At 40.3% G+C, this 72089-nt stretch overlaps 2 protein-coding genes across 3 annotated transcripts in view; both read right to left on the bottom strand.

Annotated features, from left to right (window-relative positions):
- Nucleotides 1–11493: 11493 nt before the first annotated feature.
- Nucleotides 11494–56005, bottom strand: abcc10 (ATP binding cassette subfamily C member 10). Its single transcript, XM_088419011.1, has 25 exons — nt 55862–56005; nt 54513–54717; nt 54147–54433; nt 52369–53015; nt 50495–50707; nt 47160–47285; nt 46855–47082; nt 46625–46781; nt 45937–46082; nt 44171–44250; nt 42414–42585; nt 40272–40370; nt 40010–40199; nt 35634–35711; nt 35357–35566; nt 34516–34654; nt 33477–33654; nt 25497–25840; nt 25256–25425; nt 17717–17877; nt 17401–17654; nt 15800–15945; nt 14982–15079; nt 14803–14915; nt 11494–12229 (listed from the first exon to the last, which is right to left on the bottom strand). The coding sequence occupies exons 2-25, from the start codon at nt 54686–54688 to the stop codon at nt 12085–12087; spliced, it is 4557 nt and encodes a 1518-aa protein (XP_088275137.1). The 5' UTR covers nt 54689–54717; nt 55862–56005; the 3' UTR covers nt 11494–12084.
- A 4186-nt stretch (nt 56006–60191) lies between these two features.
- sp2 (sp2 transcription factor) overlaps nt 60192–72089 on the bottom strand; it is a 20180-nt gene continuing 8282 nt past the window's right edge. For both annotated transcript variants that reach the window (XM_088420368.1, XM_088420369.1), the window contains exons 5-8: nt 71751–72054; nt 70552–70735; nt 63057–63250; nt 60192–62971 (exon numbers count right to left, since the gene is read on the bottom strand). In XM_088420368.1, the coding sequence (XP_088276494.1) occupies nt 62871–62971; nt 63057–63250; nt 70552–70735; nt 71751–72054 (783 nt within the window). In that variant the 3' untranslated portion in view covers nt 60192–62870. The remainder of the gene's footprint in view (nt 62972–63056; nt 63251–70551; nt 70736–71750; nt 72055–72089) is intronic.

Raw genomic sequence — 72089 nt, forward strand, 5'->3', positions numbered from 1 at the left:
TGTTTCTGTGAGTCTGATTTTTGTGCTTGCGTGTCTGAGTATGTGCAAGTAGTATGTGCTTATTTAGCAAATGTGTGTGTAATTATTTTGTGTACATTTCTAGTGTTTGCCTGTGTGTAATTGTGTGTATTGTGTGTGTGTTTGCATGTGTCAGTGTGATTCTTCTGTGTGTGTTTCTCTGTGTAGGTTTGTGTCCATGTGCGTCTGATTTTGTGTGCATTTGTGTGTCTGAATGTGAGAATAGTGTTCACTTATTAGCATGTGTGTGTAATTATTTTGTGTGTATTTCTATGAAGTTTGTTTGCTTGTGTGTAATTGTGCGTGTGTCACTTGTGTGTGTTTGCATGTGTCAGTGTGATTATTTGTGTTGTTCTTTGTGTCTATGTGCATCTGTATTTTTGTATGTGTTCGTGTCTATGAATATGTGTGAGTGGTGTGTCCTTATTAACATGTATGTGTGTCTAATTATTTTTGTGTGTATTTCTACAGTGTTTGGTTGCTTGCGTCTAATTTTTGTGTTTGTCACTTGTGTTTTGTGCTTCTTATGCATGTATGTGTGTGTAGGTTTCTGTGGATGGTGTGTGAAAGTGCCACACCCTGTCGGGTGTTAATTGCGGGCGTTGCCGGTGAGTCAGCGTGATTGTGTGTCTGCAGGATGAATAGACACACTCACACACACGTGTGGATGGCAGCTTGTGCAACAACTTAACTTGTGAACGTCCTAAAAGTCAGATGTGGTACAAAATGGGGACAAAAACCTGAGAAACTTGTGACAAAATGCTGACTTCCCGCAGCCTTTTGAGAGATTTTTTTGTAAGCCTCCTCTTGTTTCCTACCAATATATATATATATATATATATATATATATATATATATATATATATATATATATATATATATATATATATATATATATGTGTACATACATATATACATATATATTGGTAGGAAACAAGAGGAGGCTTACAAAAAAATCTCTCAAAAGGCTGCGGGAAGTCAGCATTTTGTCACTTTAAGAACTTGAGATATATATATATATATATATATATATATATATATATATATATATATATATATATATATATATATATATATATATATATATATATATATATATATATATATATATATATATATATATATATATACACACACACACACAGCAGTCTCAGATATCGCGGTCTTAGTACTTCGCGTTTTTTTCCAGGAAAAATAAGAAATATTTCAAAATAAAAAATCTTTTAAAAAATGTGCAAAAATGTACAAAAATTGAAAAAAGCAAAAAAGTACTTTATACAGTACTGTATTAATCAAATAACTATTAACTAACTATTAACTAACTAACTATTAAAAATTCTTCAAGCGTTAGAGTTCGTGACGTTTTTTATCTTATTTTGAAATGCATGCTTTTAATTTGTCGGATCACGTTGCATTTCCGTTTCTTTTTACGTTCTCTGTGCGTCATTCGGCGCGTTACGGTGACGTAGTGAATGACAACGTAAGGTCATATTTAGAGTTTATCATCATTTATGTTGATAACGCACGCTACTAACTTTGTTTAGTAAGCGATGAGTGTTTATTCTGTTTATGTGTTCGTTTGTGTAGAAGTTGCACTTTATAGTTAGTAGTTGTTGTTAGTTGTTGCTCGCCCGCTAATGTCGGCTAAAAATACAGTACATTCATAGATTAAGTGTTTATATGTTAGTTGACTGGCTTTAAGATTGTTGTTGATTTATTATTCAACAGATACTACATGATACACCATACATGAGCCAAAATAAATGTGAAGTTCAACGTGATAACTTGCGTACTCTTTCACAGGAGTCTTGGTGCAGATAACCAGTCCTGAGAACAAATTCTCAACAAACTAAGTAATATTAGTTTTTTTTTTAACGAATATACAATATTGTTAATAATGTTAATAAGGATAACGTAATGTTAAATAATAGGAGAAATGAAATAAAATATGCAAAAAATACAAAAAAATAGGATTGTTTATGGTTACTGCGGCTATATTGGGGCGTACATAGAAATCTAGGAACTGATACCCTACTTCGCGGGTTTCAGACTTTGCGGGGGGTTGACAGCCCCCATTAACCGTGAAGTAGGGGGGATCACTGTGTATATACATATATATATATATATATATAGTTGAATTAAAAAAAAAATCCTGAGCTGAGTTCAAACATGCTCTAGTCACACGTTTTTCATGTGTGCATGAGAACAAGTTATTCTGCTAACCTTTTCTTCAACACACAAAAATGAGTTTTTCAAGAAGTGACGACTTTTTTTTTCTCCTTTTGTACGCTGAATGCAAAAAGTAAATGACACTTTTATCCCAGACAAATAATGATCCCAGATTAGTAAACTCTGCTTACCTGAAAGCGTCTGGCAGGTCAACTCGGGTCTGGCCAGGGCTAAAAAGTGACTCTGGATATTCAGCCTGCGGAGCTTCCGAGTCATGCACAAAACCAAAACTTAATTTTCTGTGGAGGTGGGGCTATGCAAATGAGGTAATTGTGATGTCACCATGGGTAAAAAACAAACACATTTAATTGCTAACTTTGACTCGTGGGACAGGTCTTAACATTTTGTCACTTCCCCTTTCAAACCTCTCCCCCAAAACCCAAATTATTTGCCATATTTGTAAGTTTTTTCCAAGTGGTGTACAAATGACAGGAACTGTATCCTGTTCAACCCTAACCCTATTTAACATTTTACATTGTAACTTATACATTGGAGTCCTCATCATTAACCATACTTGCAACAATTTCCATACATTGATTTATCCATTGTCACAGAACCCAGGATGTACAAAACAAAAACAAAACAGAACCAACAAAAAGACCTACAGTACAAGAGAGAATATTGTCTAATAACTGCAGTCCTTTATATTAGAGTTTCTGTAGTATATTTTAACCATTTATGCCAGTCCTTTTCAAATTGTCCCTCCTTCAATCTAATTCTATAGGGCAGTCTCTCCATCTCCTGTAGATTCTTAGGGTTGGCACATTCATGTTTAACCATTTCTTAATGAAAGCTTCTTTAGCTGCAGCAAGAAGAATGTTCGTCAAGCGGCGGTCCTTTTTGCAAACAGTTCCTCGAACATTACCGAGGTACAACACTTGACAAGTTAGTGTTGTGTCATATCCGAATAATCTGCCACCCAGAAAGATTTAATTTTTTCACAATCCCAGAAAATATGTAGATGGCCCGGGTCTACCTGGTCACATAATCTCCAAAATTTAAGTATTCTTTTCAAATATTTGCCTGTTATATTTGGTGTCAAATGATGAATTTTGGGTCTTCCAAACCCATTCTTCACAGTTTTGTGAGAGATTTGTTTTTGTGTGAGCCCTCCACGCCCTCTTGTTCCCACATTTTTTTTAAATATTTTTATTGATCAAGAAAATGCAATTCTAGTAATAGAATTACAATTAACATTTTACATATACAGTATGTGAAAACAGAAAGAAAACAAAACCAGAGAACAAAACAAGTCAAAACAAGCCAACTACCTTAACACCGCCCCACCCCTCCCGCCCCCCATGGCCCGTCATGACAAAAAATAAAACTGGTTACTAATGCATTCTAGAGAGCAACAACATACACACTCATTTGGGTAGTACCTCTAAATTTGTAAAATAAGAAATGAAGGATTGCCATTTGTGAAAAAACTTGTCCGTACATACTCTCAATGTATACTTAATTTTCTCCAGTTTTAAGAAAAACATGGTGTCCCTAAGCCACTGGGAAATGGAAGAATATTTAGCAGATTTCCAGTACAACAATAAGGACCGTCTCGTTAGTAAGGATGTATATGCAATAATATCTTTTTGTATGGAACTTAGTGCAAGTGACTGTGAAGGGAATCATATATTAGGTTGTTATCATTATGTGCTTATTTCATTGTTACCCATTTATGCAACCCTAGTTCATCTTGATCCTGTCCTTAGATAGAGCTGTTGACGCACGAAAGTGTGAGCCGGGACCTTGGCCCAGCTGCCGGTGGCGCCCGGCTGGCTCTCTTGTTGTGTCTTGTAATCTGCTATGTTTTTGCTCAATAAAAGCCAGGGGGGGACGGCTGGGCAGTGAAACTAGCGTTGGAAGACCCACGAGTTACATTTGCCCAAGCTTTTTTCTCTATGCCCGGCATACAAAAGTCAATCTTGGCTGGTCTGAGTTACTCTTTTTGCTGTTTAAGCAGCTAGGCTTGCCCTAGTCTTCTTTAAGAGATTTCTCTGACAGTGACGCATCAGGAATCCCAAAACTGGCAATCAGCGGGCAAGCCTGCAGATTTACTCCAAGAACAGGTGACATAATGGAATAATAGCCAGTCCAAAAGCCCTTCAGCTTAGGGCAAAGAAAAAACATATGGATAAGGTGACAGGGAGAGCCATGGCACTTATCACATGTGTCTTCCACCTCTGAATATATTTCAGAGAGTCTTGCCTTGGAAAAATGGACCCTGTGTAGAACTTTAAATTGAATGAGTCCAAGACGAGCACACGAAGTGGTAGACTTTATCCTACCTACAGAACGTTCCCAGGCCTCTTTAGTTAATTGAATTCCCAATTCCCTTTCCCATGTACCCTTAGGGAAGGTCCGTTTCAACTGCCGACAACAACAGCTGCTGTGAGGATCGCTGAACGACCAACTTGGGTCATCTTATCACACTGCAAAAGGCAGGTACCAATGACAAACAGCTCACCTTGATTGAGGGGCGAAGTCTGACAACAAAGGGGATAAGGCATATGGAGCCTATTCGTCTCATCGCCCGTGAAGTAGGGAGCAGTTTATTCCCGAGAAATCCCCTAGCCACATTGAGAGCTGTGAAGTCGCTGGGCCTGACCATCCTGCAAGAAGTGACCCTGAGCATCCGGGCCCCCACCTGCACCGACAAGAGGGTGACACGCAATCCAAAACAAAGCTTGGCTGTCTTCCTTTGGCCATAAAATTACACATACACCAAACGCCTGATCAAGTACAAAACAAGAACACTGTTAGTTGTAAGTGAGGAGGTGATGTGCTTGTAACCTCACCCTACCTCAGAAGATAGAAAGATGGGTGTATCCTGGCTCAAACAAGAAATCAGACACTGAAAAAAGAAAAAAAAACATGCAACATCACATTGACTGCAAGCCAAGAGCAATATTATAAATGATATTGTTGTGCTTAGTGTTCATAACTTTTCATCTGGTGCGGCTTCTGCCTGACGAGGAAGAAGATGCAAGTGATGTCATCAGAGGACCACAACTTGTCTCAAATGAACACCATGGCATGTGCCATGATGGTTTCATAAATTCTCCTGTTTACCCCTGATTAACACTTGATTTAGGTATGTTTTACTGATTGCAAAGGTACACAATCATATCTACGGTAAATTCAATTTGGTATCAATCCAACACTGTGGCCAGAAAAGGCCCATGAACAAACACGCCATAGCATTACATGGTTTAATATGGAGTTCATTTGTACCCGATAATTTTGTGTTATTTGTATTATTATTCCCATGGGTAAGGGTAATGTAAGCATTTTTAAGTGTTGTGACCTACAGGTTAGACGTTGCATGGATGCTAATATGAATGTTTTGGAAACAAAACCAAAATCAAGACATGAATATATGGTAATGCATTGTCAAAAGTTTTGGTTTAACTTTGTAACTGCAGGCCAAAGTGGGTATCTGCCTGAAGTATTGATAACTTTTACACAGAGATACAATGCCACTGATAAACATGCAATAGCCCCAGCCATTCAGACTAAACTAATGTGAGCTCAGCAAGTCACACCAAAAAAATGTGTTAATGAAAGGTTGGGACCCCCTTTCTTGGTTTATATTTGACTAATGGATGGCTATTCACAATTATACGCAATTTTATTAACAATTATACGCAACTGCTATAGTTTTGTTTGTTTGCTGAATCGGATGTATCAGATGTATGTTGCGTACAGAATTAATATTGGGTACACTGATAATGAAGTAGAATAATAAAAACATAACATTACTGAAAGATGGACAAAATGGCGAACATTAATGGTGAAAGGCTGCATATTACCCTAGATTATATTATAGTAAATCTTGACTATGATGAAAGGAGGCATTGTGATGAGGGCTGTACGGTATTTTTATTTGATAAACAAGGGAAATAATGGAATAATTGCATATACTGTACGTTATATAAAAACACATTGCTTGCATACTTATTGGTGCGTACGAACACACACAAACTTAGACATACTGACATAAACGATTCCTTATATGGTATTACTGTGAAACCTTCTTTGTAATCTTCGTAATAAAACATGGAGGAGAGGCTGGGAACACCGGAAGACATTGGTGCTCTTTCCATGTTTCGCAAAAGATCGTGTTTGACTCAAGAGTTTTGGCTTTTCTCCAGTCTCCTATTATTGATAACTGACACCCTCTATTGTTCCATTGCTTGAATGTTGTGTCTTGCTTTCCAGGAATAAATTTGCTATCCCATCCTACCTATTTGAGCAGGCCTAATTCCTTTCCCAGTTTAAGTTGTTTACAAATTTCATACCATATTTGTATTGAAAAATCTGTTACCGGGCTTAATTCCGTTTTCATCCTCCTGCAAATGTTTGCATGTTCCCCTCCCAGCAATGTTGGGATAGGGTAGTCATCTTTAACAATTTCAGAATTCTTCCACTTTGCAATATATTCTGGACTGCACGAGCGGGCGTAATTGCGCTGCTTCATAATACGCTCTAAGTTTGGGGAGGGCCTGTCCCCCTTTTTCTTTTGGCAATTGGAGGGTAGAGTACTTTATTCTAGGTTTCTTGCCAAACAAATCGTGTTTTTAATCGGTCCCATTTGATAAATTGCGAGTTTGGGGTGGCCACCGGGAGCGCCTGAAATAAATATAAAAGCTGTGGTAAAATGTTCATTTTCACCACATTTACCCTATTGCTGAATCCTAATGGACATGTGAACCATCTGTATATGTCCCCCTCAATACTTTCAGTAATGTGGTTATAACTTTTTTCCATATAGGTTTGTAGCGTCCATGGTCAATTTAACTCCCAAATATGTCATTGTTTTTGCACCCCAAGCATTTTGTAGCTATTTTAAGTTTTTGAGCCGGCAAGCAATGAAACATCAGAACCTGTGTCTTATGCCAGTTAAGTTCGTATCCTGAATAGCGACCAAATTGTTCAAGGAGTGTCATTAAGTGTTCAAAGAAGTTATTTGCTGGATCGTTTAAATCAATCAACACATCAGCAAACAAGCTTATGATGTGCTTTTCTCCATTTATATATATGGCAAATAAGATTGGACTTGTCAGCAGCCCGTCACATACCTCTCCAGATTAAATCTTTCCGTTAAGGAGCCGTTAATTTTTTAACGTGCTGTACGAGAGTTATATAGTGCTTTTATACAGCTAACTGCCCTTTCATTAAAGCCTGGTCTCTCTAACGTTGTATATAGAAAGTCCCACCTAACTCAGTTCAAATGCCTTTTTTGCATCTAAGCTAAGTAGGGCAGATGCGATTTTATTTTTGTGGATATTGTGGGCAATATGTAAGGTCCTCCTAATATTATCATGAGTTTGACGCCCCACTACAAAACCTGATTGGTCTTCATCAATTAGCTCAGGTAGAAATGACTTCAGACGTCTTGCTAAAATAGTGGTGTATAATTTGTAATCAATATTCAAGATAGATTGGTCTATAGTTCTGGCAGTGAGCCTTTTCATTTAGTGGTTTAGGTATCATTGAGTTATCTATCTATCTAGTACAGCTGCCCTTGGGCCAGAGTCATAATAATTTTAGATTATGTACCTTGCTTTTGCTTCTATTTCTTCTTTGAGAGTTCATTAAGATCCTATCATTATCTTTCAAATAATCCTGAATTCCCTCCCTGATTGTAATTCCTATATTTAAATTCCAGGTTGATATTCTCCGTTTGTCAGTTTAATTACAAGTATATAGCATTATGATCTGATACCTCGGACACCCCTATCCAGCAGTTTTGAATATTATGACACTGTTCCGTCCGTATAAAACAGGGACGTGCGGTCAGGGGACATGACAAGTAAACAATAAAGAATTATAACATTACATTTATATTAATATTTGTCCACTGATTTTTATGTATGACCAATTTCAAACATTTTGTATTGTTAAAATCGTTGAATTTGTCTATTTCCTGTTCAAATACAGGGATGAAACGAGAGGTGAGGCAACGACGAGTCAAGCTTCACCTCTGAATGCGCGATCATCACAAACTAGGTTGATACGTGCAACTGGCACGTGCTGCTTGCCGTATATCTGCATGTCAGCAATATAATGTTTGCAGATACGTTTTTTTGACCTGATTTTCCACAGTCTGGCATGTCTTTAACCATTAAAGTTTAATGTTAGTGACATATTTAGTTTTGCTGATGGGAAATAAACCCGCAGTGAAAAGGCACACACGCACACCCCGTATTTTTTGGACTATAAGCCGCGCAAATTTTTCCTCATGGTTTGAGCCCTGCGGCTTACAGTCCAGTCCGGCTAATCTGTTGTTGGGGGGGTTTTTTTGTTTTTTTTACTAGCCACCAGCAAGCAAATGTGTGTATCTGTTTGAGGTTAAATATATATATATATATATATATAGATAGATAGATAGATAGATAGATAGATAGATAGATAGATAGATAGATAGATAGATAGATAGATAGATAGATAGATAGATAGATAGATAGATACTTTATTCATCCCCGTAGGGAAATTCACATTTCCAGCAGTATCCTCAAGTCGAGATATAAAATATGAGAAATAAAATACACAAAGATACACATAAGTCCAGTACAGAAGTATACTTAAGGTGCTTGTTAACAGTGTAAACAGAATAGTGTGAATCGTTGGAGTCTAGTGCAAGTATAATTAAGGTGCTTGTATAAAGTGAATAGTACATATATCTATATATATATATATATATATATATATATATATATATATATATATATATATATATATATATATATCTGACTCCAATTTGTGACCTTACCCAACTGCCAATCATCCAACAATTTGCGCGCTCGTTCTGCAATAGAAAGGTATCAGGAAGCCGGCATTTTCACACACGAGTAGATTTATTCCTAACACACAGCATATGGGTCTCGGTCCCTCTCAATACAGCTCTGTACACCTCTGTTGCCACCAGCAGACGTACGTCACATCCGAGTTGCCCAGCAATTAGTTATACTACACAAAATGCAAATGGCACAGCAACAAAGGTATCCTGGCATTATTCTATTGGCTATGTGTATACTGCAGTTAACTTTAGCTTGCTCTCATTGGTCTTTCTTCCACTGCAGAATCGCTTGCTTGCTTCTCCTGGTTGTATTTTTCCTCACAGTTGTTTTCCACCAGCTGCCTCGGGGTTATCTCGTCCCTGCATCTTCCTTGCGACCACCACCGCTTGTTCTGCAACATTCCACTCTTGCACCCCCATGCAACACACATCCTGTCTTGCTCCACCAGTCACACGCCCAGCACTTTACAGTCTCACACTCTCATACACAGGATGTAGCAACATCTAATGAACTACTTTAAGCTCAAACTCTTATGTTTCTTTAGTGTATATACAGTATATATATATAAAATAATAATCATGTATTAAGATGATTAAGAAATGATCAATTTAGTAATAGTTCAATCAATTACTTTAGTGCCTTAACAATACAATAATCATACATATTAATATAATAATTGATGATATATGATACATATAATACAATAATTATTTTAGTACTTAAGTAATTGAGTACATTATTGCTTCATTAAGCAGACATTAAACCTTTTGTGAAAAAAAAGTATAAAAATGTCTTGAAAAAAGTAAAAATACATCTTTGGGATGAAATGAGTTCAGTGTTGAGCGGTTTACAAGGCAAGAAGAATCACAACTACATCAATTAAGTGTTCCTCAATCATTAATTGAATTGAATAGTAACTTACGAAACTGATTAATATTTCAGTTTATTAATATTTTAATCAATTATTTTTAGTGCTTAGTCACAAAATAATTAAAATAATAAAATATTTTTTTAAAAACCAACAAGAAAGGAACAAGCACCAGGGTTTGAATGTGTGGACTCTTGAAAAATGTATAAATATGACTATTTCCTTGTGCGCCGAGCACTCACTTGCATTTTGTACTCTTGGCCTGCGTGAGTCAAGACAGGACGTTTGCCCATCTCCATGGCAACGACAAACAAAAACAACATAAATGTGCGCCCAGGCGCCAACACACAACTGGAATTAGAACCATGCCTGTGTTTATTGAAAAGAACACAATGATGCACACTCATGCCTCGGCTCACTAAAAATATAAATTTAAAATAATAGATTTGCAATTGATTATACAGTCGAACCTCTATATAGTGAACCTCTACAAAGTGAATCTCTCTTCATAGTGAACGAATCTTTACGGTTCCCTTGCAAAACAGCTATATTTGACGTGTATGTAAAACCTCCTCATAGGGAAATTCCACATAGTGAATAATCTCTTCATAGTGATGCTATTAGTCAGTCCCTTGACAGCATCTACCTCTATATTGTGAATATCTGAACTTATCGAAAATTGTGAAGTTGTAAAATTGGGCGCACTGTCGGGATTTCCTCCCTGCCTAGCCGCTCTCGCGCGCCGCGACTTTCTCTTGCATTTTCACTTCATCTGCCGTCCACTGCGCACGCGTTTCTCCGCTGGTCATCCCTCCGAAAATTCTAAGATGTCGGAATCTGCCGTGAAAAGTATGGATGCTAGATCTATAAGTCGGAAGCGAAAGCCTTTGTCGTTGGAGAAGTGCGACATAATTCGGAAGTGTGCGAGTGGAGTGAAGCAGAATGCCATTGCAAAGGAGTACGATGCTTCGCCTGCTGCGATATGTGGCATTCTGAAGAAAGAGAGAAGAGATAATGCGACTTGTGGAAGGCGGAAAGCTTATATTGACAGTTACTTTCTCCGCGCTGATGACATGCACTGATCATGTTTTATTATGATCATATATTCATTAACTATTGTTGAATAATAATAAAGATATTTGTTCAATGTAAAATGTTTTTACATTAGTTTTACCGCATTAGATTTTAGTGTTTAAACAACTTAAGTTGTTTAATGTACATTTATTTACATATTTATTTTTAAAAAAACGTATATAAAATTATTTACATATTTATTAAAAAAATATTCACATATTTCATCAATGAATTCTGAACATTTTAGGAAAACCTCTATAAAGTGAATCTCTCTTCATAGTGAACTTCTCTCCTCGGACCCTTGAAGTTCACTATGTAGAGGTTCGACTGTAGTAACTGTCTTTAGATTGTGACCCCCCCTTGTAGACAAATGATTTTACTTGCCAGTTGTAGAGTCCTCGCACGACATCACAAAAACAAAAGCGGTGCAAACCTTGTGAAACGGCCATGTGATAGACTTCCTGAGGGGTGGAGGTGCACTTTGATGCAAAAGAGTACACCAGGTAAGACATGTTTGTGTTTATTTTCCAACATTTCTTCCCTCATTTGGTTACGCTGCTATCATAAACACATTTCAAACATTGGACATATTGTATTAAAGGTACTACAGTAGGGGAGTTCAGCCGACAGCCCGGGGGCCACTGATGGCCCACCATCTATTTTTCAGTGGCCCGCTGAAAAATTTTCAAAGGAAAAAAAAAGGCTTCTTCCACTTTAAACTTTGTCAAGGTGCAATTTACCCTGACCAATTTGACTGCTTGGCTTTTATTTAGCTTAATCAATGATCATGAAGTAAAAGTTTTATAATAAAAGTTGATTATGGTAAAGTATTATCTTTTTATTATGACAATTTATTTTTTGACACACACACACACACACACACGCACACATATATATATATATATATATATATATATATATATATATATATATATACACACACACACACACACACACACACACACACAATATAATAGCCTCACTCAAGCTTGACGATTTCCATAAAGTAAAAAATGTAGTGTACATACGAAATGGAAAGGGGCTAAAAATGGGCAATGTCACTTCGAAATGTCAAGTCCCACCCAGCGCTTGGTGTCAGGGCACGGGGGCGGCCTCCCCGTCCAGGAGCCGACGGAAGAGTGAGCCGTCCTTGTGGCAGAGGGCCGCCGGCGTGTCGAAGTCAGCCACCTTCCCGCCTTGCATCACCAGCACCCGGTCGCACTCCATGATGGTGTTGACCCTGATGCACGTGCAGACACACACACATACGCACACACACAAACACACACACTACAGTCAGATGTGCCAGTATTCCGACAAGAGCGCAGTCTGTAAAATTTTCTTCCAAGTATCCAAATGCTTGAGTATGGTGGCCCTGAATTTGAAATCATATAAACAAAAAACGATGCAAACAAAAAAGGTGCAAACAAAAACACAGACAAGCACGCAAGAAAAAAAGCATACAATAAGAAAGCATGCAAGAAAAAATAAAAAAGCAAACAAGAAAAAAAACACATGCGGGAAAAGAGAAGCAAACAAGAAAAAAGATGCAAGAAAAAGAAAACGAAAAAAGAAGCGCACAGGAAAAATGAAGCAAATGAGAAAAAATACAAATGAAAAGAAAAATACACCCGCAAGAAAAAAAGTGATAATAATGGTAATAATAATGGTGATAATAATATAGTACAAATATCATTTAGTGCAAAATATTATTCATGCATGTAGTTTGAGGCAGATTAGTGCATAAGAGATTTGTTGAGAATTCGGATGGCTTGTGAGTAGAGGCTGTTTGCCAGCCTGGCATTCCTGGCCCTCAGGTTTCTGTAGCGTCTACCTGTTAGCAGCAGTTCGAACATATCGTTTTGTGGATGTGTCTTGTCCTTAATGAGGTTGCGTGTCCTTCACAGAACCCTGGTGTGGTAAATGTCCTGTAGTGAGGGTAAGGCTGCTCCACAGATGTGCTGTGACGACTTGATCACACGCTGGAGAGCCTTCCTGTCATTTTCTGTGCAGTTGCCTTACCAGACTGTAATGGGAGGTGGAGAGGAAACTTTGGATTGTAGAAGTTTTTGAGAATATTTGCTCATGTGCCAAATTTCTTCAGTCCCCGCAGATAGTACAGTCTTTGTTGGGACTTCTGGACAATCTGTCCAGTGTTGTGGGACCAAGTGAGATCCTCACTGATGTAGGTGCTGAGGAATTCGAAGGCTTTCACTCTCTCCACCTCAGTCCCATTGATGAATAGTGGTTTGTGCGGCTCCACCTGCCGCCTTGGGTCAATGATCAGTTCTTTGGTTTTGTCCGTGTTGAATTGGAGATTGTTGCTGTGACACCAGACCACAAAGTCTGCCACCTCTTTCCTGAATGCTGTCTCGGCCCCACCAGTGATCACCCTGATGACTGTAGTGTCGGCTGCATACTTAATTATGCTGGTGTTGTTTTGGGAGGCAACACAGTCATAGGTGAAGAGTGTGTAAAGCAGGGGGCTCAGCACACAGCCCTGGGGTGTCCCTGTGCTCACATTTGTGTTGCTGCATGTGCGGTTGTGGACTCTGACTAATTGAGGTCTGCCTGTGAGGAAGTTCAGCACTTAGTTGCAGAGGCTGGGTGCCAGATCAAGTGTAAGGTGCTTATCTGTCAGTCTGTCTGGGATGACTGTGTTGAATGCTGAGCTGTAATAGACGAAGAGCATTATTACATACGTGTCTTTGCCCTCTAAGTGCGTGAGCCCTGTGTGAATGGCGGTGTTGACTGCATCATCTGTGGACCGTTTCTGTCGATATGCAAATTGTAGCGGGTCCACGGTGTCTGGAATAGTCTTTTTGATATGCATCATGACAATACTCTCAAAGCACTTCATTGTGATTGGGGTGAGCGCTATGGGACAGTAGTCATTCAGGCAGGTCACAGTGCGTTGCTTGGGGACAGGCACTATGATGGTGGCCTTAAAGCAGATGGCGACACAGGGTTGTGCAAGGGACAGGTTAAAGACGTCCGCAGACACATCAGCTAGCCATGATGCGCAAATCCCGAGTGCATGGCCGGGGATGTTATCTGGGCCGACAGGAGAAAAAATGCAAAAAAGGAAGCAAAACAAGAAAAAAAATACAAATGTAAAGAAAAAGACGCATGCAAGAAAAGACACAGACAAGAAAAAAGACGCACAAGTCACATAAAATTTGAGCAGATCAATAAAAGGTAAATCGCTAACAAAAAACACCTTACAAGAGAGAAGCAAACAACAAAAAGGAAGCACACAATAAAAAGAACATGCAAGAAAAAAGAAGACAGAAAGAAAAAGGAAGCAAACAATAAAATGGAGCAAACTAACTTTTCCTCCCGAAACTGCTTCCTTTTTCTTGCCTGTTCTCTTTTCTTGTGTGCTCTCTCTCTTTTGTTTTTTTGTTTATGATTACCTTTTTAGTCCACACGTTTGTCATTTTCAGTGGGTGTCCCCAAATCTTTGTCACCATCAGTTTTGTTTTTGTCCACATCTTTATTTTTCACTTCCTTCCATGCACCAATATTTTTGCCAAATCTTATGTTCTCCAATACTTTTTTCCACATTTTCTATATCCAACCAATGTCCCAATATTTTTGTTGTTTCATGTCCCAATACCTTTGTCCACATTTTCTTCGTTTTGATCAGAGTGCAACATTTTCTTCCTTTTGATGTCGCAATAGTTATGTCATTTTCCATGTCCCAGCAAAGTAATTCTTACTTCTGGTAGCTGTCCCAACACTCTTGTCCACATTGCATTGACTTTTTTTTTTCACTTCCTACCCCAAGACTTTTGTCCAAATTGGACTGACCTGTGCGCGATGGTGAGGACGGTGTGGTTCTGAAAGCGTTGGGCGATGGTCTTCTGCAGCAGTTTTTCCGTGGGACGATCCACGCTGGCCGTGGCCTCGTCCACGCACAGAACCTGCGCGGGGAGGATGCCACATCATCATCTGCGTCCTCCGGTGATGCACGGCACCAGCCAGCTTACCTTGGCTTGCGTGAGCAGCGCTCGGGCCAGACAAAGCAGCTGGCGCTGGCCCACGGAGAAGGTCCGGCCTCGGTCCCGAAGATGACCATCCAGACCACCTGAGCCACAGGCAACACTACTTGACAATTTTGACAGTACTCATTGCCAGCTCGGTGGCAGCCTATTTGTCCTGTGAGAGGTGTGTGCAGCTCCCACTAAGTCGCTACCAGCAAACACCGCAAACACAAACCTAGCATGGTAGCATAAAAAGAACTTGTTCTGGCTTTAGTCTCCACCTCGGAAGTTTTATTTTATTTGATGCTGCTTTTCGTTTGTTTTTCTAAAATATACACATGTACAGACTTTTTTTAAAATGTCCTCGGGACTTACAACGCTAAAAAACTATGGGTCTCAACAGAAATTTTTGGAGTCACAAAAATTTTACCATAAAAAGGACAAAGTTAGTCTAAGGTTCAAACTGCATAACAGATACTATAAGCAAATGTCACAATAAAATGTATTGAAATAATATAATGAACTTACATATACAGTAGCTTCAACATGTCTGTTTCGTTCCTCGTCTCGATCTTTCTCGAACAGGAAGTGTATTGATCTATTTTCAATTTCAATATTGATATAGTAATACTTTAAATCAATTTAAATTGTTGTAAATGAGAATCCTAATTCTTATGTGAAAGAATTTTTTTAAGCACACCCCTACAAAAAACTTTATTTCTGGTGGACACACGTTGATTTGAAAGTATGCGTCTAGGACGCAGCAAAAGCACTGCATTTTATAATGTGTGTGCGTGTAACAAAAAGTGAACGTTGTCCCTCACCCATATCATTGACCACTGAGCTGAGGTGACACTGGTCCAGGACCTCTAGAAGCTGCTGATCCTGGTGCAACCCGCAGGGGTCCAGATTTTCTCGAATGGTCCCAGTGAACAGGAAAGGGTCCTGAGGAATGATGGCCATTTTGGACCTGCAATGGTGCGCGTGCATTAGACCATAGGTGTGGAACTCCAGTCCATGAGGGTCAGTGTCCTCCATGTTTTCAGGGTTTCTCTTCCAAACACACTTGATTCAAAAGACTGACTTATTATGACTCGGCAGGAGCTTGAAAACGATCCTAATCATTTGAATCAGGTGTGTTTGAGAGAGAAGGTTCGAAAACATGCAGAATACTGGCCCTCGAGGACTGGAGTTTCACACCTGTGCATGAAACCAAGTGTGGTTTTCTGCAATTAGATTGTAGACCTTGCAATCGCTGAACTTTGCCCTTCAGCGATCTGCAGAAATTAGAAGTCCAATCGTGGCCAAAAAGAAAGATCTATGTCCAGATAGAAAATGATGGACGTTTTTTTGGGAATGTGACATACGATACAACCTTAACTTATTCAAAGCCAAGGACGTATTTTCATGTTTTTTTTTTTTAGTCCAGCCATTGAATCCCAGATACAGTGGTACCTCGGTCCTCGAACGCCTCTATACTCGGCCAAATCGGTGCTCGACCAAAAAAATCAAGTAGGTAATGCATCGGACCTCGATCAGATTTTCGGTGCTCGACTAGCCGAGCCTAGCCGTGCTCGACTAGCCGAGCCTAGCCGAGCCGACCCGAACGCGCTCCTCGGCTCTTTTCGGCCAGTTCAAGCGCCAGTTCAACTCAGACCGCCAACGGAGTAAGACTTACGCAGTTTGTTTGAGTACGTATTTCTTCCCAATTTTCAACTTTTTTGTGTTGCGCTAGCCCTTAATGATGGGTCCTAAGAGAGATAGTGATAAGGGGAAGGCAAAGAGAAAAACAGTGAGGACCACTATCGAACGGAAGAGACAAACAAAAAAGGCAGAAGCAACTTACAATGGACAGGTTCCTTCTTAAAGAAAAGAGGAAGGCTACTGCCCAGCCAGATTTACCTCCACAGAAGAGAGAGAGAAGGGAGAAAACCCCTGAAGGCGCGTTACCTAGCGTCATCATGAAAAGGGATTCCCCTTCCAAGGATTAACCCTCCCTCCCGTCCTCGCCGCATCCAAACTTGGCTGACCAGTGCTCACGGACTTGTATCCAACACGTTGTGACAACAGTACAGTTATAAATATCATTGGATATGATCGATATATTAGAAGCACTGGATTATAAGGTGCACTGTCAGCTTTTGAGAAAATTTAAGGATTTTAGTTGCGCCTTATGGTGCGGAAAATACGGTATCTGGAAATGAATGTCCTTAATGTACTTAAGTATCGATTATTACTCAAGTATCTAGGATTGAACGTCCGGACTCTTAAAAAAACGTGAACATAAGTCCCTGACATTGAATGATTTAATGTGACCTTGACCTATGACTGATGCCCGTATGAGTCAGCACATCCAAAGATGTGGACCCAAAGGTCGCATGTGGTGACTTCTCAAAAGTTTTAGTGGTCCCAAAGGAAGGCTGACCTGAGCTGATGGAGACCCACGCCTGCGACGTCCAGCCCGTCCAGGAGGATCTGGCCCAGACTGGGCTCGGCCACGCGGAAGAGCGCAGCGAATAAGGACGACTTGCCCGAGCCGGTGCGGCCCACTATGCCCACCTTCTCGCCGGGCCGCACCTCCAAGCTCACGCCGTCCAAGGCCTTAGGAAGACCGTCCCTGTAGACCAAGACCACGTTGCGGAACTCCACGCTTCCACGGAGGGGCCAGCACGCTGGCAGCTGAAAACAAAGAGGCGGGCTGTGGCGAGGCGCTTCTGGGCAGAGCTTTGGCCTACGCTTACCTGCAGGTTCTGCTCCTGAGGTTCTTCCGGGAGCTGGCTGGAATATTCGTGGGCTCGCTCCACACTCACCAGCTGCATCTCTGTCTGCGTGAAGGCCAAGATGAGGCCCGACAGCAGCGAGGTGATGGACAGCGCGTACGACAGCGCCAAACCCACCAGGCCTGAAAGACGCACACAGGCAGCGGTCTCACAATGTTTGTTCCATGAACAAGCGAAGAAACAAAAGCAAGAAGCTGCTTTGGCCGCCACTCCACTCTCAGAGGCTCACTCGCTTACAGAGCAATTCCATTCCATCCGCTCAGCTCTGTTGCGGCACGACACACCCATCTTAATGAATGACAGCGGTGCCACTGCATCCGCTGCGGTCCGCCAACTTTACGCAAGATTTGAAAAATCTGATCCGCCGCCATGGTCAATTCCACAGTTCAGAGATCACCAAACAAAAAAACATGGTCTACTTACAGATACAATGGCTAAATCGTGTTCTCCTTTGCTGATTGATTAAATGAAGTCAAAAACGACTGCTTCTGCTTGTTTGTGCCTTTGCCATTGAGACAAAAGGAGCAGACGCTTTCCTCCTGTTAATTAGCACTAGCGTGTGTACAAATATATATTATTGTTTGAGTCACGATTCAATTAACTCACTTCAAAATTTAAATGAACGTTGCACGTACGTATTCGCCCATTGTAAATGAAGCATGTGTAACATATTTAGTTTGTATTGGGTTTTCATTTACTGTATTCACATTTGTTTTCTGTTTTGAATTAATATGTGTGGAAGTGAGCGTGTTGGATTGACAGGCGCTCAAGAAAGGAGGGAGAGTGGTTGACTCGCGCTGAAAGAATGAAAAAAGAGAAGATTTGACCACACGCTCTTTTAGCACGGCATTAATGTCTTCACAGTGAATAGGACCTGTGTACAGTCACCTTCGGAGACCCGGAAGCCCTTTTAAGGCTTATGCAATGAATTTTTATCCAAGCAAATGTTTTGCAAAGGACCGAGTTGAAGATCCCCGCGCATGCGTAGTTTGACTTTCCAAAGAATGTTAGGATCGTGTGACACTGCGCGCTGCATTGTGGCTGATTGTAGACGCACGCAGTGGGCACGGGTGTGCGTCCATTGTTGCGAACCGCAGCTGCGGATGCAGTGGAATCGCCCAGTTAGAGGCACAACTCCAACACGTGCCCGAACCCACGTCGGCTTCTTACTGTGTCAGTCATTAAAGGCACAACTCCAACACACATTTTACACTACAAACACCCTAAATTTTAGGGTCAAGTTCTGGTATTTTCTATGTTACCTTGAATAAGACACACCAACACTTTGCCAACAATGTCAAAACTATAGCAAAACAGGATAAATGTCATTTTCTCAAACGCTTCATTTTTTCTTGTGTTTATATGCATAGATTATATATTTGTTGTGGTTTAATTAAGTGTATTTCATGTTTCCCACACAACAGGACACCCGACAAGTTGCAATTATTGGAAAGAAATTCAGGAGAGAAATTGTTCAAAGTTGCTGGGCAATCTTTTGGGGAATATATTACGATGTAAAGCAGGGGTGGTAAACTCATTTTAGCTTGCGGGCCACAAAAAGGAAAATCCATTTCCAAGTGGGCCGAACCAATAAAATCATGGTATAGATTTATGTAACTTTAATCAGCAACTTCAGATTTAGGGTTTTTTAATACTGTAAAAAAAAGTGTGTATTTTTGCCCAACCTTCCGCCTCAACTAGAGGGCGACATTTGCTTTTTATTCTTATTTATTTATTTATAACCACAACTCAAAACAAACCATTTTTTTCCACATATCTGTGTTTTAAAAATATTAAAATGCAAAATAAGTTATATGTAATTTACAAGGCTTAAAAAGATCATATATTCCTCAAATTCAATATAGTATGCATCCGTTTTAAAGTTTACACAGAACATTGCAGAAATGCATTTTCGCCTAATTGCCTCAACAATGAGGCTGCGTGGATCATTTTTTTTGGCGGCCTTTGACACATTATTATGTCAGATAGCGATAATGACTTTTAGAGCTTTTTAACAAACTAATATTCAGCTGTGTCAAAAAAATAAAGCATTGAAACTTCAACTCATTTTACTGTTGGAACATTAGTTCCAGCATTTGCTAATACGTGCACGCGTACAATACCTGGCACTTGTCTTGTTTTTGCTCAGCCAAAAACGGCAACATCAAGTTATTCGATAAATGATAAAGAAATGCATCTAAAAGTACTGTCATTTTGTCATTTCAACCCCTGGGTGTCCCTAGATTTTTCACTAACTTGGCCTTATCATCACCCAAGTGACCCAGCGGGTCGCCCAGTAACCGAAGGGTCGGCTGTTTGAATCCCGCTCTGTCAGAGTCACGTGTTGTTGTGTCCTTGGGCAAGTCACTTCACCCACCTTTCCTCCAGTGGCTGGTCGGAGGGGCCGTAGGTGCAATATGGCAGCCTCGCCACTGTCAGTCTGCCCCAGGGCAGCTGTGACTACACAACGTCGCTTACCACCACTGGTGTGTGAGTGCATTTGGTAAATGAGTTGTCAGTGTGCACGCTTTGAAAACTTGAGGATAGTAAAAAAGCGCTATGTAAGTGCAATGTCCATTTACCAACTACCAGTCTTACAATGCATAGCAAGACCTTTGCATTATGGGAGTCATTGAAAGGCTTACAAATCTCATAAGTTGTCTGCTAGTTACAACCAGTGGTTTTGGGGTCTCAACACAAAAATCTTTATTCCACACTTTTCGCGAGTTGTTGAAAGAATTCATGCAAAAATCGGGGGAAATGGATGATATAACATCGGGTTTTCAATATGTGCAAAATTGACAATATTGCCAAATTTAATGGCAGTAAATGACCGGCATGGGCTAAATTTGACATCTGCAGGGTGTACCTCTCCACCTCCCGTTTGCAAGCGTTTAGAAGGGACGGCAGGATGGCATATTGAAGTTCCACATGGTTTAACAATCTGTGCAATGTTTTAGCCTCCAAGTGTTTTTTGTTTGTATGCTTTTCCTTTGATAAAAATCTAACAGCCTGAGTTGGGTCAAAATCTCCCCAAGGGGTTAGTAACACACACCATGTGTTGTAATTGAACAGCCATGATCTATGTGACCATTAAAGTTGGGGGTAGACTTATAATTGCGTTTTTTTTTAAAATACAGCCAAATTGGAATTAAAAAAGAGGGGGCGGGGGGGTCGATTTATAAGCGAGATTGACTTGTACTCATGAGAAATACAGTAATAAAATATGGCCTTGAAAGCAAAAGAACACTGAAAATATTGACACAATTATTGGAAATACTGATTACAAGACGCTGAAGGAACACTCGCTTTGGGCCAGTGCTTTACAATGTGGTGGTTCATAAAAATTCAGATTGAGGACCATCTGTGCTGACACTGATTGACGGATCTTGACGGATGAATTTTTATCATTAAATGAGGCCTCACCCCCAAAATTTGTGGGCTCACAAGTTGCCCGTCCTTGTAAAAAAAGGGGGAGGTGTCACTCTAATTTCAGAATCTGATCTTAAATTTAGCACGAGCACTAATCACACCTTCAGGACATTTGAGCCTCTCGTTATGCGATCGAGCTCCTCACCACCATTCTATGTGGTAGTTATTTACCGTCGTCCCGGTGCATAATCTAGATTCTTAGATGAATTCCCTGAACTTATGCTGATTTAATAACTCATGCAGATAATATATTAATTATGGGTGACTTCCATATTCATATGAACTCCCCATTGGAGCCATTTACTGTAGCATTTCAAGCAATAATCGATGCATTTGGCTTTACACAAATAATAGAAGTAGCGACACACCGGAATGGTCATAGATTTAGTGTTAACCCGTGGCCTAACTTCCTCAAATGTCACAATTTTGCCGTATACTAACGCTATGTCTGATCTTATAACATTTGAAGTCCTAGCTTGTATCAACCACAGCTGCACTTTCTGAACTACTACCTTTCGCAACAGCTGCCTTTCCATCTTTCATTGGTTCAGTTGATAAGATCACAAACGATTTTAATACGGTTATTTTAAATTCCCTAAACTCTACAGCGCCGTTCAGACTTAAATCTCGTCCGAAGTGGCACACTCTGTTGTTTACGGATGAAACGCATATGTTTAAATTGTTAAGTAGACAACTTGAGCGTAACTGGCGAACAACTAAACTCGAGGTTTTCCGTCAGGCCTGGTGCGATAGCTTGCTGAAATATAAAGAGGCTCTTAGTTTAGGAATGTTATTATCATACATGTTGTGTGTTGTCGCGAGAACTTGCGAGTGAGGTGTCTGATGAGCGGGAGTTGAGTAATGGCGGAAGAAAAAAAATCGTTAAGAAAACTACGTGTGCAATTTCAGATCCTTTTAAGGAAAAACAAATTATTTTCCAAAATGATTGGTCCTAATAAAAACAACCCAAAATATTTATTTGATAAGGTAGCAAAGCTAACGCACTGGCAGCAGATTAATCACAGCTCCCTCCTTTCAGCACACGATTTCATGCAATTCTTAACTCAGCGGATTCAGCTAATAAGGGACGAAAGAAAAAAGGCAGCGCCACTTACCCCCTCGGCTGTGGTTACTGATGCTAGTTTGGACAATCAGGTCCATGAAAGTCTGGTAACCCTGTCCCAGTTTGATTTAGTATCCCTGGAGTGTCTTACACACCTGGTTAACGCAGCAAAGCCGACATCCCGCATGCTCGACCCGCTTCCAGGCAAACACGTTAAAGACATTCCCGGTCTTAGTCTTATCAATCTGTCACTCTCCTCTGGCATTGTACCTGAAGCTTTTAAGACGGCCGTCATTCAACCATTACTTAAGAAACCTCACCTAGATCCTTAAAATCTCTCTAACTATAGACCAGTTTCACATTGTCCGTTTATTGCCAAAATTCTTGAGAAAGTTGTATTACAACAGCTTAGTGAATTCATGGTAGATAATAGATTTGAACTCCTTCAGTCAGGTTTTAGGGCCAAACACTCTACTGAGACAGCCCTTGTAAGTGACAAATGATCTTCTCTTAGCCGTGGATTCCAACATCTCATCAATATTATTCTTGCTTGACCTTAGTGCCGCATTTGACACTATTGATCATCATATTCTTATAGAACATCTTAAATCATGTGTTGGTATCTTGAGATCAGCACTTTCTTGGTTCAGATCTTCCATCCTGGGAAGGACTCATAGTGTCTCTTATGGCAATGCGATCTCTGAATCTTTCTCTGTCTCATGTGGTGTCCCGCAGGGGTCAGTACTTGGTCCCTTACTGTTCAACATCTCCATGATTCCTCTTGGCGATATTATACGTAAACATGCTATTAGTTTTCACTGCTATGCTGATGATACCCAACTTACATGCCTTTAGAAATAACAGATCTGTGCAAGTGCAGTTAACTGGAGGCCTGCCTTGCCGGGATTAAACAATGGATGTCTTCCGATTTTCTGCTTCTTAACCCTAGTAAAACAGAGATGTTAATTATTGGCCCTGCTCATCATCAGCACTTAATTAAGAATACCACGTTGAACCTGGATAACTGTACAATTTCCCAAAGTAGTTTTGCAAAAAACCTCGGCATAATATTTGACTCAACTCTCTCTTTTTCGACACATATTAATAACACGACAAGAACAGCGTTTTCTCACCTTCGCAATATAGCTAAAATTCGCCCTATTCTTTCTCTTAGCGATGCTAAAACATTAATTCATGCATTTGTTACGTCATGCCTGAACTATTGTAACGTTCTGTTTTCTGGGCTTCCCATGTCCTGCGTAAAAAGCCTGCAGTCTGTACAAAATGCAGCAACGAGACTGTTGACAAGGACGAGAAAGTTCAATCATATTACTCTAGCTGACCTGCATTGGCTTCCAATACACATGAGATGTGATTTTAAGGTGTTGTTAATTACTTATAAAATTTTACACGGTTTAGCTCCTTCCTATCTCGTCCAATTAGCATCACCATATGTTCTGTCCCGACAACTTCAGTCACAAAATGGCGGTTTGTTATCAACCCCACGGGCTAAAAAGAAGTCCGCGGGATCAAGGGCATTTTCCATTCGCGCGCCAGTACTATGGAATACCCTACCTATGGAAGTTCGGGCAGCCACCTCAGTAGAAATCTTTAAATCCCGACTAAAAACACAATTATACTCAAAAGCATTTGTTAATGGGGCTGTCTGCAGCTTTCTACTTTTTTTTTTCTGTCCCCTTCTCCCGGCTCGGAGAGGGGGCTAGCTAGATGGGGGAGGTTTACTTGATTGCCCCCATTTGGCCCTGCGCTGATCGACCATCACGGGTTAAGTGATCGACCGTCTGCGGTCCACTTGGTTAGACTGTGGGAAGGTTCCTGCCCAATGGCTTTGCCTGCTGTCAAGTCATTGCGCTATATAGCACAATATGTTTTCTGTAATCTATATTGCGTACCTGTATTTGTCTGTATTGTGTATCTGTATTTGTCTGCATATGGTACACGCAGCATCCACTTCAACCTGTGGGCCTGGAAGGGGGCTTCTCCCACCTGTGGTCCCTTCTGAAGGTTTCTGATTTTCCCCAAATTGGGGTTTTTCCTTCCCCTTCTGGGAGCTTTGACAGGGGATGCTGTTGTGTACCTTACAACAAAAAGATGTCTCTGTATGACTTCTTTTTCGAAAGAAGTCCCGACATGACCTCTTTTCATCTGTGAAGCCCTTTGAGACTTTGGTGATTCAGGGCTATACAAATAAAATTTGATTGATTGATTGATTAATTTGATTTTTTTAGTATTCAGTCCATGTATTTTTTTTAGGCTTATTGGAATAGTTGTATTTAGGTTATCCCATATATGTTTCTGTAACATGTATATTGGTAGACATGGATTTTTTTTGTTGGAATTGTCATGTTCCTGCAGCTGTAACAAATCACAGGCATGGTGACCTAATGTCTTAATCACAGGCACGACGACCTAATCATAGGAACAATGACCTAATTACAGGATGGAACAGGGTCTGTCGCCATGTTCCTGGGAAAGAAGAGAGCAATGATTGCATGAATTGATAGTACATGGACTTTCACCTACATCTCCAACTATGAGAAACTGATTGTTACATTCCTGACATTATATCTCCCCTAACCTATTTGGGCAAAGAGTGGTTCTAACTTGGGCCAGCCCAAATGGATAAAAGAGGGTCGGACAGAAAGTGTAAGCAGAACGGTAGTAGATCTGTAAAGGTGAAGTCTTTGTCGCTTCTCACGAGTAAAAATATGTTGTCTTTCTTCTGGTGTGTTGTTTATTAATGTTTTAGGTTGCCTGAACCTGACAAGGCTTCATGTTAAAAACATTGCACACGTGATGTAAATTTTTTTCCCAGCTCGAAATTTCTTTCTATGTTCTTTGTTTGTTTGTTTGTAGCTGTTTGTAGCTTAGCCTTTAGTCTGCTCACGTATTGCAAAGTTAAAACATAACAGGAAAGTCATAATTTCAGTTACAAGCTGGTTTATGGACCTGACATAAGTCTAACCCCCTCCTTCGCAACTTACCCGGGTCAACGACGTGAAACTGGTGCTGCAGGATGGCCACGACGGCGAGCCCAGTCACCACGGCGACGCCGATGAGCTGCAGCCGGATGTCCAGCCACTGCGCGGCGGCATTGCTGAGGAACAAGCAGCGCTGGTTCCAGTCCAACCGCCGTATGATCTCGTCCTCAAACCTGATGACGCAAAAATAAAAAATAATTACCCGGCAAACATTTCACGGCAGACATTTAGAATGTAAATGTACCTAGCGCAAGCCCGAGTGGCCCGAATGGTGGCGAGGCCGGCAAGCGTCTCGGAAAAGTGTGAATAGACAGGCGAGAGCGTGATGGCGCACAGGCGCTTGAGCTCCCGGGAGGTGTGGCGGTAGTAGGACTGCGTGCGCAGATAGAGAAGTGCCAGAGGGGGGAGCGCCAGCAGCAGCCATGGCAGCGCCAGGCTCATGACCGCCAGCGTGCCCAGCAGGGCGAAGATGTTGGCCAGCAGGATGTTGAGCACAAAGGGCAGGCTGTCGTCCACGCTGTACATGTCTGACGAGAAGCGATTCAGAATGCGTCCCAGAGGCGTCACGTCAAGAAAGCTGCTCTTGGCCTGTGGGCGCAAACACCCGCGCCATTACCAACCTTTGTTTTAGCTTGTCGTTATCGAGGAAAATCTATTCTCCAGTGGGCCGGACCAATAAAACTATTTTTTTATACTACAGTGGTCCCCCGTGTTACGAACTTAATCCGTTCAGCGGCTACGCTCGTAACTTGAACTGCTCGTATGACGGGCAATCCAATAACCTTAGGTAAAAACATCACGACTTTATACACATATTAAAAATGAGTAACATAATCTACTGTACAGTTAAATTAAATAACATATACAAAGGAAAAATGACATTTACCTTTGGGGCGACGTGACTTGAGCTGGGTGGAGGCGGAGGGGAGCAGAGACCAACCCGCAGAATTTATTTATATATTTTCTTAAACGGGAACTTTTCTCAAACTAGAACATATCACCGGCGATTTCCTTCTCTTTAATCCATAATAGAAGAAGCCTCTCAATTTTGTTGTCGATCGAGGTCCGTCCCCCGGCAAGGAAAGTCTTGCCCTTAGAAGATTGCCGAGCGGTTACGGCCATACTCACGAGCAAGGTTAACCATGCGTGCGCCTCCTTCGTATTTTTTTTTTTATTATCTCCTGCTTCTTTTCTATTGTCATCATCCTCTTACTTCTTCCTTTACCGCCACTATCAATTTTAGAAGCCATGTCTAACAGATAAAGTTTGCAAAGTCTTAACAACATTCCTTCCTTCCGTTTTTCACTCATTTTCTCTCCTTCCTTCCGTCCCAACCAGCTGTGCCATCAAGCTAGATGAAGGCGTTCGACCAATAGCATATCGGCATTTCCGTGACTGACACCGTGACTGAAACAGTGACTGTGACATTGTAAGAGCAATAGCATATCAGCGTTAACGTTGTGTGCGTGAGCAGATGATTTCGTTAATGTAGCAAAGCGCGGTCAATTGTACGTACACATTGACTGGCAAAGCGTGGCGAAATCATAGTTATAACCATCACGACTATATACACACAATTAAAATTAATACCATAATCTACTTTACAGTTAAATAAATTAACATGAATACACAAAGGATAAATGACATTTTCCTCTGGGGCGACGTGACTTGAGCCGAGTGGAGACGGAGGAGAGCAGAGACCAACCCGCAGAACTTATTGATTTATTTTCTTAAACGGGAACTTTTCTCGAACTAAAACATATCACCGGCGATTTCCTTCTCTTTAATCCATAAAAGAAGAAGCCTCTCCATTTTGTTGTCGAGCGAGGTCCAACCCCCGGCAAGGAAAGTCTTGCCCTTAGAAGATTGCGGAGCGGTTCCATCCATACTCACGAGCAAGGTTAACTCTGCGTGTGCCTCCTTCGTATTTTTTTATTATCTCCTGCTTGGTTTCTATTGTCATCATCCTCTTACTTCTTCCTTTACCGCCACTTGCAATTTTAGAAGCCATGTCTAACAGATAAAGTTTGCAAAGTCTTCACAACATTCCTTCCTCCCTTTTTTCACTCCTTTTTTCTCCTTCCTTCCGTCCCGACCAGCTGTGCCATCAAGCTAGATAAAGGTGTTCGGCCACTAGCATATCGGCATTTCTGTGATTGACGTGACGCCGGCCAATAGCAACTCCGTGACTGACACCGTGACTGAGACTGTGACTGTGACATTGTAAGAGCAATAGCGTTCAATGTTGCTGTGATGAGCGTCAAATTCTAATTTAGTTGACGTAGCAAAGTGAAAATAAATGTACAAACACAATGGCCGGCATGTCGTATTGTTCGTAAGACGGAAGGTTTGTGTGTAAGTGGGGGACAAAAAACTCTGCGTTCCACGCTCGTAAGTCGAAATGTTCGTAAAAGAGGGTGTTCGTAAACCGGGGGCCGACTGTATTTATGTAACTTTAAAACAACATCTTCAAAAAATTTTTATTCTTTTCTAATCCGTCCAAAATAGTACAACTACTAACCATAAATCATTAACATTACTCGTAATCATAAAACATTTCAAGTTTTTCATTCAGCTCATTTTTATTCTTAAAAAAAAAAAAATCATCCCATGAGCCGGATTAAACCCATTTGCGGGCCAGAACCGTCCCATGGGCTGTATGTTTGACACCTTGACTCGAGGTACACCAGTAACAAAGGTAGTTCTTTGTTTATTCTTTTTTTTTTTTATTCTTAAAAAAAAACTTTTTTTTTTGAAGTTTTGCTAAAGGAGAGTCAAAAAAATAATTTCTGCTCAATGAATTAATGAAATGCTTTATTACACTTAATTAAGTGCTAAAGTAATTTACTTAAATTGATTAGTTAGTACTTTAGTTACTTTAGGTCAGGGGTGTCAAACTCATTTTAACTTGCGGCCGCATGGAGAAAAATCTATTTCTGAGTGGGCCGGACCAATAAGAATCATGGGATATATTTATAGAACTTTAAAACAACAAATTATTATTCTTTTTAATATTGTCCCAAATAGTACAAGTACATCATCACTATTAATCAAAAAACATTAACATTGCTTTGAATCATAAGACATTTAATTTTTTATATTTATTGAAAAAAAAAAAAAAACGCTCATTTTTATACACTACAAAATCATCTCGTGGGCAAAATTAAACCCGATTTCGTGCTGGAATTTGCCCATGGACCGTATGTTTGACCCCCCTGAGTTACAGTATCTCCAAACTGTACCTCACTTTTGTTGTTGGTGGTTTTAGACCACAAGTGTCGAACTCCAGTCCTCGAGGGCCGGTATCCTACATGTTTTCAAACCCTTTCCCTCAAAAACACCTGATTCAAATGATTGGGATCATTTTAAAGCTCTCGCAGAGCCTGCTAATGAGCTAATCATTTGAATCAGGTGTGGGGGAAAGAAAACTGGAAAACATGCAGGATGCCGGCCCTCGAGGACTGGAGTTCGACACCTATGTTTTAGACATTAATAGCTGCATTTTGAGTTATTTTGAGGGAAGAATGAATTTAAGCTGTTATATATCCTAATTGCTCAAATAAAAAACACTACACAACAATAATGAAGGTCAAAAGTATGGGAGCGCCCAATAAAATGTATCTTAAAAATCAAATCTTTTTTTTTAATTCAACACCATTCGCGGAAGATAGATTAATCAGCCACAAAAGCCGAGTTTTGACACTATTCTTACTTACGATATTTACTGTAACGGTACATGCAAGACAGCGGGCGTCAATTGACTTGTTAGCTGGAGTTGTTGCGTCATTACTTTCAATAAAAGAACCGAGCAGCCTGAACCAATGTCCGAGTTCATCCTTGTTCACACACAGGAATATTACGAATACCGAGAGGATCAAGTCAAAGTTGTGATGTCTCCATCTGATTCAAATAAGAATACCAGAAGATACAAGAATTTGACTGTAGAAGTAAGGGTGCGTCCTATATTTGGAGAATTACAACAAGTGGTACATGGACAACTCTTAGTGCGTCTGATACACAGTGACTTCGAAAATACCAGAATTTTCCCCTAAAATTTCAGGTGTGTCCTATATTTGGCGAATTACCTTAAGTCAGCATGTCCAAAGTCCGGCCTGGGGGCCAAATGTGGCCCGTGGTCAATTTCCATCTGGCCCGCAGCCTCCGTCATAAAATCTATAACGTCTTGCCCGCATGGAGAATTTATACATTGGGCAGCAGTGCTGTTACCTGTGTGTGCGAAATGCTGCCATCTCTAGGCTCAATTAGGAATAGAAAATTAGTACAGTGGGCCCCCGTGTTACAAACTTAATCCGTTCAGCGGCTATGCTTGTAACTCGAATTGCTCGTATGACGGGCAATCCAAACCTATGTTAGTGAATGCGTGCAACGCGTGCAAAAACCTTAGGTAAAAACATCACGACTTTATACACATATTAAAAATTAGTAACAATCTACTGTACAGTTAAATTAAATAACATAAATATACAAAGGAAAAATGACATTTACCTTTGGGGCGACGTGACTTGAGCTGGGTGGAGGCGGAGAGGAGCAGAGACGAACCCACAGAATTTATTTATTTATTTTCTTAAACAAGAACATTTACTTGTCTTTAATCCATAATAGAAGAAGCCTCTCCATTTTGTTGTTGACCGAGGTCTGTCCCTGGCAAGGAAAGTCTTGCCCTTAGAAGATTGCCAAGCGGTTACGGCCATACCCACTAGCAAGGTTAACTATGCGTGCGCCTCCTTCGTATTTTTTTATTATCTCCTGCTTCGTTTCTATTGTCATCATCCTCTTACTTCTTCCTTTACAGCCACTTGCAATTTTAGGAGCCATGTCTAACAGATAAAGTTTGCAAAGTCTTCACAACACACCGACCAGCTGTGCCATCAAGCTAGATGAAGGCGTTCGGCCAATACCATATTGGCATTTTTGTGATTGACGTGACGCCGGCCAATAGCATATCCGCATCTCCGTGTTTGAGACCGGGACTGTGAACCTAATCAACCAATAGCATATTGGCATCTCCGTGACTAACACCGTGACTGAGACAGTGACTGTGATTTTATAAGACCAATAGCATATCAGTGTTATCTGTCACAAGCAAGAATAGTTATTTTTGATGATGCAGCAAAGTGAACAAACTAGTGCGGACGCTATGACTGGCATGTTGGATTGTTCATAAGACGAAAGGTTTGTGCGTAAGAGGGGGACAAAGAAACGCCGCGATCCACGTTCGTAAGATGAAAAGTTCGTACAAGAGGGAGTTCGTAAACCGAGGGCCCACTGAATATGACACAGGTGTCGAACTCCAGTCCTCGAGGGCCGATATCCTACATGTTTTCAAACCTTTTCCCTCAAAAACACCTGATTCAAATGAATCATTTTGAAGCTCCTGCAGAGCTTGCTAATGAGCTAATCATTTGAATCAGGTGTCTTGGGGAAAGAAAACCAGAAAACATGCAGGATGCCGGCCCTCGAGGCCTGGAGTTCGACACCTATGGTATATGAGTATTTGACTGTATGAGCCCAATTTTTTTAAATGGCGACAATCAACAAAAGGAGGAAAGTTGAGCTGCAGTGTGACGCAGTGAGCTGCGGTCAGCACCAGCAGCTTTATATTGCCAACTTTTACCGACAGCTGGATAAGGACAAGTTTCCGAGAGATTCGAGCATTTGGTAAGAAAATGCTAAGCTTTGTTCGGTTTGAAGTATTTGTGTGAGAAGACATTCTCGGTTATGAACTGATAAGAGTCGTGTGAGGACACGGATATCGGACTCTCACTTACTGTCATGGTTTGTTGGATTTTGGGTTGTGGGTTTATTTTGAGGAGTTCTGTTCCTTTCTGTTTTACGTATATAGTTCCTGTTTCTGCTCCTCTCGTGTCTCCCTGCATTAGTTCTGATTTTGTCCACCTGTCCGTGTTACCTGCCCCTCGTGTCCTCCAATCCGCTCCCTTTGCTTTTTGTCCCTGCCCAGCTGCCGTGTGTTTGTCTGATTAGTTTCTGAATGTATTTAAACCTGGTTTTCGTTACAGCCCTTGTCGGATCATTGTCTTGTCATGTCATGGTCACATCTCCCATGTCTCTCCCGTCGTAAATCTGCCCCGTGTTTTCCCGCTAGCCTGCCCGTCGTTTTTGTTTTCTGTTCAACCAGCCTGCCTGCGCCCTTAGTTCGTGTTTTTGCCGTTCTGTTTTCTCCTGCTTTTGTTCCTGTTCCTTAATAAATATGGATTGCATCAAGCCCCTATTTCAACGTCCTCCTGCTTTTGGGTCCTCCTCCTCCGCAACAACGCCGGCCTCCACAACCGCCGCGCACCCCCGTGACACTTACAAGACATCTTGCGCATCCATACTACTGCCATAGAGCCACACCTGGCCTTTGCCCTGCACTCCAGATCTCAGTTTCACCCATCACACTCATGCGGACAAGTCATTTTTCATTCACGATAAGTCTTAAAAGTTTTTTTTTTTTTTTTTTTTTTTTTTAAGTTTTCCCTCCAGAATAACAACCATTTAAAAATCCAATCAACATTTATAGTTACTAATTTCATATTTTAAATGTTGATATGACTATTTATTGTTCATTTCTCTGTTATTGTGTTTAAAAATTCTATAAATATTAAACTGCCATGGTGAGATATTTTTTTATGTTTCAAATGTAGTTTGCACCTAAGAGAACAATTACTTCTGTTCAAATGTTACAAAAAAGTTCAAGTGTTAAAAAAAGTGAAGTTAAGTGAATATTCAATTTCAGTATTTAATGTCAATTCATTTTTGAAATGCATGTTTCAAATTAACCAAAACACATGCTTAAGATAGCTGAAATGAAAATAAAAAGCAAATGTTAGACACATAACGGCTCGCTGAAATGTATTTCAAATAATTGCTGTTATATGTAAAGAACGCCTGCCAAGGTTGGCCCCCCTACATTTTTAACACACCAAATCTGGCCCACTTTGCAAAAAGTTTGGACACCCCTGCCTTAAGTGGTACACTGACTACTTTTAGACTGTGTATGTCTAGATTGGAGATTTTGGTCTGGCACCCCGCCTCTGCATCTGGAAGCTGAACTTCCTCACAGCCAGACCCCAATTAGTCCACAACTGCAAGCACAGGGACACCCCAGGGCTGTGTGCTGAGCCCCCTGCTTTACACATTCTTCACGTATGACTGTGTCGCCTCCCAAAACAGCAGCAGCATAATTAAGTATCCAGCCGACACTACAGTCATCAAGCTGATGACTGGTGGAGCTGAGACAGCATACAGGAAAGAGGTGGCAGACCTTGTGGCCTGGTGTTGCAGCAACAATTTCCACCTCAACACGGACAAAACCAAATAACTGATCATTGACCCAAGTTGGCAGGTGGAGCCACATAAACCACTATTCATCAATGGGACTGAGGTGGAGAGAGTGAAAGCCTTCAAATTCCTCAGCACCTACATCAAGCGAGGATCTCACCTGGTCCCACAACACTGGACAGATCGTCAAGAAGTCCTAAAATAGACTGTACTTTCTACAGGGACTGAAGAAATTTGGCACATGAGCAAATAATTCTCAACAACTTCTACAATCTAAAGTGTCCTCTCCACCTCCATTACAGTCTGGTACGGCAACTGCACAGCAAAAGATAGGAAGGCTCTCCAGCGTGTGATCGTCACAGCGCATCTGTGGAGCAGCCTTACCCTCACTGCAGGACATTTACCACACCAGGGTACTGTGGAGGACACGCAACCTCATCAAGGACAAGACACACCCACAAAACGATCAGTTTGAACTGCTGCCATCAGGTAGATGCTACAGAAGCCTGAGGGCCAGGACTGCCAGGCTGGCAAACAGCTTCTACTCACAAGCAATCCAAATTCTCAACAAATCTCTCATGCACTATGTGATATTTGCACTATATTATCACCATTGTTTCTGTTGTTTTATTGTTTATTGTATTATTATTTATGTTTTCTTATTTATCTATTTATTTATTGCTCGAATAAATAATATTGCTGGAATGATGTCTGCAACTCGGGGAGTGAACAGAATAAGAATTTCATTGTGTGGTAGAATAATACTATACATATGACAATAAAAAAACTCTTGAAACTTGAGCAAACCTTCTTCCACTTCCAGCAGAATAAGGCTTTGCAGCTGTGTCTCCGTCTTTGTGGTATACTGTACAGTAAGCCTTATGATTTATTTCTTTGGAGCTTATTTTGTTTATCATCTCACCTTGAAGATGCGATCCAGGAGTCTGTCATGTATGGCGCCGGCAGCGCAGAGAGCGCCGTAGGCGAAGAGGAAGGCCCGCAAGGCAGTGAAGACGCTGTTGGCCCCCGCTATGGCGCCATAGATCGTAAGGTAGAAGCGCACCTCACTGCTCGGCTCCAGCACCGGAGACAAGGGAGATCTGGCAGGAGTGGAAAACCGCAGCACACTTTTTTTCCCCAAAGTGTTTGGCTAAAGGTAGGTCGGAAAAAGGCTACTACTGAATAAATCAAGCATCGAATAATCAATTACTTTATGTACTTAACAAATAATTAAATACCACCTAAAGTATCTGATTAATTTTAGTATTTTAGTACTGCTTGATTAATTGATGATTGAAGTACTTTAGTACTCTTCTTTAGTACTAAAGTAAACACTTTAATACTTGATTACCTAAGTTAATCAATTACTTTAGTACTTACCCAAAGTAGTCAATTACTTTAGAACTGACTTATTCAAAGTAAATCATTACTTTAGTACTTAATCGTTAATAATTTAAATTTACCAGTAATTCTAATTCTAAAGGAGGGGTTTAAAATGCCTGGTATTAGTACTAGTGCCAAAGACCTAAAAAAAAAAAAAAAAAAGTAAAAAAAAAAATAGAGATATGAATCTGGGATTGAAGGTCTGGAGTCACTACACACAAAAAAAGTTGTATAAATACGTCTATGCGATTGAATTAGTTCAAATGATATTTAATACATGGAGGTAACCATTAGGTGAAAAGCATCATGTTGGTACCATTGTATGCCCATCTGGCTTCTGTCCCATGTGGTGCCAAAGGGTTTAGGTCACAGGTCGCCTGGCCATTTTCGCCGTGAAAGCAAATCATGTCAGTTTCCATGAGCCTTGCTAAACCCAGTTCAAAAATTTTAATGTGGCTTAATTCATAATAACTAATAAAGTTGAGATTTTTGCAACATCTTCTGATTCATTTATAAGTGTTGTAATCTTAAAATGCAGATTCAAAACTGTCCTTTTGGTAATCAAGTCACGCACTCACATTAAAGACACGCCCGAGAAGAGCAGCAAGCGAGGCGAGCCCAAGGAGTCCACGGAGGAACGGTTGCCCTGGCCCGAAGAGTTGCTCTTCAGCGCCGAGATCCAGTGAGACAACCACCAGTCCGACACGTTCTTGGAAGCTGTGCACCACACAAGCGCCAACGACGTACACACACAAGATTGTTTGAACAGATAATTCTATCATAAACCCCCTCCACAAAAAAAGGAATCAAACTTACAAAGCAATTCATTTCTTTGCCCCCCCCCCCCCCCCCCCCCCCCCCAATTTCATTGTGTCCTTTCCCGTCAGCGTGAATAATATGAATAAATAAAGGTTCTTTGCTTTTGAATCTAGGTTTGAAAACGAAGCAAGACAACCTTTCATACTTAAGGAGCAAGTGATGAGTAAATGAAGCTTCACAAAGCATTTGTAATGTTATTTTCCTCCTCTAGGTGGTCCTCTTGGTGGTATGAAAAAAAATGAAGCTTCATGAAGCATTTGTAATATTGTTTTACTCCACGAGATAGTGCTCTTAATTAAAAGATAAAGGTCATTTGAAATATTTCTTTTCATCCTCTAGATGGTGCTCTTGGTTTGAAGGTAAAGACAAGTGCAATGGAAATTAGTGATAAAAAGCACTTATGACATGTTTTTACACCTCTACATGTTGCTCTTGGGATCTTAAAGAAAAGATACAACTTTTACTGCATCTAGGCGAGTCAGAAATGACTGAAAGTGCTTCATGAAGCTTCACTTGTCCAGCACTAATGAATTCCATTTCTAAATGCATCTTTAAACAAATGTTTTTTGTAACAACTTATTGGTGGAATTAAAGACAAACCTTGCATGGCCAGAAGCGCCATCAAAACCGAAGTGGCCAGGACTCCGCCCACCGCTGCCCAGTAGGCGCGGTACACATTCCAAGACAAGGCACCCGCCTGCTTGTTCTCCCTGCTCCGACCCCCGCCGCTGCAGTCGTCGTCGTCGTGGTCCGGATTGAGCCCACTGGGAAAAATCTGTTTTTGCTTTTCTTCCTTGTCCTCCTCACCTTCTGCTCACAGCCACAACGTACCCCCATCATAAGATTGACAAAAGTGGCAAAGCAGGTAGCACTGCACCTTTATCTTTGCAGTGACCCTCCTTGTTGCGTTGGGATGGTTCGGCTTCGAGCAAAGAAAGGATTTCTGCTGGTGTACCTGAAGACAAAAAAAAAAAAAGACGTTAGCAGAAAAAATCACATTTAGGACCTGGACAGAAACAGTACAGTGTCTTTTCAAATTAAGAGCAAACGAACTGGAACATTTCGCAGTTTATTGCTAAATTACCTTTTAGTGCAGACGTGGGCAAACAACGACCCAGGGAGCATATGCGGCTCGTTAACTCATTTAATGTCATAGACGTGATTTTATGGTTTTTTTTGTTTTGTTTTGTTTTAAAAAGTGCAGCCATTCAATCCCAGGTTCTTTTTTTTTTTTTATAAAGGAACGTGTAAACGGCTGATGGTAACTAATCTGTTACTTTGGGTATCTAAGTATCAAAGTAATAAACTATTTAGATATTGAGGCACTGAAGTAATTAATTAGTTTAGGTACTATAGCAATAAATGACCATCCATCCAACCATTAGCTACCGCTTTATCCGGGGTGGAGTCGCGGGGTTAGCTTTTTGAGCAGGGTAGCCCAGACTTCCCTTTTCCCAGCCACTTGATTCAGCTCCTCTGGGAGGATCCCGAAGCATTCCCAGGCCAGCCGAGAGACATAGCCTCTCCAGCGTGTTGTGGGACGACCTAGGGGGCCTCCTCCCAGTAGGACATGCCCGGAACACCTCCCAAGGAGGCATCTGTTAGAATAACTGTATCTAGATTATTCCATATTTGTTCCTGCAACATCTATATTAGAACGGTAGAAATTGATTTTTTTTTTTTTGTGGAGCTGTTGATGAAGCGCATGTGAGGAGCCGACATGTCTCCAAGGGCAGAACAGCATGGACTCTCACCCGCATCCCCTGCAACGCATGGGGGTTGCATGGACTCTCACCTGCACTGCCAACAAAGGATGGGGGTTGGTCTTTGTGTTCCTGACAAAGAAGATCACAGAATGGAAGCGCACCTATATCCCCCACTATCACAAACTGATTGTTTGCATTGTTGCCAAGACCTTTCCCCCCAAATCCTTTTGGGCAGCAATGACTTTTGTACCTTAGGCCATCCCAAATGAATAAACAGGGAGCGGAAAGGATCTGTAACCCGACCACAAGGAGATCTGAGTAAGTCAGGTTCCTGTCCGCTCTCCTTGCAAAAAAGAAAACTTTGCTGTCTTCCTCCTGTTTGTTGTTAATTAAATTTTTTGGGTTGCTTTGAACACAACAGCATCCTAACCAGATGCCCGAACCACCTCAATGGGCTCCTCTCAATGCGGAGGAGCATCAGCTTGACACAGAGTCCCACCCGGATTACCAAACTCCTCACTCTATCTCTAAGGGAGAGCTCGGACACCCTGCGGAAAACTCATTTCGGTCGCTTGTATCCGGGACTTCGTTCTTTCGGTCACGACCCACAGTTCATGACCATAGGTGCGGCCAGAAACGTAGATCGACCGGTAAACGGACAGTTTCGCCTTTTGGCCAACTCTCTCTTCACCACGACAGACTGGTACAGCGACCGCGTCACTTGAACTCCTCCACTTGGGGCATGACCTCATCCTCGACCTGGAGAGGTCACTCCACCCTTTTCCGACTGAGGACCATGTCTCAGATTTGGAGGTACTGATCTTCTTCCAAGCCACTTCACACTTGGCTACAAATCGCTCCAGTGAGAGTTGGAGGTCACGGCCTGAGGAAGCCAACATCATCTGCAAATAGAAATGCAATGCTGAGGCTCCCAAACCGGACCGCCTCAATGCTTTGGCTGCACCTAGAAATTGTGTCCATAGTAATGAAGAGAATCATGATAAAGGGAAGCCTTGGCGTAGTCCAACTCTCAACGGGAAAGGGTTCAACCTACTGCAGACCAAACTCTGACATCAGCGGTACAGGGACCGAACAGCCCATATCAGGGTGTCCAGTACGCCATACTCCCGAATCAACCCCCACAGACCTTCCCAAGGGACACGGTTGAACACCTTCTCCAACCTCCACCACTCTTAGCTTCTCCTCCAAAAAAAATAATCCATCTGTAGTACTCTTTTTTTGTCATGATCCACTGCTCCTTATCCAAGGTAATTCAAATACCTCTACAGGTATATCATCAGGGCCAAGTGCCTTTCCACTCTTCATCCTATAATAAATAAATAAATAAATACATAAATAAATAAAGCTGCAATTTTTCGGTGTGGTCTGACTTAAAAGGAAGGAAAATTGCCAGAAAAAACCCAAACGTAAACAAATCCACAAAAAACTGGAATTGGTTATTTTTAAATATATATACAGTAATCCCTCGTTTATTGCAGGGGTTACGTTCCAAAAATAACACGCGCAAAGTGAAATCCGTGAAGTAGCCAGTTTTATTTTTTTTAATTATTTTACAATGCAATACTAAACTATAGAATAAAACCAAAAATCTAAATCTGTTTTAAAGCCCCAAATTTGTTTAAAACAATCATTTTAATAGAGTAATACAAAGTTGGAAACATTGTCACTCACATATTTCACAGTCCCAGCTATGCCTCTTCGTCCTGAACCCACACATTGTTATGAGCTGTTGATGGGCTTTCTTTTTCTGAGCAAGAAGATTTTTATAAACGGATATGGCAGGACATCGGATTAAAGTGAAGCCTCTTATATCATAACAATACACTTGAAATGTCAATTTATTATAAAAGAAATAAAAGTCAGATTTCCAAAGCTGCGCATTTCTCCTTTATTGTCTACATAATGTGTGCGTTTGCTCTCGGCACGCCTACGAGTCACGTGATCCGCTCCCAGAGACCAAGCTGTCAATCAATGTGCTTACTAGCACGTTCGCACATGGCAGTTACAAGAGAAAAACAGGAGAGACGAAAGCAAGCTTTTGGATCCTCTTGCCTTTTGTAATAAATTGACTAGTGAAAAACCAATACAGTACAGCGTCAATGCTTTATTTAGAGACAACAGTAAAGCCCCTGAGCCATTCAGGATTCAGAGCATTATGCGCTGTAAAAAAATATACGCACACTCTTAAAAATCGGTGAAGCAGTGAACCCGTGAAAGATGAACCGCGATACAGCGAGGGATTACTATATACATATATACAGTCGGCCCCCGGTTTACGAACACCCTCTTTTACGACCATTTCGACTTACGAGCGTGGAACGCAGAGTTTTTTGTCCCCCACTTACACACAAACCTTCCGTCTTACGAACAATACGACATGCCGGCCATTGTGTTTGTACATTTATTTTCACTTTGCTACGTCAACTAAATTAGAATTTGACGCTCATCACGGCAACATTGAACGCTATTGCTCTTACAATGTCACAGTCACAGTCTCAGTCACGGTGTCAGTCACGGAGTCGGTCACGGAGATGCTATTGGCCGGCGTCACGTCAATCACAGAAATGCCGATATGCTATTGGCCGAACACCTTTATCTAGCTTGATGGCACAGCTGGTCGGGACGGAAGGAAGGAGAGAAAATGAGTCAAAAACGGAAGGAAGGAATGTTGTGAAGACTTTGCAAACTTTCTGTTAGACATGGCTTCTAAAATTGCAAGTGGCGGTAAAGGAAGAAGTAAGAGGATGATGACAATAGAAACCAAGCAGGAGATAATAAAAAAATACGAAGGAGGCGCACGCATAGTTAACCTTGCTCGTGAGTATGGCCGTAACCGCTCGGCAATCTTCTAAGGGCAAGACTTTCCTTGCCGGGGGACGGACCTCGATCGACAACAAAATTGAGAGGCTTCTTCTATTATGGATTAAAGAGAAGGAAATCGCCGGTGATATGTTCAGTTTGAGAAAAGTTCCCGTTTAAGAAAATATATAAATAAATTCTGCGGGTTGGTCTCTGCTCCCCTCCGCCTCCACCCAGCTCAAGTCACGTCGCCCCAAAGGTAAATGTAATTTTTCCTTTTTATATATTATTTAATTTAACTGTACAGTAGATTATGTTACTCATTTTTAATATGTGTATAAAGTCGTGATGTTTTTACCTAAGGTTTTTGCACGCATTTACTAATTAACATAGGTTTGGATTGCCCGTCATACGAGCAGTTCGAGTTACGAGCGTAGCCGCTGAACGGATTAAGTTCGTAACACGGGGGCCTACTGTATATACATATATATATATATATATATATATATATATATATATATATATATATATATATATATATATGTTATTTTTCACAGTGGTCTGACTTAAAAAGGAAGGAAAACTGCTAGAAAAAGAGCGTCATGATTCTGCAATCGGAAAAGTTCAGGTCATAAATGAAAATGAAAAAAGTTGGAATGTTTTTGAAATAAATAAATACAGCTGCTATTTTTTGGAGTGGTCCGACTTAAAAGGAAGGATAATTTACCGGTGTTGATGACGGTGCCATTGTTCATGAGGACGAGCGTGTCGGCGGCGTCCACCAGCTCCAAGCGGTGTGTGCAAAGGATTCTGGTCTTTCCAGCCAGCTTCTCCAGGATGCACTTGCGCATGAGGTGTCCGGCCACCTCTGCGTCCACCGCCGCCAGAGGGTCGTCCAGCAAGTACACGTCTTTGTCCTGCAAGGTTGGACATGGCTTTTGTTGGCGTTGGTGGCAAAGGCTGGATGGAAAACATGAGGCAGAGCTCACCATGTAAACGGCCCGGGCCAGGGCAAGCCGGGCCTTCTGGCCTCCGCTCAGCGTAACGCCGTTGTCGCCAACTTCTGTGAGGTCACCGTGGGGCAATATCTGCCATCGGGTCAACACAAAGCAAGACTCCAGACAGACATTTTAAATCCAACACGCTGAAAAGTTCTGGAACAGTATCAAACCTTATGCTAATCTCTTGACATTTGCAGTGTATGGAAAGTGTCCAGACGTGAATATGTCCAATATCTATCTATTATTTGGGGAAATTTCGGCTGGAAAAAATTGATTCATGTTCCCTGTGGGAATTTGGAGAAATAACTTTCAAAATGAGTTTACCAGTTTATAGTTGGGTTGCTTTGAGGATGAGGAGAAATGTGCAAGCAGGTGGTAAAAATGTCAGCTTTTTTTTGGGAATGCTATAAAGGAAATATTTCAAGAAAAAAAATATTTGAGAAAATGTGCTAAATACTCCAGTGTGTCAAAAATGAGTTGAAATTTTTGAAGTTGGACTGTGTATACAGTAGTTTTTTCGTCATTGTTTTTTGATTTACCGTGATTCCCCAGACACTTTTTCCCCCAAAAAAATTTACGGCCAAAAGTACGGGTGCGTTTGATAAATGGTAAATTAAAGATTTTTTTTTTTTTGTATTCGACACCGTTCAAGTAAGATTAACCTGTCAGCCACAGAAGCAGAACTGTCTCACACAAAAGTTCATTTTTGTATCGCCTGTATTCTTTCTTAAAATAATTACTGTAACGAGATGAATTCCATTTCATTGTCATCTTATATATATTGAAGGTCGCAACTTAAGGAATTTATGGTATTTATTCATTCACTGACTGCTCACAATGAAGGATATCTGAAAACACACTTAACCGGTAATAAATACCGCAATCCCCCAAATATAAGACACAGATTAAATTGATTCAGTTTCGCTATAGTTTTGACATTGTTGCTGGTAGAATTGCATATAGGTTATCCCATATTTATTATGCAATCATTAGTATGTTTGTTATGCGATCAGTATGTTGGTAGTTTAGGATGAATGTATTCTGTTATTGTTGGTTGTAAAATAAGAGGAATTGACGCATCTGCATATATATATATATATATATATATATATATATATATATATATATATATATATATATATATATATATTTTTTTTTTTTTTTTTTTTTTTTTTTTTCCCCCCCTCAAGATCGGAGATCCCCAACCGCTGATCCGCAGTCTAAATCAGTTCCAAAACATCCTTATTTTGAGTGTGGCCCATGCCAGTACGGCCCGGTACCGTGGGCTGCACTCAAAATAAGGATGTTTCGGAACTAATTTAGTTTATCCTTAAACAGTTCATTCATTTGTGCTTTGTTTAGCTTGATCTTAGTTTTTTGGTATGGAATTTTGGCAAATGTCAAAAATACTTACCAATATGGCTAATTTTGAAACAGTCTGAATAGTCATTTATAAATAAATAAGGAAAAGTTTAGAAAATGTCTTATTTTTGTGGGAAATGTGCATTTCTGGGGAAAAAGTGGCAATTTGAGGGGAAAAAAAAGATAAAAACATTGTGGAACACTGAGCCTAGAGCAGGAGGTCAAACCCGTTTTAGCTTGCGAGCAGCAAAAAATCTATTCCCAAGAGAGCCAGACCAATAAAATCATGATATATATTTATATGACTTTAGCAGGGGTCACCAATCTTTTGTACTGAGCAATACGAAGGGCTACCAGTTTCTGCGAAGACACCGATCGTGTTAATGATTTTTCACAATTATTAAGGAACAGCAGTAGTAAATATGTAAATCAAGTGTAACATGTAATGTAAATGTAATACATGAAGAATTGTTTGTAAAATTCAAAGAAAATCACCAATGTTCTATCTCTTGTAAGTTATTTGCAGAACAAGCCTGCCGTCTACTCATGTGATCCTTGGGGGCTACCTGGTGCCCGCGGGCACCACGTTGGTGACCCCTGCAGAGCAACAACTTCAGATGTATTCTTTTTTTTACATTGTCCAAAATAGTACAACATCACTACAGTACTAATCTAAAAACATTAACATCACTATTAATCATAAAACGGTTCTGGCCCGCGGGCTGTATGTTTGACACTCCTGGCCTAGAGAGAGCGAGTTTGACATACAGCGAGGTCGTCCGCCAGAGCGCAGGCCTCCACCACGGTCCAGTACAGGGCGGCGTCGTAGCTTCTGCCGAACAGGATGTTGTCACGCACCGAGGCGTGCTGGATCCACGGCTCCTGCGTGACCAGGCCCAGGCCTTGCTGGCGGTCCGCCACGTACACCACTCCGCTGTGCCTGCCCAGGCCGCACACAGCATACACGTTTGTATGGCTGCACTTATAGAGACATCCATTGACATAATGCATATCCCATCCCCTAGTCTTAACCATCACAACAGACAGCTCCACACAAATGGTCACCACAAGTCCAAGAGGTCCCAAAAAAGACTGGGTTCCCACCATTCAACACACATACACACACACGCACGCACATACACGTTGGATCCTGAAGGCTGTTAAAAAAACAAAAAGCCAAATGTGTAATGGAAAGTACTCTTTTAAATAAAATATTAAAATCATAATTCAATGCCATTTTCTTCGATTCCATCGCTTGTGTATTTTCCCCAAATTGACTGTCATCTCTTAATGAAACAAGTATTTCAAAATATTCAAATTTTAAATTACTGTATTCACCCAATGTTTTTATCTAGACTAACGTGGCATTAACATTGTTGAAAAATTCCTGAAAATATTTTTATACAGTATTAATAACAAATATTTGGCCATTTATTTATGTATTTATTTAAGTAAATGTACAATTACCAATGTTCTCCAACTCCAATGTAGGATGACGCATTGTGGCGTCCCCTAGCGGAATTAGCCTAAATTCACATAACAAGGCTTCAGTAGTCTTGTTCATACAAAGAACGAGACATCCATTTACTGCATCCTCGACAGGGGGAAATTAAATGTCGCAGCAGTTCCCAAAAAAAAAAATAAAAACTAAAGCAAAAAAAAAACCTAATGATACTCTTTCAAAGAATCCCAATCTACGATTGCACAAATATGAAAATATTCGGTACGCAAAAAAATAACAATATAGTCATTTCAACTTTAATTTTAACTATAATAAATATTGAATAACCTTCAGACTAAAATGGACATTTGATTAATAAATGCATCAACTTAATTTAATTCTTTCCTAATAAACGTACAATAATCTATTTTCTTTTATCTAATGTAGTAAGCACTGTGACGACCCCTGGCGGAACGAAAACACAAAACAAGACTTCAAGTACAGTCTTGTTCATATTCAGAACGAGACATTAACTATCTGCATCCACAAAAGGGAGGAATTGCTTAAATCTTACATTTGAAAAAAAACCCAACGATATTCATCTAAAGAAATCCAATCTATAAATACACAAATATCTATGAAAATATTGAATAAAAAAAAAAGCGTCATTTCAACTTTAGTTTTAGGTATTTTAAAACTTAACTACAAATAATAATATTATATTATATTATCTTATATTATATTATATTATCTTATATTATATTATCTTATATTATATTATATTATATTATATTATATTATATTATATTATATTATATTATATTAAATAACACCTTCAGATTTAAACAGACATTTGGTCAATAATTGCATAAATTTCATTTTCTGAACAGTTTATTTTAAAAATACAAAATACTCATTGATTTCTTATAATGAGATTGTTTATTTTTTACGGTATCGTATATCTATTGTTTACAAACACAAATTATCTAATGAAACAAATAAATCATGTGGAAATGTCAAGTCCCTTGAAGCCATTTTATTGTGAATTGGCGTGAATTTTGAGCTGTGGCTTTTGGCATCTTACCTGTTGAGTTCTCCTGCGATGGCGGCAAGCAGGGAGCTCTTTCCGCAACCCACCGTCCCCACCACCACCGTCAGGGAGCCCTGGGGGAAAAAAAAAGACACACACAAAATTAGCAACTCATTCACACCAACAGGGGACGCTACTAGTATCACTAAAACTGCTCACATTAGCAACAGTCTTTATGTCATGGCAATCTAACGTGTTTGTTTGCTTTGTTTTGGATTAAAAAAAATGGGGGGGCTGGCTGCTTTAAAAACGGCATCACAAACGTATGGACGGAGTATGGTATGGACTTTCAGTCCACTTTCTTTTTAATCGCAAAAGGAGAGGGGAGGGGGGCGAGCTTGCTGTGCACTTCACGGTAGATCCGTTAAAAAGAGCATTGCTCAGAACTTTCACTTTTCTGGGATGTGACAGAGCCAATATTTTCACAGACAGCACCTTTATTCTTTGCAGCAATACTCGCCTGCCAAAAAAATAAAAGTTTCAATGTCGCAATCGAGTGGCCGAGACCGTGCTAAATATTGTAATAATGCTGCGCTATCGTTAGCTTAGCACAGTAACTACGGTTCAACAGTTGTTAAGAGAAGCAAACGCTGCACATACCAATTGTCCCAAGTTCTCGCTTCCGCCTTTCGACAAGCCAGGTGAGGGCTCTTGCTTGGCTCTGTTTCGTATTGAAAGCTCAACTGGCCGTGTTGTATCGCTCCCGGTGACCGCAAAGCGGCCGCCATGATTCATTCCTGCCCCCTGCGTGAGCCGTTGAATGTTTCCGAAGTTGATTGGTTGTGGCGACTCGAAACGCGGAAAAAGTAAATAAAAAATAACTTCACTCGAAAGGCGCTTCTCGTGACCGCGCGCGGCCATTTGCGTCGCTCCATTCGCGTCCATCGCGTCGCCCGTCGTGCCTTCTCGCCCGGTCACGCGAACTCCATTGACTAAAACGCTCCGCTTGTTCGCCTCGTTCGCGTTCGGTGCATGCGCATCATTAAACTAAATCATCTCCAAAACATTATTTCGTGTGCAGCCCACGCGGCCCGGAACCAGTTGATCCGGGGGTTGGGGACCACTGCTGTAGAGAACCCACACGGGCTGGGGGAGAACATGCTAACTCCACACAGGAAGGTGAATTTGGGTCGCTGGTATTGTGAGGCATTAATGAAATCAAAATTTTAAAAACTCTGATAATGTGCACATACTGTAACAACACTACAAAAGTGCTCGATTGGCATTATATTAAGGGGAGTGGTGGCCACAGGAGTCATCTATCCATTCATAAAAAAAAAAAAAAAAAGTGATTAATCTTTTTGTCACTGCCGCACAACCTAAGTACAGTGGACCCTTGTGTTACAACGTCCCTGATTGAGGTTATTTTCATGTTGCGATGTGGAAATTTTCCATCCCCTGTTTATGAAGTTTTCCCGGTTTTGTGCCCAAAACTGTCATGACACAAGGGGCTTGGCGGTATTTGTGTTGTTTCTTCTCCATCTGCAGGTGTTTTTAGGTAATTACACTTATTTTCAGTTGCCGTCCCTGCAACTGAATTTTACGTGCACTTTATATTCGCCATTCGCCATTTGTAGATTTTTGTTGTGCATTTGTGACTCTCATTACGCATTTGTTACTTTGGTCATGGATATAGATTATTTTTATACTTTTTTTGGATTGACATACGCATTTGTGAACATTTGCTACAATTCTGACCCCTTAGTCGTGCCCCTCGTCATGCAGCCAGTTTTGCTCAATGTTTGTGTTTGGGCACCTACCTTTCTTATGTTAAGATTGAGGTTGTGCAGTAGCAGCAGGCGTCCAGAGGGAGCGCCGTCTTCCGTTTCAGTGTCCCCATGAGGGCCCTGCCAGCTGAACGTGGCATGACTCAACAGCACCGCCGTCTGCTTGTCTTCGGGCAACACTGCACAGCAAGCAAACGCATTTCACACTTTCTTTCACTCTGCTTGAAGAAAATAAAAAACAAAGACGTTTTTATGTTTGCAGTTCAGAGGTTTCAAGCGAACCATTCTATTGATTCTGGACAGCATTTTATTAACATTTTGTTTTATTTCAAATAATTTTCATTTTGTGAGAAAAAAAAACTATGAAGTTATTTAATACTACAGATTTCAGGAATATGCAAATATAGTGTTTGGCGTTGCAGGAAATAAAACGCTTCCTGTAATATTTCTGTGCAATCCATGCAACAATTTAGCCTCCTAGTGTATTTTTTTTTTTTTATGCTTTTCCTTTGATATCGCACATCAAAAAAATCTAAAAGTCTGAGTTGGGTCAAAACTTCCCCAAGGGGTTAATACTTCACAAAATCATCTTGCAGGCCGGATTCGGCCCACGGGCTGTATGTTTGACACCCCCACTCTAAACCAATCGCTGGTCTGTCAAGCACAAGAGACACGATATGATGTCGCGGAGCGGTGATGGCGAGAGAGAGGCGGGGCTTACCTAGGGCGTAGTAGGCGTGCAAGTTGCGATTGTTGAGTGCGAAGAAGCGCTGGATGCGCTCCAGCGACACCTTGGCCTCCAGGATGCCATTCAGCACCCACGGGAAGGCATTGAGGGGCACGATTAACATGCCCACCAGCGCCAAAGTGGGGAACACCTGCAGAAATATGGATCATTTAGATCCGGATGGAGCGACGGTTCGTATGCAGATCAGCGGCGATTTGTCTAACCTTGGCAGCGGTGAGTGGGTGTCCCAGAAGCACATAGGTGAGGAAGGTGAGGACGGAGATGAGCACAGGCAGCGCGGCCCAGGTGTACACGCACATGGCGTCCAGGTACTTGACGGCCTTGAGGTGGGCCAGCTCGCCGCCGCGACATTGCCGCACCTTGCGGGCAAAGTGGCCTTCCCAGCACCACAGCTTGATGACGCGCATCCCTGACAGGATCTCTGTCATCAGCTGGACACAAACGCGTGTTTGAGTGGCCTCGTTTGGGTCGGTGAGTGATGCTTTTTGGCCTCTTGATCGCTGCTCACCTTGACGCGGGCGTCCTTGTAGCGCAGCATGTCCTGGTTGTTGCGAAGGATGCGGGACGCTAGCAACTTGTTGAAGGGGACTAGCAGCAAGGCCAAACCCACACCGCCCAGGAAGGCTACACCCACCTGCAGGGACAGCAAACACATATGATCTTAACCGTGATCAACCTTCTTAATCATGATCTTAACACACACATGTTCAGTACACAAGGTGTCCAAACTACTGCACGGAGGCCTTTTGCAGCCCGCCACCGACCCTTTTGCAGCCCGTGGCATCTGCTCAAAATTCATTTCGACATGGCCCAGATTGCTATTTTAAAAAGTAATAAACAGGTTTGATGGTAGACACTGTTACAAGCGTGAAAGAAAGTCCTAATTCATCTCATGACAACCAAAAAGCCTTGACAAGAAGTTTTTTTTCCCCTTCAAATAACGTACAGGTTCAAATAATAAGGGTATAAAGTGCTTAAATGTCGGTACTAAAGCACCAAAAGCAATTGCTTAGGTTAGCGAAGTAATTATAACCATAATTAATTACTTTGTTACTTCATATTTTTTTATTATAAAATATTTTTTATATTACTATATTATAAAATATAAGTATTTTAAATGAAAATTACTCAAGTAATTATTTCAGTATAAAGTAATTGACATCATGAAGTGCCTATCTTTAGGTATTGAAGTACCAAAAGCAATTGCTTAGTGTGATGAATTACTGAAGTAATTGATTACTCTAGCACTTAAAAAGCAATTATTTTAGGTACTAAAATAAACTAGTATTTTAACCACTAAAATCCATCCATCCATCAGCTACCGCTTCGGGTTGCGGGGGCAGCAGCTTGAGCAGGGAAGCCCAAAATTCCCTTTCCTCGGCCACTTCATCCAGGTCCTCCGGGAGGATCCCCAGAGGCTCCCAGGGAAGCCAAGAGACATAGTCTCTATGGCGTGTCCTGGGCCGACCCCGGGGCCTCCTCCCAATGGGATAGGCCCAGAACACCTCCCAAGGGAGGCATTCTGGAGGCATCCTTAACAGATGTTCGAGCCACATCAACTGGCTCCTCTTAACGCTGAGGAGCAGCGGCTCGACACCAAGTCCCTCACAGATGACCGAGTTGAGGGCAGGAACATAGATCGACTGGTAAACAGAAAGTTTTGCCTTTCGGTTCAGTTCGCTCTTCACCGATACCCCATACTCCCGAAGACCCCCCCACAGAGCTCCCCAAGGGACACGGTTAACACCCACTCGGGTGAAGAGAGGAGCGGAGCTATCAACTGATTACCACCTGGTGGTGTGTTGGCTTCAATGGTGGGGGAGGATGCCGGTCTGACCTGGCAGACCCAAACGTATCGTGAGGGTCTGCTGGGAAGGTCTGGCAGAGTACCCTGGCAGGAGGAGTTTCAACTCCCACTTCCGACAGAATTTCTCCCACGTCCCAGGGTAGGCGGGGGACATTGAGTCTGAGGGGACCATCTTCCGTCTCCATTGTCGAGGCGGCTGACAGGAGTTTTAGCCTTAAGGTGGTCGGTGCCTATCGGGGCGGCAATCCCCGAACCCGATGGTAGACACCAGCGGTGAGGGATGCCATCAAGCTGAGGAAGGAGCCCTAATGAGCCTTTTTGGCCTGCGGGACTCCAGAGGCAGCTGACAGGTACTGGCTGGCCAAGCAGAGTGCTGCTTTGACGGTCGCAGAGGCAAAAACTCGGGTGTGGGAAGAATGTTTGGTGAGGCCATGGAAAGCGACTTCTGGACGGCTTCGAGGAAATTCTGGTCAACCATCCAGCGTCTCAGGAGGGAGAAGCAGTGCACCATTAACACTGTGTACAGTGGGGATGAGGCGCTGCAGGTCTCTACTCAGGATGATGTAAGCCGGTGGGCAGAATACTTTGAAGAACTCCTCAATTCCACTACTAAAATTACTAAAGTAATTAATTTTTTCGGTAATAAGGTCATCAATTTAGGCAGTAAAGTGCCTACCTTTAGGTACTAAAGTACCAAAAACAATTGCTTAGTTTAATTGATTACAAAAATAATCACTTTGATACTTAATGATCAATTATTTTAGGCACTTAAAAAATACTAGTATTTTAACTACTAAAATTACTCAAGTAATTGATTATTTCAGTAATAATTACTTCAGTAATGAAGTAATCAATTTAGGCAGTAAAGTGTCTACCTTTAGGTGCAAAAATACCAATAGTAATTAATGCATAAAGTAATCGATTACCTAATCAATTACTGTATGCATTAAAGTACCACATTACCCTTAATGAGTTAAGTATTGGAATAAATATGATTACTTTGGTGGTTACCCAGTAGATACTTGAGTAATCAATTACTTTAGGTACTAAAAATAGTTTAACTACTAAATGTACTAACGTACACAAATTGTGTAAATGGATAAACGTTAAATATTTAAAGTCTGTATCATAGACAATGTGTAGCTATTTGTTTTAATTATATTTACTTTGTTTAATAGGTTTGAGTAAACAAAAACCAAAAAGAAAAACTGTGACCCTGAAGCCTTTGGATTTTTTTTAATGTGGCCCTCAAAGTAAAAAGTTTGGGCACCCTTGCAGTACACTCTTACACGGACAACCGTGGGGCCATTAAAATATGGATAATCACTGTCACAGCGGTGGATGGTGAGTGGAAGTCTGGAAGGAGGGGACCCCAAAAAACTGCGAGAAGCCTGGAGGAAGAGGCTCAAAAAGATCAAATATTTAATATCAAACTGAGACCAGAATCCACAAGAACGAACTAATACAAAGTAACAACAGAAAACTCGAAACTGAAACAACTCACAAAAGGTATCAGGAGCACAAAGACATGTAGGCTGGAGGTACTGTACTTGGAATGAAAGCTTAAGAACTTGAATGGCGCTGCGGTCAAACATAAAGACAATGACCCGACAACTAAATGGAGACACAATTTAAGCCTCAGGGCTTAAATAGACTGCACACAATTAGGAGAAAACTAAACAGCTGGACCAGCAAACGAGGCAGGGGATAGGTGGACACACAAGGAGCAGGCATACAGTGACAGGTGGACCAAATCATACTAACGAGGACACAGAGAAGGAAGGCACACGCCAGGAAAACAAACATGAACTAAGTAGTATAACCAAACCCCACAACAACAACAACAAAAAAACAAAACCCACAACCACAAATGTCAACTGAACATGACAATCACAACCAAAAACCAATACAAAACTATTCTGTAAAAGCAAGTCTTGACCGCTAACAAAAGCTTGCAATTTGCGGGTCCACCAAATGTGCAAGGGGGCCGAGAAAACCGAGGATTTGTAGCAAAAAGAAATGCAGACAAGGCCAACCTGCAGGTAGAGAAGGTAGAGGGCGATGGCGAGCTGGAAGGGGAGGCTCCACAGCTCATGGAAACTGTTAAAGAAGTTGACCACACGGTCCGTGTCAGCGCTCATCAGGTTGACCACCTCGCCCAGGGCCAGGCGGGCCAGACTGGCGCCGCCCACCCGCAGCGCCTTGTCGTAAATGGCCGACGCCAGGGCGGCCCGGGCGCACAGCGCCACCTAAAGCGACAGCAAGACAAAGGCCATCAAGACGGATTGCGAAGTACAGTAGAGGTTGACTTCATTATTAGTAATGTATCTTTATATTTTTTAATTTATTTTGGCAGCAATTTTTTTTCAAATCATATTATCTGGAGTAGATGTATGCCTTTACAGTAATCCCTCGCTGTATCGCGGTTCATCTTTCACGGGTTCGCTGCTTCACGGATTTTTTTACAGTGTGGGTATGTATTTACAGCGCATTGTGCTCTGAATCCTGATTGGCTCAGGGGGTTTTAATGTTGTCTCGAAATAAAATATTGACGCTGTACTGTATTGGTTTTTCACTTGTCAATTTATAATAAAAAGCAAGAGGATCCAAAAGCTTGCTTTCGTCTCTCCTGTGCCCGTATTGTTATGATATAAGAGGCTTCACTTTAATTCGATGTCCGGGCATATCCATTTATAAAATCTTCTTGCTCAGAAAAAGAAGGAGCTCGACAACCTCTCATAACAATGTGCGGGTTCAGGACGAAGAGGCATAGCTGGGACTGTAAAATACGTGAGTGACAATGTTTCCAACTTTGTATTACTATATTAAAATGATTGTTTTAAACAAATGTTGGGCGTTAAAACAGGTTTTGATTTTTGGTTTTATTCTATAGTTTAGTATTGCATTGTAAAATAATAATAATTAAAAAAAAAAAAAAGCTGGCAACTTCACGGATTTCACTTTGCGCGTGTTATTTTTGGAACGTAAGCCCCGCGATAAATGAGGGATTACTGTATTAGGGAAAAGGGCAAAATTGTGGTACAAATATGTTGATACTTTTTCCCAAAGTATAAGCAAATGTTTGCTCACATTTCATTTTGGTTTAAGACAAACATGGTAAGTTTGCTTTATTGGAAGACTTTAATTCCATAAATCAAGACAATTAACTCATTCAATATTTACTTTAATTCTGAGAATTAGGACAATTACGATTTTGAGTTACGAGCCTACCCGCTGAACGGATTAAGGTCGTAACACGGGGGCCCACTGTAGTTTGGTTAGTTTTGTTGCTGACAGAGACTCCCAAACCGGAAAAGGGTGGAGTGCCCTCTCCAGGTTGGGGATGAGGTCATACTCCAGGTGGAGTTCAAGTATCTTGGGATCTTGTTCCCGAGTGCGGATAGGATGTAACGGGAGATCAACACACTGGAGGGACTACGTCTCTCGGCTGGCCTGGAGATCCCCCCAGGATCCTCTGCTGAGGATGCTGCCCCTGGGACCCGACCCCAGATAAGCAGATGGTAATGGATGGATGGATGGATGGGTGGGTGGATGGATAGTTTTGTTTCAGGAAAAAATAATACTAAATCAACAAACTCTTGCCATTTGCCTCTGATTTCAAAATTACTAAATCATCGATTTGTTAAAACCAAGTCAGTTTTTAAAAACCGAACTTGGGTTTCCTCATCATCTCGGTTGTAGCTACAAAATGGCCCGCGACAAAAATGGGTTTCACACGCTTGGTCTGGACTCCAAAAAAATGGAAAAATATGTCTTATGGATTGGATAAGCGGTTAACCTGTTGGATGCCAATTAATTGCTCCCTGATGCTCTAATCCAAGTCTTACGGAAGTTGCCTCACAAACAAAAATCAGTGATCAAGGGAACGGGCAATAAAGCCATGACCCACCTTGGACACTTGGAATGCAAAGAGGTTCTGGAGGACGGCGGAGAGGAGGGCGCTGGCGAAGAGGGCAGCGCAGCACCAGGTGCCAGTGGCGATGGGGGCGTCGGGGTCCTCCAAGAAGCCCACCAGGCGGCTCAGCAAGAGCGGCCCGCAGAATCGAAGCATGTTCACCACCAGCTTCAGCAGCCCCAGGCAGTAATAGTGCCCCCCAAAGGCCACGTGAAGGACACGTAGCAGGCTCACCTCACCGTCAAGCTCGGGCAGCTCCTCACCAGCGTCGGGGACCGGCCGAGGCCACGGACTGCACATCGCCCAGCTGCGGCGGAAGTGCTGGCGGACCGCGGCCGTGCGCAGGTCTCTTGGAAGCTGATAGAGGCGGGATGCTCGGTCCAACTCGCCTCGCCGGCCCCGCCGCAGGAGGGGTGTCAGCCAAAGGTAAAAAAGGCGGGAGAAGCGTCCGCTGCCATCCTCCGCCACCATCTGGCCCGTGTCCTCCTGGGGAAGCAGCGGCTCGCTGTCCTCGGCGTTGGGCCGCGGCCCAGGCGGCCACATCGCCCCCACCAGGTACAGCGGCACTGCCAGCAAGCGCCCCCCAGCCAGAACCAAGCGCGACAACTGGAGCGGTCCGCTCCAGCTCCCGGGCGGGCTTTCTAAACAGAACACAATAATTGTTTTTTCAAAATAATAAAACCTAATAAATACACACGCATCAGATCAGAACTGCAGCATTTGGATCTATTTACTATCACAGTTAATGTTTAGAAATGTCAACAAAATGCAACAATTGTCACATTTTTCAAAACAACTTTTATGTGAAATTGTGACGTTCAGGATTGGAAAATGTCACAAAACTATTTTTTGATTGTAATTATTGGCTAAAAAATACAATAAAACATCTTTGAACATTCCAAAATATTTGAGGATATAAATAGCAGTTTAAAAATTATTTATTTTGAAAATTGGCCTGATTCTCTTGGATCATTTTGGGTAAATAAATAAATAAATAAATAAATAAATAAATAAATAAATAAATAAATAAACAAACACACACACACACTCACTTAGGTGCTGTGCCATTCACAAGAATTCTTATCACTTTTTTTTTTTTAATGAATGGATGGATGACACTCATGGCCAGCGCTCCCCTTAATATTATGTCTATCGAACACTGTTATAATGGAGTTATTTACATACGCAAACTATTATTTTGCCATCAAAAAAAAACATGGACACTGTTTTTGTTCAAGTTTTATCTAAGGGAAGGACTGATGACTATGTTTCAGATGCTACTAAAAAAAAAGATGTTTGTGTCAAAGTCACTGTTGTGCAGAAAACACTCATAAAAAGTGTCTTTTCTACTTTATTCCAAAATAGCTTGGAGTCACCCAAATGACCTATTTTCAAACAATGATTACTAAAGAACAGAATAAGATAGAATCTTACTTTCTTTTTCCAGGTAAAGAATGGAATCCAATCTTACACACGGTACCACCAATGTCTACATAGTCATACAATACAATAGTCTGTCGACCTTCAAAGCTGCGTCAAAATGCTCAAAAACAGCTTGCACTCTCGGGGTTGCCTTTTCAGATAAGAGGCAATACCCCCAAAAATGACTGATTGACTGATTTTGGTGTGTTTGATGCAGTAAATAAATGAAAATTAAATGTAGCCCTTATAGCCTTTGTTTCAATAGAATGTGGCCCTCATAGGAAAATGTGTGATAACTTTTGTCTCTGTAATAAATGTTTTAAAAAAAAAAAATTAGTCAAATAGCTTACTTTGGAGGTAGATGACAAAGGTGACGACTAGGTGCGGGACGCACAGAAGTACGGACAGGCCTAGCGGCAGGGGCCCCCGTGTCCATGGAGGCAGGACGCCCACCGCGACCGTGTGGACCAGCCAGGCCTGAGCGCCAAATCCGGCGGCCAGGGCATCCGGGTACACGTCAGGCCGGCGGTCCGCCATTGCCAGACCCGCGTCGACAGCGAATAGCACCGAAGTTAACGCTGACATCATTAGACGCAGCAGGTGGCTGCCGGGGGACATCAGCCGCGCCATCTTACACCTTGAACATTCAGAGTCAGGATGTAATTATGGAGCCAAACTTGCTTCCGGGTATTCCGACAAACCTGCCGTTTGTTTACCTGGCCACGCCCAAGTAGAAGGCAGCGAAGGCAGCCATGATAGTGTGGGGCAGGACCCCGAGGACCAGCTGGTTGAAACAGAGCCCAACGTGTCCATCCAGCCACAACGGAAATGGCCGCTGCGGCTCCGTGTGGCAAAAGTCAGCCAGTAGCGCTGTGGGCCTAAAGACCCCCATGCCGTCCTCTAACTGACCCACATCTCTATCTACGGCAAAAAAAAAAAGGTCACTTAGTTAATATTTACATGCAGATCAGGTTGTTAATGTGCCTCCCACTTGTACAGGCTTCTTCCACCTGTGGTCCCTTCGGAAGGTTTTATTTTCCTCAGATGGGGTTTTTGAGTTTTTTCTTCTTCTTCTGGGTGCTGTGTTCAGGGAATGCCCTTGTGTATTTGTGATGTGCTGTATGATTTGTTTTTCACCTGTGACGCCCTTTTGAGACAGTGCTGATTCAGGGCTATACAAATAAACGTGTTAGAACTTAGAAAACAATTTGTGTCACTAATATGAAGATATTTTTTCATGTGCGCCGGCCAAGTCGCAAATCCCAGAAAATAAAGGAGGTCAACTGTAAGTATATTGCTGTAATATACATGTATAAATAATAAAGTAATAATAAACTAAATTAACTTCATTTTGCTTTCCTTTTCCTATACAGTATATCCCAATAGAACATTTTCCTTAAATTGCAAGAAATTAATTGACATTTTCTATTATCTTTTGTCCATTTGTTCATAAAATACATATTTGTATAAAACACACAGACAGATGGACTAAAAATGAAATAAATAACAAAATATTCCAAAACATGCAGTTGTACAACTTCTTTATAGGTAGTGCAGTGAAGTGCAAATAACATAAAACCGACTAAAATTATGTTGTAGTATGTCATTTTAGACACAGAGTGGCACCCACATAATGACATTTACATGACAGAAGACGATAGAAATTCACTAAGTAGTAGAATGGTGACACGCAGCTTCGGTTGGTTTTATTTGCAAGTTTTTGAAATTTATAATCATTTAATTCATTGAATTTATGAATAAATGACATACAACAAATTGGATTTGGTTCGGGATTTTATCTATTAGATCGCATTATACACATTGCAGTATCGAAAGAAATTCATTTTTATTCAAAATGAATCATTGGCAGCCCATGAAAATGTTTCTTTTTTTGTTATTGATTAATAACATGAATGTAACTTGTGTTCGTGTGCATTAAAGAAGGTATACATCAAAACGAAATATAATTAAGTCTGTATTGACGTTTAAAGCAAGAAAAACCCACGTTTGAGCTAATTTAGCAAACATATCGACACTTCTCTGAAAAATGAAAACGGTCACTAACCTGAGAAAATAAACAGATATTGAAGTTCGACGAACGTCGCTAACGTGCCAAAAGTGTCGAGCTAACAATGTTTACTAAGCCACTTATACATTCAATGTTTTACTTAAACCACGTCAGACAAACGCATCAGGACCGAAATGAAAGAAAATAGCACATTGTATGTCCCTCATTGATGACGCAAACAAACGTTTAATTTTTTTTACATATACAATCGTTTAAAAATATCAAAGAAATATTACTTCAACAAGAGGCTGGAAAAATGGTGGTAAAAAAAAGAAAAATATAATAAATACAATTCAACAGCTTTCCCGAGGGACTTGTCTCTCACTTATGACGTCAAAGATTCACCCAGTCAAGCGTCTACCTCAGAGACATGCAGACCCTAAAAGTATAGCAAATTATGTCACCTCCTTTTAAAACAATTTATATACATCTAAATTTGGTAAAGTGAAGTGTCACACCTTTATTGGACATATTCAAAATTTTACTCCCCAGATTTCTGAGGAATTCAAAATGATCTGTGAAGATGAGCTTTCATGTTCAGAAATCACAGATGCTGTGCACTCCATGAAGTTAAGAAAATCACCTGGAAGTGATGGTCTTTCAGTAGAATTTTATTTATGTTTTTGGGATTTGATTAAGGACATTCTACTGCTCATGTTTAAAGAATGTATAAACAGACTGGAGCTGACAACAAACATGAAGCAGGGTCTGATAACATTAATACCTAAGCCAGATAAAGATAATCTTTTAATTGACAATTGGAGGCCCGTTTCACTTTTAAACATACATTATTCAATTTTTATCACAAGTTTAAGCTAAACGTTTGAGAAAAAAAAAACTAGAAGAAATTATAAGTGAAAAACAAAATGGCTTCATGGCCAAACGTCACATTACCTCTAAAATTAAATTAATATTAGATTTATTTTACTCAAATTGCATTGATTCAGATGCATTATTTTGCATAAATTCAGATGCATTATTTGTGTTTCTTGAAAGAATTTGATTCGATTGAGCAATCTTTTATTATATAAGCCCGAAAAATCTTTGGTTTTGGAGAGAATTTTATTAGTAATATTGCCATGTTTTACAAGGACATAAATAGCTCTGTTATTCTATATCCCAGCATTTCCAGGAGTTTTTTTTATTTCAAGGGGTGTATGTCAAGGATGTCCTTTTTATTGTTTTTTTAATTTTTTTTATTTTTGATTGCTGCTGAACTTTTGTCTTTAAATATTTATAAGGTTTAACAATTTTCAATAGAGAAATCAAAATTACACAGCTATCTGATGATACGGTATTAGTTCTTGAGGATAAGCTGCAAATATAGACTGCACTACATGAAATTGGTGATTTCTCTGAGGCTTCGGGGCTTAAGCTCAGTATCAACAAAAGTGAAATTCTATGCTTATATGAGACTAATGAGAAACTTGGTATCCCTGTTAAACAATGTGTCAAATATCTTGGTTTTCATGTTTCAGAAGACTTAACTCTGAGACGACAACTAAATTCTGTTCCTAAAATTCAAATTTGTGTGGAAGAACAGACACCATCACCTTAACAAGGGAAAAACTCAGTTTGGAGAGGGCACAAGGAGGATTGGTGATTTTAGATGTTGTCAATCTAAACCGTACCTTTAAGATTAAATGACTTAAAAATTGTTTGGAACTCCCAGAATCACTATGGAATTTCATACCTCTCAATATATTCAAAAAGATAGGTAGCTTAAAGTTTCTATTGGGCTGTAATTATAATGTTTCTAAATTGTCGGTAAAACTTTCAAAATTCCATCAGCAAGCTTTGCTATCTTGGAAATTGTGTTACGTTCACAACTTTTCACCACATAAGGACATCCTTTGGAACAATGGTAATATCACTGTTAAAAATAAGAGTATCTAAAGAGAACTGGATTGAAAGGGGTATAATCTTTGTTACTGATTTGTTTGACAATAAAGGTCATTTCTATAGTGACGTAGATTTCCTTAAAGCCAAAACTTTTCCGGTTTCATACAAGGACTTTGTATATGTGGTAAAGGCTATTCCTACAGGTTTAATTGAGTTAATGAAATGTCATTTGGGATATCAAGGTGTTAATGTTCAGATGCCTGGATTACTAGTTGGAGTTATAACATTAACGGACAAAAAATATACAAACAAACATATGAGAACTGAACTTCAAAATTGTAACAAGATTTCACCCAGAGGGAAACTTTTTGGAAAATCATGGTTATCATTTCGTAAATCATGGTTAAACCCCTTTCAATTCTGTATTTCAAACAAAGTAAAAGAAATTCATTTTAAGATTTTACACAACATTTGCCCATGTAATATTATTATTTCCAAATTTGCTGAAATTGAGGTTAAAGGTAATTTCTGCAACACTGAGCCTGAGACAGTTTTACATTTGTTTTGTCATTGTCCCTTCACATCTTTGTTTTGGAAAGAGATTGAGATGTTTATTTCCAATAGAACTGAACATTCCATAATAATTATGCCAAGAGATATCATCACAAAATTTGAATGTAACGATAAGTATTTGTGTTGTATGACTAACCTTATTTTAATAACTGGTAAATTTCACATTCACAAGGCAAAATTTTCTAAGACCCTTCCTCTTTTTAAATGATTTTTACTTGACTTTGACATGTACATTGATACGTTAACTTTAATAGCAGAAAAAAAAAAGTGAACGCACTTTGGTATATTTTAGGGAATTATTTAACGCAACCCCCACCATGTTTAATTTCTTTTTACTTATTTTGTATCTTTTATTTTATTTCTGTATACTGTACCGTCCATTAATAATGTACTATGTTGCTGACTCTGAATTGTATGTTTATATCATTAAAAATAAATAAAAAATACCTCAGAGACGTGTTAACAAAAAAAATACCAAACGCAAAGCCTTGTTTCTCTTTGCTAAACAATTCAGAACAGACTTTGTCTACTTACAGGAAATTCACTCTATCACAAATGATACAAACTTTTGGAAATCACAGTGGGGGAATCATATATGGTTTGCTCATGGAACAGAACACTCGGCTGGTGTTGCTACTTTACAGAAAAGATTTTATGGGAATGTTTTGTTTGCTATGCAATTACAAAAAAGTAAAAATGTAAGTGAAACATTTAATTTTTCATTACAAGAATAAAGCTAAATTAGAAAACAGTTTTGTATTAACTGTTAACTTTTGAAATTTGAACTTGGCTAATTCCTCAGAAAATTTGGAAGTGATTTAGCTAAATTTAAAAGAAAAATAGAATTACGTGTGGTTTCAAGAATTTCTCAGCTGACTTCGATACTTTAACAGAAAATGAGAACTTAGAGCTTTCCACTTTGCAGGCTAAATTAGATGAAATATACAGTCAAAAAGCTAATGGAGCATTTATTAGGTCCAGAACAAGATGGCTTGCGGAAGGAGAACAAAATTCTCACAATTTTTTATTTTATTTTGTTTTAATTTAGAGAAACATCATGTCAGTGTTAGTAAAATAAGTAAATTACATGTTTTGATGGGATGCTTACAGAGGACCACAATCTAAAAGCTAAATACTGTAGTATATTTTATGCAAATTTATATAACTCTACATTTTGTCAGGCATCAGCTGAAGCGCTTTTGAATCCTTTAGTTGTAAAAAAGATTACTCAAGACGAAATGACGCGGTGTGATCGACCTATTACAGTTGCAGAAGTTAAAGAAGCTGTTACGTTCTTAAAAAATAACAAGTCACCGGGGAATGATGGTTAAATTTCCAAATTTTACAAAACTTTTGAAACAGAACTGACTCCTTTTCTCTTTGAGGTCTACTTGGAAAATATTAATAAAGGAACACGTCTTGTAACTATGACTGAGGGGTTAACATATTTAATTCCCAAACCAAGCAAAGACAAACATCTGATTGATAACTGGGTCCCGATATCTTTGCTTCATAATGACGACAAAATATTTGCTAGAATATTTGCTAGTAGACTGAAAATAGTTTTGAATTCTATTATTGAAGAGACATAATCAGGATTTATGCCTAGAAGAGATATAACAACTTATATTAGATTGGTTTTGGACCTTTCAGTTTACTCTGAAGTGTTAGAAGATAATGGGTTTATTTTATTTTGGGACTTTTATAAAGCATTTGATACTGTGGAGCATCAGTTCATTATACATTCTTTAAAAAAATTGGTTTTGGTGGCTGTTTTTGTTTGGCTATGAAAACCCTCTATGAAAACAGTAACAGCTCAGTTAAACTATTTATTTTTTAAATGGCTATTTAAATTTTCATCGAATAAGCTATTTTGACAATTTACAGTTATACAAAGTTAGTTCCACCACAATTGTTGTTGACAATATTTATTGATTTATACACGGTATAAAATGTACTGCTGGTTTCTTGGTTTCTCCAGAACCACAATCAAGCAACACAAGAGTTGTTCCAAATGAGTCTGTTAAAATGTTTGGAGAGTGCTCAAATCTCAGCAATGGAGATTAGCAAGGAAAATAAATTAAAAAGACAAAAGGAAAGTTATTTTAAATAGCTGTCTAAGGCATCTTTAATTATTATTATTAATATGATAGAAAAGGATTTCTAGAGGTCTTTTACAAAGCAGTAATGAAGCAAATTTACAATGTCCCACATCATATGTCAACACACTGTACAACATCCTCCTCCTTCACTACAACACTGTGGGAGTGGACAAATAAACATAAATAAGACCAGCAGGCACTAACACACACCCTTTTTTTCCCCCACACACTTTGTGCACCCTTTTCACTGCAAGCTGGTGCCAGTTCCACCTTTGGGGGCTCTGGCTCCGTGTGAAAGGGATGTCAAAGTTTGCATCCTGTGGTGTGTGTGATTGTCACCTCACTCTGATAGAAACATAGCTTATGTGGTTAAAACCAGGTAGAAAATATTGCGTGGAACAATGGAAGTGATAATACTGATTTTTGTGTGAGATAAAAGCCTCTTAAAAGAATTTCAGTGACATTGGAAGTTTTTCCAGCAGCCATTTACATAGATCACAGTGCCAAACTCAAAGCCAGGTGGCCAAATCCGGGCTGCAAACTCATTTTATGTGGCACGTGAAAGCAAAACATATCAATTTCCATGACCCCTACTCAATTCAGCTCCAAAATTTTAACTTGCCATGTACAATAAATAATAAAGTTGAGATTTTTCAACATTTTTTGGTTTGTTTAGTTTCAGCAACCTCAACAATAATTCAACAAGCCTGTTATGCTTTACTTTATGATTTCAAAACTACTTGGCCATCAGTTTGTGCACAGTAACAATACTATGAGATTATCTTAAATCCACATCATTTCAGTGCAGAAAATGCCCAAACATGAATACAAAGGTACTTGTAGGGCAGATGCTGGGGGGAAAAAAAAGCAAAAACCAACACAAAACCCTAATAATTAGTAATAAACGATGGTTAAATTTACAACATTTTGGCACAATGTAGGCCAAATACACAGACAAAAAAAAAAAAAAAAAGACGGAGCCCTATGGCATTATGGAAGAAAAATTCATAACAAAACCATAACTATTAATAACAACTGGTTAGTTCAATTTATAACATTTTTGAATCATGTAGGCCAAATACACTCCCCAAAAATTCAAGACTCCGTGCCATTATGGGGGGGAAAAAAAGCAAAATCTATTTATCGGGTAATTATTAAATTATAATAATTAAACAAAGTTTAGTTTATTCTCAAACATTTTAATATAATGTAGGCCAAATACACACCCTGAAAAGTCAAAGCAACAAGGCATTACAGTATCTGGGAAAAACGCCAAATCTATTTACCGGTAATCATAAAAGTATAATATTTAATGCTAAACAATGGTTAATTAATTTTCAAACATTTTGGTACGACTTTGGCCAAATAGCCCTGCCCAAAAAGTCAAAACTCTGTGGCATTATGCAGGGGAAAAAAAAGTTAGGTGTAATAAATTTTCGAACATTTTGGTATAATAATGTAGACGAAAGACTTACACAAAAAGAGTCAACGGACAGTTGCATTATGAGGGGAAAAAAAGAAAAACTGAATCTATAGCCGCATATCCTACTAGACATTGGTTAGTGAATTTTAAAACATTTTTGTAAAATGCAGAGCCACACACCACACCTTGAAACATCAAAGGCCCTGTGGCTTTATGGGAAAAAGTGCTATGCTTTTAGCATTTAGCCAACAAGTACGTTCTAACATTATTTGGAAACATGTATTTGCAAGTATGGAGGACAGTATTTCAGTCTGTACATTTTGACTTGTATTCAAGTAAAGTACTTAATTGCATTTCTGTCAGTCTTTTTACCCCCCCAAAATACTGTATCTGTACTTTTAACTGAACTACAAGTCATTTCTGAACTTTGTTGAATTCCGCAAATAAATTCCTGCTCTACTGTTGCATCAATTTTAAAGGATCACACAAATCTCTGTGTCAACTCATCAGAAGCAAACTGTGAATGAAAATGTAAAAAAAAAAAAAAAAAAAAAAAAAACTTGTTAATGTGTAGCTGTGGAGCTGGAACCCAAACCAAATGTGGTTTTTGGTTGGGCTGGTTGTATTTAAGCAAGATTATAATAGCTGGGGGAACCTATTTGTCAAGACGACATGTGTGGAGTGTTGGATTTGTTAACAAATAGATGGCCGCAGCTATTCAAAGCTTGCTTTAAAACACCAAGCGAAAGCAAAACCGCAGTTGGTTTCAGTTTTTCTGCTATTGCATCTCTAATTTTCCTTGTAAGCACCACAGGTACACTTAAATTAAGTCCAAGGAGAGGAAGTCCTACAGTTGTACATTCCCTGGCAAGTGGTGTCTTTGTCCCATGCTGAAATGGGTCAGGGATAAGCTGGATGGCTTCTCCACAGTCCGTTTTTTTCTTTGTACACAGTGCAACAAGAGAGGGCTTTGAATTTCTTCTTTTTTTAAAGGAGACGGGAAGGGGTCCCATTATGGGACAAGTGACAAACTCCAATTTTTTCCATGAGGAGTCTTGCTGTTCTCTCACAGGTTCTTGGTGTTTATGTGCGTCTTGTAATGCTTGGTCAGGTGGTCGCTCCTCATGAAGCGCTTCTGACACTGGTTGCATTCAAAGCGTTTGTCTCCTAACACAGACATGTGCGCACATCGACATTAGCTTCATATCCAAACAAAAGCACAAGAGCAGCGTAAAAAACAGCGCGAGCGTACCCGTGTGTGTCCTGGCATGCCGCTGTAGTTCGTCGCTACGCGTGAAACGCTTGCCGCAGAAAACCCAGTTGCAGACGAAGGGCCGCTCGCCCGTGTGGAGGCGCACGTGCGCTCGCAGCAGCGACGTCTTGCGGAAGGTCTTCTCGCAGCCGGGAAAGTGGCAGATGTGCTTCCGCTTGCCCATGTCGCCAGGCCTGCAGGGGGAGACAGAGTTGCAATCCGCAGAGTTGCAATTACAGTTCAAATAAACAAAGCCTTTTAACTGGGGTCATCCACACACCCCCGGGCATCACCACGCACCTGCCCCAGGGGGGCGCACCCCAACTATTTGAGATGCAGTAGACTGGTAACACAGTTACAGCATACGACAGCAACGTTTAAATAACGTAAACAAAGAAAAAATAACTACCATATTTCCTGCACTATAAAGCGCACAAGATGACAGTGCGCCTTATAATCTGGGGCGCCTTATGCAGTTCATAAGAAGCAAATTTTCATTTTTGGGGGACGAAAAAAATAAAATAACTTAATTCCCACGTAAATTCTTCCATCTTTACCTGCGTTTTAATCATAAATGTATTTTTTACAATTAAAATTTTAGAACCAGGGTATCTGCACAAATCTTAGCAACAAATTTAAAGACTTTTAAGACCTTTTCAAGGCCTCTGAGAGGAAAACTTAAGACCTAATGCCGACAGAAAAAACCCAAAACAAACATGCAGAGAGCACCACAGTGGTGTGGTGACACTGAACAGCTCATCAAGGAGCTTAAGACTCGTCAGATGGACACAAATCAGGAGCTGATTTTCCATCCTGATGTGGTTAATTGGATGTATAAACTGTATATGTACATGCATTCCAGGTAATTTCTAGATTTTGGGCCCACATAGGAATTAAAAAAAAATAGAACAGTACTAAAACATTCCTTTTTTTAAATGATGAATAAATGCAAGTATATTCAATAATCTATGAATAGAGGGTTTTCACTGAGGTCACATTGTGGGGAGTAACCGGGATGCGCCGCCATTATGGAGGTACTCGACAAACAGGAGTGCAATGCCATCACGTGTATCTTTGACAGAATAAATGAAATTGTCAATGTTGAAAAAAAAAAAAAAAAAAAAAACCTTAGCAAAGCCTGTCGCTGATGCGAAGGCATACATTGAGTCAGAACACAAGAGAAGGCCCGGTATGTGGAAAAATTACAGTTTATCGGGGGTATCGATCCGTATGAGTTGGCTGACTCATCCTGGATAAACGAAGAATCTGGCTATTCTTCCCACAATTACACATCCAGATATGGTCAACTACTTGTTTTTTTTTTTTTTTTTTTTTTTACCGAGCCCATACACACAGCCGAAGATCTTAAATCCTACAAAGGTTTGGAGGCTTACAACCAGATGGCGTGTGGATGGGTGAGGGAGACGCAACATTTTCAGAAGAATCAGAACAACTTAACTTATTTATGCGACATGTGTTAGCTAGATAATAAGAATTATGCCAATGTTTATGTCATACCAAAGTCCCTTACATTAAAATAAGCAAAGAGTCAGAAAAACACCACAAACAATAAACATTTTTACAAGTTACTGTTAAAACATCATAATTGCATTAAAAACTTTGTTATTACTTGCTTGCAATCAATATTTTCTGAGCTGGAAAAAAAAAATGAGCGGAACAAATTCGGATGTTGTCCGGATTTTCTCCTCTCAGATCGTGGTTGAGCTTTGTCAACCACGGGCGTCTCCTTTCCTCCGATAATTTCTGGCATTCCTCTCCCTGATTTTTGATCACTTTTGGAAGCCTGTAATAGTCTAAATGTTTTTCTCGGTCTGCCCAATTTGTGCAACCCGAAACACGGCAATAATTGACCATTTTGCCGAACGATGTTGCAGATACAGTATATGTACTGCCCATGCAGTGTTATGGTACCGAGTAACTCCAAGATGGCGGCTTCCGGGTTTATGACGCAGTTGATGACGCGCCGTGAAAACCATCTATAGACCTACTGGATTATGACCAAGACAGTTGTTAAAAAGACATTCTTTTATTATTCACCTTGCTTCAAGAACGTTTTCTACTTTCATCAGCCATTCCCGATACCTCTCGTCCTCCAACCGTCACTAAACACACACTTTCCCATCGCGAATCGACTGTCACTCTGCTGCTTGAAACTAGGCTACACAAACGTAATGCATTGCATTCCTCTTCAGTCACGAAATGATGCAAGTTGCAAGCACGTAGCTCGAGGTGCTGCCCCCAGATGGTGCGATGGTTAAAATGAAAATTAAGCACGAGACCAGACGGATCGGAAAGACATGAAATTTAAGACCTTAACCCTAAAATTCAAAACATTTTAAGACCTTGAAAGTCAAAATAAATATTCCAGGACCTGCGGGGACCCTGTATAACACCCTGTTTAAAATTTGTATATGCTCCAAATTTGAAGCAATATATATGGGCACATGAGTTTTTGTGAAAGCGTGATTTTCTCAAATTAAAGCAGGAACTGTTATTAAATCAACAAAACAATGTATTTGAAGTTTTTCGCTTGCAATTTGATGAAAAAGAAAAAAACTCAAAATTATCGTTACATTCTTTTAAAGGGAGTGTAAGTTTTTGCATGCGCCCGCGGGAGCTTCAGGGGCATTACGGTAAATGAAGCAAAACACACTCCACTTCCTACAATCCAACGCTATAACAGACATGGCGACCTCCAGGGGAGCGACCCCCCCCCCCCATGCAATATAATTTAATGGGAACTAGACCTACGATTAACACATTTATTTGCAAGTTTTTGACATTTTTAACAATTTAATTTGCTCATTTTTAATGAAAAACAGTCTAAATCTTACACAGTGTCACTCTCGAGTGGTCTTGGCATTGATCAAAACAGTTGTTTATGTAAGCAAGAGGTATTTTTTCCCCCATTCCCAAATCATCTTCATATATAATTTTGAATTGGAAAGTTTGACTGACTTATCTGATTGTTTGCTATTCCCTTTAGTGCCGCTTCATCTATTGGAAGCATAACACAACTCCTAGCCACTACTGTAGCTTCTATTCTGTGCGCCATATAATGCACTGCGCCCTATACAGTGGGCCCCCGGTTAACAAACTCCCTGATTTACGAATTTTTCATCTTACGAACATGGACCGCGGCGTTTTTTGTCCCCCTCTTACGCACAAACCTTTCGTCTTACGAAAAATCCAACATGCCGATCAGTGTGTCTGCACATTTTTTTTCGCGTTGCTGTACCAACAAAAATAACTATTCTCGCATGTCATGGAACGCTGATATGCTATTGGTCTTATAAGGTCACAGTCACGGTCTCAGTCACGGTCTCAGTCACGGAGATGCGGATATTGGCCGGCGTCACGTCAGTCACAGAAATGCCGATATGCTATTGGCCGAACGCCTTCATCTAGCTTGATGGCACAGCTGGTCGGTGTGTTGTGAAGACTTTGCAAACTTTATCTGTTAGACATGGCTCCTAAAATTGCAAGTGGCTGTAAAGGAAGAAGTAAGAGGATGATGACAATAGAAACGAAGCAGGAGATAATAAAAAAATACGAAGGAGGCGCACGCATAGTTAACCTTGCTAGTGGGTATGGCCGTAACCGCTTGGCAATCTTCTAAGGGCAAGACTTTCCTTGCCATGGGACGGACCTCAGTCAACAACAAAATGGGGAGGCTTCTTCTATTATGGATTAAAGAGAAGGAAATCGCCGGTGATATGTTCTCGTTTGAGAAAAGTTCTCGTTCAAGAAAATAAATAAATAAATTCTGCGGGTTCGTCTCTGCTCCCCTCCACCCACCACCAGCTCAAGTCACGTCGCCCCAAAGGTAAATGTAATTTTTATTTTGTATATTTATGTTATTTAATTTAACTGTACAGTAGATTATGTTACTCATTTTTAATATGTGTATAAAATCGTGATGTTTTTACCTAAGGTTTTTGCACGCGTTGCACGCATTCACTAATTAACATAGGTTTGGATTGTCCGTCATACGAGCAATTCGAGTTACGAGCAAAGCCGCTGAACGGATTAAGTTCATAACACGGGGGCCCACTGTATATGAAAACACTTTTTAGGTAGGTCGTTCATTGAAGGTCCGCCTTCTAATCGGGTGCGCCTTATAGTCCAGATAATAGAGAACACAAAAGTAAAACTACAGATAACTAAGAAAAAATAATGTAAAATAATGTAGGAGTAATCTTAGTAGGTTTTAATTTTTTTTGTTTTCCTTTTAAATCTTTTGAACTCTAAGTTTTTAAATGTTGTAATTTGAATTACAGTGTTGTTAGAATAATTGTAAATATAGTGATTATTCATTTGCTACGAAATATAAATGCTTGCGATGACGAAATGCTTTGCTATGAGAATGATTATAGTGACCATAAATTTGCTACAGAATATAACTGCTTGCAAAGAATAAATGTTATGTTGTAAGAATGAGTGCACTGCTTGGAGAGAAAAACTGTTTTGTTATTGTTTTGTCTCAAGTAGAAGGAAGGCTGCTCAAGCCTGCTTGCTGGGGCACTCCTGCAGCTGTGATTTTCAAAATATCTTACAGAGAAAATATTTTGCAGAATGTCTTGCAACGCATATTTTATCATACATGTATTAGTTTTTCACCCACATGCTGACACATAGGACAAATACACTAGGTTCTGGCCATGGTCTTTTACCCAGATGCATTTTTGCCCCTTTGAGAGCCGGAACCTTCATGTGGTTAGGGATCTCTGTATTAAATAAAGAGAAAGGGTTCGGAGAGGCTGCCAGAGCGCAGTAGAATTGACCTTGGCCAGTTACTCCTCGGTCCCCTCATGCATGAGCTGGAAAAGATTGTCTTTTCTCCTTATTTGTGTACAGTTTCTTGCAAATGTCTAACAAATGAACCTGACAACCTGAATCAGTGATTTTTTTGTTCTCTTTTCCAACCCCCCTGTACTGCCAAGGTACTGTTAAACATCTTAGCCCGCAGTTCTCAAATTCACTGCTTATCAATGATGTGAGAGGACAGTACATTTTTATCAATGATATGAGAGGACAGTACATTTTTCTTTTCAAATTAAGAACAATTGAATTGGAAAATGAGGCAACTTCTTGCTAAAATGATGAATGCAATCGTTAAAGTGTTGTATGGATTGTCACTAGTGACACAATTTTCAGACAGAAATTAAACAGATGATGCTGCACAATCCAGCTTCTTGTGTTTCCTAATGAAATATCCCCTTCAACGTGGAAACCTTTAGTTTTTTTGTTAAGCCCTCTGAATAATACCTGCCACGATTTGCCATCTTGTCACAAACATAGTGGCTAGTGTTAACATTGTACTGTTTCATATTTGATTATATTTATCATATTATTTTTCTTGACATGCTGTAATAGCTGTTCTATTTTTTTCCTTTATAAAATATAAATATGTGAACTTGTCACACCCTGTACATGACGACATACAAATACAGAGATTGTTGAAGCGAGGCGGTTAAGGATGTATCGCATTAATGTTAGCGCCAGACCAGACATGTCCAAAATCCGGCCCGGGGGCCAAATGCGGCCCGTGGTCAATTTCCATCTGGCCCGCAGCCTCCGTCATAAAATCAATAACGTTTGGCCCGCATGGAGAGTTATTACATTGGGCAGCAGCACTGTTACCTGCGTGTGCTAAATGCTGCCATCTATAGGCATAATTAGGAACAGCAAAGTAGTATATGAGTACAGTGATCCCTCCTACTTCACGGTCTTAGATATCGCGGTCTCTTAGATATCGCGGTCTCAGTACTTCACGGGTTTTTCCAGGAAAAATAAAAAATATTTCAAAATACTTTAAAAAATGCGCAAAAATGGAAAAAAATTGAAAAAAGCAAAAGTACATTATACAGTACTGTATTTATTAAATAACTAAGTAATATTAGTTATTAACTCCGTTAAGATATATTATATTATTTTGAAATATGTGCTTTTAATTTGTCGGGTCGCGTTGCATTTCCGTTTCCTTTTACGTTCTCTGTGCGTCATTCGGCTCGTTACGGTGACGTAGTGAATGACAACGTAAGGTCATATTTAGAGTTTATCATCATTTATGTTGATAACGCATGCTACTGCCTATGTTTAGTAAGCAATGAGTGTTCATTCTGTTTATGTATTCGTTTGTGTAGAGGTTGCACTTTATAGTTAGTAGTTGTTAGTTGTTGCTAACCCGCTAATGTCAGCTAAAAATACAGTAAATTCATAGATTAAGTGTTTACTAACATCACATGTTAGTTTACTGACTTTAAGATTGTTGTTGATTTATTATTCAACAGATACTACATGATACACCATACATGAGCCAAAATAAATGTGAAGTTCAACGTGATGACTTGCGTACTCTTTCACCGGAGTCTTGGTGCAGATAACCAGTCCTGAGAACAAATTCACAACAAACTAAGTAATATTAGTTATTTAATGATTATATAATAATGTTAATAAGGATAATGTAATGTTAAATAATAGGAGAAAGGAAATAAAATATGCAAAAAATACAAAAAAAAAAAAGGATTGTTTATGGTTACTGTGGCTATATTGGGGCGTACATAGAAATCTAGGAACTGATATTCTACTTCCCGAGTTTCCGACTTTGCGGGGGATTGACACCCCCCATTAACCGCGAAGTAGGGGGGATCACTGTAACTGACTGTATGAGCCCCTAATTTTCTAAAATGGCGCCAATCAACAAAAAGAGGAAAGTTGAGCTGTAGTGTGACGCAGTGAGCTGCGGTCAGCACCAGCAGCTTTATATCGCCAACTTTTACTGACAGGACAAGTTTCTGAGAGATTCGAGCATTTGGTAAGAAAATGCTAAGCTTGTTCGGTTCGACGTATTTGTGTGAGAAGGCATTCGCAGTTATGAACTTAAATAAGAGCCGTGTGAGGACACGGCTATCGGACTCTCACTTACAAGACATCTTGCGCATCCATACTACTGCCATAGAGCCACACCTGGCCTTTGTCCTGCACTCCAGATCTCAGTTTTATCCATCACACTCATGCGGACAAGTCATTTTTCATTTACGATAAGTTTGAAAACGTTTTTTTTTTTTAAGTTTTCACTCCAGAATAATAAACATTTAAAAATCCAATCAACATTTATAATTACTAATTTCAGATTTTAAATGAGCCCTGCACTTGTTGATATGACGATTGATCAGACGGTTCCCTTTCAAATGTGTCTGAAAAAATTCTATAAATATTAAACTGCCATGGTGAGATTTTTTTTATGTTTCAAATGTAATTTGCACCTAAAAGTAAAATTACTTCTGTTCAACTGTTACAAAAAGTTAAAAGTGTTAAAAAAAAAGTGAAGTTAAGTGAATATTCAGTTTCAATATTTAATGTCAATTCATTTTTTTATATGCATGTTTCAAATTAACCAAAACACATGCTTAAGATAGCTGAAATGAAAATAAAAAAGCAAATGCACTAGACGCTAGGTGTGCCATCCTACCTTTTCTCAGCGTCTTTACAGTTTGGGCACGTGCAGGCCACACGTCTCTTCTTCTCACCGGCGTGTCCTGGAAATTCCAGCGTAAGCGTCTGGTCCACGTGGATAGCGGGCTGGCCGGGCGCCGCCACTCCCGCCAGCTGGAGCCCGCCGCCCTGCATGGTCTGCACTGTTAAGTGCTGCTGGCCTGAAAAAAAAAAAAAAAGAATACACATATACATGCGAGTGCATAAATATTGACTTGCTCTGAATATTTCTAAATTTTGGTTGTTATTTTCAGAGGTGGGCAACTTACATTAGTTTGCTGATCCGACATTCGTCTGTTGTCAGTGCCCAGTCCCCATACATCATGGTCATTCTGCCATTTTTTTCATACTGAAAATTGTAATCGTCGGGCCGTTAGATGATGGCCAGCCCGTTAGCACATTCCGCCGCCCCAGCCAACTTGCATTGTCCGTCAAATTGGTCCAATGTCCGTCAAATTCAATTAAGAGCTTTAACTCAAAGGTGTATTTGGCCATCAGGTTGATCAAACTGCATTTGAGTGAATTCAGGTGGGACTAGAGTACATTTGGCAAACATACCCACTCGATAGAATTATCATGCTTTACATAACACTGAAATGCTGGATGTCTGTTCTCATTTATAACTGCCTGACCAACAATTGTAGAAGACGGTTCCCTTTCAAATGTGTCTGAATTTCATCAGTCACATACACTACTAGTAAAACAAGGTATTACTGATCTTGAATTGACAAAAAAATGCCTTTAATTAGGTAATTAAAAAACATTATCATGCAATTCCTGGCCAAGAGCCCATAAGAGAAAGCGTGCAAATTTGTTGTTCACCCATCGGTTACATGAAAAAGTGATCACCTTGCAGTGAATTTGCATACCAGAATGCTCTCATCAGCAAACAATTTCTTGATGTAAAACATATTTAAAAAGCAAAATGCCACTTAATTCTAAACATTACGTTTAACTTTTGGTTGATAAGATTTGGTTCATGAACGCAAGATAGTCCGTCAGTGCTGACAAAGTGCCCACCTCTGGTTATTTTGTTTTTACTTTTGCTTATAAACATATGGGGTATTTTGTTGAAAGCAAAACAAAGAAAAAAAATGTGTGTACATAAAATTACAAGCAAAGGGACCACTATCAAAATCTGATTTCATTCAGCTATGCGTAAGAGCGGCAGCACACCTCCCGCATTGGTGATGGTGACGGGAACACCCTGCACTTGGACGCCATTGATGCTGATGGTCTGCACAGCCTGCGCCGATGACGACAGCTGCGACGAGTTGAGTGTCATCATCCCGCCTGCCGGCGCGATCTTGGCCAGAGTGCGCTCCTTCCTGCCACCCGCTGCTGCCTTCTTCTTGGAGGTGGCGGGGGGAGGGGTCGGCGAGGCAGGCGTGGCTACGGGGGTGGACGGCGTCATCGCCGTAGAGACAGCATCCTGGATTTGCACTGATCGCCACTCGCCAGCTCCTGTCTTAACAAAAATCTGGCACAAGGACACACAGATAGTTTCCAAATAGG

This window comes from Hippichthys cyanospilos, chromosome 7 (genome assembly GCF_059441005.1).
Source record: "Hippichthys cyanospilos isolate Australia breed blue-spotted pipefish chromosome 7, RoL_Hcya_1.0, whole genome shotgun sequence".
Taxonomy (NCBI): Eukaryota; Metazoa; Chordata; class Actinopteri; order Syngnathiformes; family Syngnathidae; genus Hippichthys; species Hippichthys cyanospilos.

What these genes read in the sequence shown, in the direction of transcription:
- abcc10 (XM_088419011.1), bottom strand. Translation starts at nt 54,688, where the DNA reads ATGGGGGTCTTTAGGCCCACAGCGCTACTGGCTGACTTTTGCCACACG. An exon ending in TTCTACTTGGGCGTGGCCAG is followed by an intron (nt 54,434 to 54,512) that starts GTAAACAAACGG and finishes TGAATGTTCAAG; the next exon opens with GTGTAAGATGGCGCGGCTGA. An exon ending in GCACGCCTACTACGCCCTAG is followed by an intron (nt 46,083 to 46,624) that starts GTAAGCCCCGCC and finishes CTTGCTGTGCAG; the next exon opens with TGTTGCCCGAAGACAAGCAG.